The 67,772-nt window shown below is 37.1% G+C and overlaps 13 protein-coding genes across 19 annotated transcripts; 7 read left to right on the top strand and 6 right to left on the bottom strand.

Annotated features, from left to right (window-relative positions):
- Positions 1-1,444: 1,444 nt before the first annotated feature.
- On the bottom strand, positions 1,445-2,296 carry LOC114752521 (vegetative cell wall protein gp1-like). The gene has a single exon (XM_028941256.1). The coding sequence runs from the start codon at positions 2,294-2,296 to the stop codon at positions 1,445-1,447; it is 852 nt and encodes a 283-aa protein (XP_028797089.1).
- Positions 2,297-9,693: 7,397 nt separating this feature from the next.
- Positions 9,694-13,319, top strand: LOC114752531 (protein DETOXIFICATION 27-like). 2 transcript variants are annotated; one of them, XM_028941272.1, is made up of 8 exons: positions 9,694-10,082; positions 10,175-10,716; positions 10,807-10,893; positions 10,981-11,037; positions 11,509-11,747; positions 12,392-12,510; positions 12,633-12,719; positions 12,812-13,319. In XM_028941272.1, the coding sequence occupies exons 1-8, from the start codon at positions 9,813-9,815 to the stop codon at positions 12,860-12,862; spliced, it is 1,452 nt and encodes a 483-aa protein (XP_028797105.1). In that variant the 5' UTR covers positions 9,694-9,812; the 3' UTR covers positions 12,863-13,319. The 2 variants fall into 2 exon arrangements, with proteins under 2 accessions (XP_028797105.1, XP_028797107.1); XM_028941274.1 differs by lacking the exon at positions 10,981-11,037.
- Positions 13,320-14,275: 956 nt separating this feature from the next.
- On the top strand, positions 14,276-16,947 carry LOC114752519 (protein DETOXIFICATION 27-like). Its single transcript, XM_028941255.1, has 8 exons — positions 14,276-14,533; positions 14,618-15,159; positions 15,256-15,342; positions 15,440-15,496; positions 15,877-16,115; positions 16,208-16,326; positions 16,410-16,499; positions 16,585-16,947. Exons 1-8 carry the CDS (start codon positions 14,276-14,278, stop codon positions 16,636-16,638), a joined length of 1,446 nt encoding a protein of 481 aa, XP_028797088.1. The 3' UTR covers positions 16,639-16,947.
- Positions 16,948-17,459: 512 nt separating this feature from the next.
- Positions 17,460-18,524, bottom strand: LOC114752518 (putative clathrin assembly protein At4g40080). The gene has a single exon (XM_028941254.1). It carries the CDS (start codon positions 18,522-18,524, stop codon positions 17,460-17,462), a length of 1,065 nt encoding a protein of 354 aa, XP_028797087.1.
- Positions 18,525-25,371: 6,847 nt separating this feature from the next.
- LOC114752529 (RING-H2 finger protein ATL11-like) lies at positions 25,372-26,714 on the bottom strand. Its single transcript, XM_028941270.1, has one exon. The coding sequence runs from the start codon at positions 26,581-26,583 to the stop codon at positions 25,576-25,578; it is 1,008 nt and encodes a 335-aa protein (XP_028797103.1). The 5' UTR covers positions 26,584-26,714; the 3' UTR covers positions 25,372-25,575.
- Positions 26,715-39,214: 12,500 nt separating this feature from the next.
- On the top strand, positions 39,215-40,478 carry LOC114752530 (transcription factor bHLH96-like). Its single transcript, XM_028941271.1, has 3 exons — positions 39,215-39,707; positions 39,802-40,203; positions 40,285-40,478. The coding sequence occupies exons 1-3, from the start codon at positions 39,333-39,335 to the stop codon at positions 40,378-40,380; spliced, it is 873 nt and encodes a 290-aa protein (XP_028797104.1). The 5' UTR covers positions 39,215-39,332; the 3' UTR covers positions 40,381-40,478.
- Positions 40,479-45,377: 4,899 nt separating this feature from the next.
- LOC114752523 (RING-H2 finger protein ATL54-like) lies at positions 45,378-46,916 on the bottom strand. The gene has a single exon (XM_028941258.1). The coding sequence runs from the start codon at positions 46,773-46,775 to the stop codon at positions 45,666-45,668; it is 1,110 nt and encodes a 369-aa protein (XP_028797091.1). The 5' UTR covers positions 46,776-46,916; the 3' UTR covers positions 45,378-45,665.
- A 1,745-nt stretch (positions 46,917-48,661) lies between these two features.
- Positions 48,662-50,425, top strand: LOC114752525 (uncharacterized). 3 transcript variants are annotated; one of them, XM_028941266.1, is made up of 6 exons: positions 48,662-48,952; positions 49,030-49,113; positions 49,197-49,279; positions 49,385-49,584; positions 49,821-49,922; positions 50,310-50,425. In XM_028941266.1, the coding sequence occupies exons 1-5, from the start codon at positions 48,753-48,755 to the stop codon at positions 49,911-49,913; spliced, it is 660 nt and encodes a 219-aa protein (XP_028797099.1). In that variant the 5' UTR covers positions 48,662-48,752; the 3' UTR covers positions 49,914-49,922; positions 50,310-50,425. The 3 variants fall into 3 exon arrangements, with proteins under 3 accessions (XP_028797099.1, XP_028797100.1, XP_028797097.1); XM_028941267.1 differs by lacking the exon at positions 50,310-50,425 and having other exon boundaries at positions 48,662-48,943; positions 49,821-50,054; XM_028941264.1 differs by lacking the exon at positions 50,310-50,425 and having other exon boundaries at positions 49,821-50,054.
- Positions 50,426-51,943: 1,518 nt separating this feature from the next.
- LOC114752526 (uncharacterized) lies at positions 51,944-53,274 on the top strand. The gene is made up of 5 exons (XM_028941268.1): positions 51,944-52,189; positions 52,268-52,339; positions 52,414-52,499; positions 52,594-52,793; positions 53,028-53,274. The coding sequence occupies exons 1-5, from the start codon at positions 52,002-52,004 to the stop codon at positions 53,127-53,129; spliced, it is 648 nt and encodes a 215-aa protein (XP_028797101.1). The 5' UTR covers positions 51,944-52,001; the 3' UTR covers positions 53,130-53,274.
- Positions 53,275-55,248: 1,974 nt separating this feature from the next.
- Positions 55,249-58,007, top strand: LOC114752524 (tropomyosin alpha-1 chain-like). 4 transcript variants are annotated; one of them, XM_028941263.1, is made up of 6 exons: positions 55,249-55,487; positions 55,594-55,857; positions 56,930-57,084; positions 57,215-57,320; positions 57,410-57,529; positions 57,699-58,007. In XM_028941263.1, the coding sequence occupies exons 1-6, from the start codon at positions 55,296-55,298 to the stop codon at positions 57,834-57,836; spliced, it is 975 nt and encodes a 324-aa protein (XP_028797096.1). In that variant the 5' UTR covers positions 55,249-55,295; the 3' UTR covers positions 57,837-58,007. The 4 variants fall into 4 exon arrangements, with proteins under 4 accessions (XP_028797096.1, XP_028797094.1, XP_028797095.1 ...); XM_028941261.1 differs by having other exon boundaries at positions 56,888-57,084; XM_028941262.1 differs by having other exon boundaries at positions 55,594-55,866.
- A 1,446-nt stretch (positions 58,008-59,453) lies between these two features.
- LOC114752527 (blue copper protein) lies at positions 59,454-60,378 on the top strand. The gene is made up of 2 exons (XM_028941269.1): positions 59,454-59,659; positions 59,745-60,378. Exons 1-2 carry the CDS (start codon positions 59,494-59,496, stop codon positions 60,149-60,151), a joined length of 573 nt encoding a protein of 190 aa, XP_028797102.1. The 5' UTR covers positions 59,454-59,493; the 3' UTR covers positions 60,152-60,378.
- A 1,716-nt stretch (positions 60,379-62,094) lies between these two features.
- Positions 62,095-64,695, bottom strand: LOC114752515 (proline-rich receptor-like protein kinase PERK2). The gene is made up of 2 exons (XM_028941245.1): positions 64,616-64,695; positions 62,095-62,527 (listed from the first exon to the last, which is right to left on the bottom strand). The coding sequence occupies exons 1-2, from the start codon at positions 64,693-64,695 to the stop codon at positions 62,095-62,097; spliced, it is 513 nt and encodes a 170-aa protein (XP_028797078.1).
- LOC114752532 (isoamylase 3, chloroplastic) lies at positions 64,413-67,208 on the bottom strand. The gene is made up of 6 exons (XM_028941275.1): positions 67,065-67,208; positions 66,620-66,724; positions 66,441-66,539; positions 66,288-66,349; positions 65,600-65,708; positions 64,413-64,998 (listed from the first exon to the last, which is right to left on the bottom strand). Exons 1-6 carry the CDS (start codon positions 67,161-67,163, stop codon positions 64,885-64,887), a joined length of 588 nt encoding a protein of 195 aa, XP_028797108.1. The 5' UTR covers positions 67,164-67,208; the 3' UTR covers positions 64,413-64,884.
- Positions 67,209-67,772: the final 564 nt, after the last annotated feature.

Here is a 67,772-nt window from a genome sequence, read left to right as displayed (position 1 = left end):
AATAGTTCTATTTGTTGGCGTTCAGTCCGTCAGACAGCGTCTTCAATGAAATAGGTTTAACTTCATACTTTTCGAGGATTCATCTGCTGATTTTGTTCACAGGTTGAGGATATCATGGAATTCATTCTTAACATCATTACATTTACGAGCCCCACTCGTAGTTTTCTTTAAGAATAAATGCTTGTAATGCTAATTATGTTATGAAATTTTTTTAAAAATCATTTCTGTAAATGTGCAACGAGCTGTTCTCCCGCTAACCACAGATGTGCTTTATATGGTTATGCTCATATGGCGAATCAGATCGGCGGAATGCATAGTCCAGGATGATATATTAAAAAGATACTCCTCCAGTTCTTAATATATGACCTAATTTTTGAGTTGGTTTTGGTTCTAAATATAAGACCCATTTATCACATTTATCAATTTTATCTAAATTACCCTTATGAATACTCTTTCAACTATAATCAAATAGAAGAGGGAGAAGGGTATTAAGAAAGATGATTATAGTATTTTAGGAATAATGTGTTATTTTTTTCATAATTAACTAATTTACTTAACTTCTTTAATTTAATCAAATTAGTTAAATAGGTCTTATATTAAGAACCGGAGGAGTATATTGTAATATTACGTAAAACAAAATTAGAAAGATAAAGGAAGTTTCATCCAAGTTATGGCAGCGAACGTTCAACACGCAACTGGAACGCGTGGCCCGTGAGGTGATAAGATGCCAAGCATCGTACTAGTTTAAACATTATTATTAATAATAAAAAAAACGCTTACAGTTCATTAATGTTTTTATGAGTTGTATTATGATTTTTTATAAATTATTCTAAAATTTTTAATTAAAATCTGATAAATATTCAATAATAGTGGTATGAGTGTATAACGTTTGTATGATTTAATTAAAAGGCCATGCAATTGTATATGAAATTCATAGATAGGATGAAAATTAGATATTTGTTATACTCTATCTTGTAAGTTTGATAATTTCTGTATTATCTATATTTGATATAAAATGTGTTAATAACTCTGTTATTCATGCGCCATTAATGGCAATACAACGTATAATATTGAACTTCATAAAAAATACAGGTAAAAGTATATATAAACTTTTTCTTTGATAAATTAAACATGCAAACAAAAAGAGTATTAATTGCACCATAACAAACTAGAATTACACGCCACATGTTGATGGCAAAAGAGAACATACACAGGGCGTAAATCATGATAACCATGAGTCCAGTCAGAGGAATAACACAAATTGAGTCTTAATAAGGTCAAACAACGAAGTGTAATTACAAATTGAAAAATAAATACATTACGACGTGAAGCGTCTTATCGGCAGACACGTGCACTCGCGCCCTTGAACTTCAATTCACGAAGCCATTAGTTTTCTCAAAAATACTGATGAGGCAAATGGACTGATGGCCGCGAAGATTACGATTCACGTGTAGGATGGATGCCCAGACTGATGAGATGCGGCCTCACCGGCAGGAACCGTGAGGCTCTTCTTTTTCTTTTTGGCCAAGCAGTTGAGACCAACTAAGAGGAATGCGATGAAGAAAGCACCGCCTAGAGAAGTGCACAATGCGATCAACAAGGTGTGGTTGTGACCCTGTCCTCCTGAAGGTGGCGCTACGATGTCCGAGGACGGGGGCACCGCCTTCAACGGTGGTGGCGCATATCCTCCAAACACAGAAGGTGACGGTGCTGGTGAAGGGGAGTGAGGACCTCTTTGTGGCTTTGGTGGTTTAGGAGGACCTTGTGAAGGTGGAGACAAGTTATGCTTGGGTGGAGGTGCATGAAACGGTGATCTAGGAGATGGAGAATGAGAGCCAGGTGCAGTTGTCTTTTGAGCTGGTGAAGCATTATTCGGTGATGATGGCTGAGTGGATGGTGCCATCGGCGACGGACCATTGTTATTAGTTGGTGGTGGTGCCGCTGCGGTGGAGGTTGGTGGCGTGGCAGAGGGTGGCACCGGAGATGGGCCGTTATCAGTTGGTGGTGTAATCTTAACGGGAGTCACTGAAGGAGTTGGTGGCGAAGGGGAAACGGAATGTGGCGGTGAAGACGGAGCATGGTTAGCAGACGGCGGCGGCGGTGGCTGACCAGAAGGTAACACGGGAGACGGACCATTATTGGTAGTTGGCGGGGGTGAATGAAAGGATGGTGGCACAGGGGACGGACCATTAATGTTGGCTGGTGGAGGCGGCGCTGCTACTGGGGATGGCGGCGACCAGTTTGGATGGTCATACTGATTAAGCGGTGGTGGTGGAGAATGATAGAGGTAGGCCATTTTGCAAAAAGAAAGAAAGGGGGGACAAAAAGAACAGATAACAAATGTGGATGCCAAGGGTCCAATTCATAATCTAGCATGATTTATATATAATCATGCGTGGTTGGTTCATGCTCTGTATTTATTTACTCCCACATCGCTAAATTTTTCTTGTTTCTTTTTGGTTTTGATAACGTGACGCTGGGGTTTTGAGTGGCATTGGACAGCATGGGGCATCCTATTTTATAATACAGGTTGCTAGCGCCATTATCGGGCATATGATATATTCATGCTTGCTTCTCTCATCTCTGTCTTGTGCCTCTCTTCATATTAATAAACCTACCTATTTAACATCAATACAGACTATAAAACATGTCATTAAGTGTTATATTATTTGAGACACAAATGTTTACTATGACTTCCAATAAATCTCGTGCAGTTTTTTATTCTTTCAACGTTTTTTTAAGGGTTAAGGTGCACCCAGCACCTCCAAGTATTTTGCTAGATGCACCCAGTGACCTAAAGTAATTTATGGTGCAATTTTGCCCTCAAAGTAATTAAAATGGTACACCGGTATCCCATGCTAACAGATTTGTTACTTTGACCGTTAAATTGATGAGTCAGCACAAGTTTGACCAAAATAATCTGACGTGACATGTCTAATAAGCAGGTGATGTGGAATTTGTTTGGGGTTAAGGTGCATCCAGCACCCCCAAGTATTTTTCCAGGTGCACCCAATGGCCTAAAGTAATTTATGGTGTAATTTTGCCCTCAAAGGAATTAAAATGGTGCACCGGTATCCTATGCTAACAAATCTGTTACTTTGACTGTGAAATTGATGAGTCAGCACAAGTTTGAACAAAATAATCTGACCTGGCATGTCTAATAAGCAAATGACATGGCTTTTCTTGTTAATTCCATTGTTTTGTCTGAATATTACTCTTCTGGTCCTATTTATAAGGCACTTCTAGCATGTTTCACACAGACTAAGGAAAGCCTTAAATTTCATTAACTCTCATTTAAATTTTAATAACTTTTCAACTTTATCCCTATTTAATATACGTTATACCTCATATAAACAAAATCAATACAATAATAAATGAGGGGTAAGTTTGTACATCCATACAAAAAATTTCTCTCAGTGCCTTATAAATAGGACCAGAAAATATCTTCTCTCTCTACCCTATAAATATGACCAGAGGAGTGTCTCTGAAAAAATTTCTTACTCTGAAAAAAATTCCAAGAGCTGAAGAGAGCATTTACTGAACAGAGAAAACAAAGCAGTGGCAGACGAAAAAAATTCCACATCACCTGCTTATTAGACATGCCAGGTCAGATTATTTTGATCAAACTTGTGCTGACTCATCAATTTCACAGTTAAAGTAACAGATCTGTTAGCATAGGATACCGATGCACCATTTTAATTACTTTGAGGGCAAAATTGCACCATAAATTACTTTAGGCCACTGAGTGCACCTAAAAAAATACTTGCGGGTGCTGGATGCACCTTAACCCTGAAAAAATTCCACATCACCTGCTTATTAGACATGTCACGTCAGATTATTTTGGTCAAACTTGTGCTGACTCATCAATTTAACGGTCAAAGTAACAGATCTATTAGCATGGGATACCGGTGTACCATTTTAATTACTTTGAAGGCAAAATTGCACCATATATTACTTTAGGCCACTGGATGCACCTGACAAAATACTTGGGGGTGCTTAAGGGTGGAAACAGGCCAGGCCAGGCTTTACTCTTAACAGGTCAGGCCTGTTTTGTAGCCTATAGGCCTGAGCCTGGCCTGTGGCCTGTTACAGGCTTATTTTTCAGCCTGAGCTTGGCCTGTATAAAGGCCTGGCCTGGCCTGAAGCCTGTTAAAAGCCTGTTTTTTTTTAAAAAATTCAAATTACAATTTTTTTTAGAAAAAAGCTAAAATAAAAAAGTATATATAATAATTAATTTTTTTAGTTTTGTCTTTTATTTAAATTTTAGTATCATAGGTACTGTTTTAAATCTTAATTACAATTTATAAGGATATTATTGAAAACTAATTCAAATTATATGTTAAAATTTGGGACAAAACTATGTTTAAGTACCAAAAAAATTAAGACAAATAAATAAAAAAAAACTATTAATTTTACAATGAATAAAGAGAGTATCATAATTTAATTAATATAATACATAAGTTAATTAATCTATCATTCTTGGAACAAAAATTTTCTTTCCTATTTTATTTATATTTTTAAGATTTAAAGATCATATTATTTATTGATATTATTATTTTAAATTATATTTTTATCTTTACTTGTCAACTAAACTTCAAAATCTAAGGAAGAACTAAGCTATTAACTATATATTAAAATTAAAAAATAAATTAAAAGTACACATTAACAATACCATTAACTAATTTTTATATATATTATAATTATAAGTTTCTAACAGGCTCAGGCTGGCCTAACAGGCTTAACAGGCCTTTTAGAGAGCCTAAGCCTGGCCTATTAACTTAAACAGGCCTTCAAACAGGCCTGAGCCTGTCTCTTTTAGAAAACAGGCCAGGCCAGGCCAGGCCAAATACAGGCCAGGCTGTAGGCCCCTGACAGGCCACCTGGTCTATTTCCACCCCTAGGGGTACTGGATGCACATTAACCCTTTTTTTAACGTATTTTAATTTTATTCCTTCACGAGGCTTTACATGCATTTTTAATATCATCGCGTTAATACTTTTCAAATTATAAATTTTATCGCATTTATCTTTTAGATATTTATTTTTACTTTTTACCTTTGAACTCTGTATATCTTATTTTAATTTTACTACTGTTTTTCCTCCTTTAAATTATTTTGCGAAACTTTTTTTATATTATAGTTTTCATTAATATTTCTCAAAATAATTGACACATAAGTAGAAAAATAATAATTTAATTATTACAAGTTGAGTCATGATTTGGATGTGGTCTGACCATTAAAAGCCATTGCCTCAACCACCTTAATTTTTATTCTAATTTTGAAGACATCGGTTATTGTCTATTTAATTAATTAATGTTTTTGTGCATTTTAAAATTACCTAAATGTTGAGAAACCAGTATAATATAAAAAGATGTATAAATATAAAAAGGTTAATACAAACTTTAGTCCTTTAAATTTGTTCTAATTTTGATTTTAGTCCATCAAATTTCAAATTATAGGTTTTAGTTCCTCAAATTTTTTTTTTCATTTAAAATATTAGTCCCTATGATCCAATAAAAATTTAGACTATTTTGCCCCTTGAGGGACCAAAACATATAGTTTGAAATTTGAGAAACTAAAACCAAAATGAGTACAAACTTAAAGAACCAAATATTATATTAACCCAAATATAAATAAGGACACATAGGCAGGTTACATAGGGTTAATACTAGTCTTTATAATTTGATAAAATTTTAATTTTAATTCCTATCATGGTTTTTTGTTCCTAAAATTTCATAAGAAATTGACTTGAGTTTAGCAGTGTTAATTTTTAATCAACACTATTCTTAAGTATATAGAACAGAATTATCGGGAAAAAAAGACCAAATTTAGAATTTGTTATGAGATTATATAAACTAAAAAATACTATTTAGAATTATAAAGATTAACATTAAAATTTGATCAAAGTATAAAATCAACAATAATATTGACAAAAAAAACCAACAAACACAAGGAACTGAATTAAGTATAACAAGAAAAAAGACAAGTGGAAATAAAAAGAAAAAAATTCTTCTACAGGCTGTAACGGAATAAAGCATTAAATATATGAATGTACTAGCCCGAGCTGGAACTGATCGCCGTTGAAAGTTACGTGGCGGCTGACAAACACGTGATTATATTGCTCATTATGGTATTTTTTATAAATTTAAATTTAAACTTATCTTAATATTTAATGTATTTTTGTCAATATTACTCTTGATTATTTTTTTATCATATTTTTTCACGCATTGTCTTTAATTATTTTTTTATTTATTATAATGATATATTTGAAAACAAAATTTAATTAATTCTTTATTACTCATAAATTTTTAGTTATTTAAAGTTTATAAGATTAATATACTCTTCTGGTCTTAAATATAAGACCCTTATACTAGTGTATAAGGGTCTTATATTTAAGACCAAAGGAGCATTGGCAGTGATACATTGCCCCCTGACAGCCTAAAACACGTGATTATATTGCTGATTACTGATTAGCCCACGTGATTTTAGAATCTGAGGACTATTATATGGTTGCCATCTATTCCTAGCAATAATAACAACGACACCTTGGCCCGAAAAAGCGACCCGGTATGGGGGTATTTTCATTTTGCGGGGACGCACAACAGTACAAAACAACGCGTGATATGTGTGAGTGTCCATATATCATAGGGAAAGGGCGAATCCTTTAAAATTAATTCAGAAGGAGTGTGGTATTTTTATAAATCTAAATTTAAACTTATCTTAATATTCAATGTATTTTTGTCAATATTACTTTTAATTTTTTTGTCATATTTTTTCACGCATTGTCGTTAATTATTTTTTTCATTTATTATAATGATATATTCGAAAACAAATTTTAATTAATTCTTTATTACTCACAAATTTTTAGTTATTTAAAGTTTATAATATTAATATATTAACAGTAATACATTGCCCCCTGACAGCCTAAGACTCGTAGTCCAATGGTCATCTTTGTTTTTTCTTAATTAAAAAATAAAAAAAAACCCGCATAAATCAAAATCCCAGTTTCCGGGCATATCATTGGTGCCTTCTTTCATTAAATTAACCGCATCCCAGCAGTCACTCTTCAAATAAACTTGGCTATCTGTCCCCTATCTCATGCTCGTCTTTTTTCTTTTTTTTTTACGCAAAGACAAAATGACATTTATAATATAAATATTTACAACTTACAAACACTTAACAATTCTATTATAGCATAATTAAAATTAAGAAGATTCAGAAAAAACATTGATACTAGATGAGAAATTATGGGTAAGAGCAAGAATTTCTTGCCACGTGATATTGGGTAAGCATATTAGTCTATGGCTCTGTTTGGATAGCACCCCAAACCATGGTTTGGGGAAAATGCTACCCAAACAGCCTCTCCAAAAACCAAAACCATGGTTTTGGGTCAAAACCATGGTTTTGACTCCAAAACCATGGTTTTGGAAAAAGCAAAATTTTTTTGCTTTTGGAGAAAAAAGGGAGAGTGTGAAGGCCTATATGATATGTATTTTGTTATTTTTTTTATAAACATATTTTTTTATAAATATATTTAATCTTATATTTTATAAATATATATAGACATTAATTATTTATTAATATATTATCTTATGTATTATTAATTATGTTGGTAAAAAACATATTATTAACAATTTTATTTTTTCAAATTAAAATATATCATAAAATCTATTTTTTCTGTAATTATCATATTAACTTATGTCTTTTTTTTAGTAATTTATATATATAAAAAGTGCTTCTGATAACAACTATCCAAATACTCTCACTTCTCAGAATCACTTTTTTACAAAATCTATTCTTCACAGAATCTATTTTTTCCAGAATCTATTCTCCAGAATCACTTTTCCAAACCACGATTTAGTTTCATCCAAACACACCCTATGAGTGAGATAATTCAAACTTTTCTTGTTCAATTTAATCAGTGAAGAAATAAACCAATTCCTAAATTCTTTAAAAGAAGTAGGAATTTTAATGTCCGAACCAACTAGCTCCAGAAAAAAGACAAAAAATAAACAGATGATCTGAAGTCTTTTTTAAGTCACAACCAAACATACATAAGTGTTGAGGTGGTGGTTCTTGAGAATATCAGTTGTGAGTAGAGTTTATGCGTGAGTTTTCAAATAAAAAACAGCTGTTTATATGACATATTTAATTTCCAAAGGAGGTTCCAAAATTCTACAGGTGCTGTGAAAACAATGTCTGAGGAAGCCCATAAAAGTTTGACGCTGACCAAGGGGGTGTTTGTCAATGTGATGAAACCATGGTTTGGGCTTCAAATTTGTCAAACAGGGAGGAAAATTAGTAAACCGCGGTTTCAGGAAAAGTGAATCCATTTTGCTTATAGTTTAAATTAGAGAGTATGATTGTGCCTGTCAGAGTAGATTTCAATGATAATATGACTTAACACCCCTCAATTTTTTTATAAACATATTTAATCTTATATTTTATAAATATACACATATTAATTAATTATTAATTATATTATTTTATGTATTATAAATATGTTGGTAAAAAAATATATTATTAACAATTTTATTCATTCAATTTAAAATATATCATAAAACTTATCTTTTATGTAATTATCATATTAACTTATACCCTTTTTAGTAATGTGTATAATAAAAGTGCTTCTGATAACAATTATCCAAACACTCTCACTTTTCAGAATCACTTTTTTACAAAATCTATTCTTCCCAGAATCTATACTCCAGAAGCTATTCTCCAAATCATGGTTTGGTTTCATCCAAACAACCCCAAGTAGGCCTCAAAAGAATTTCCATTCCAAGTGAGTTTATCAGGAAAATTCAAAATGGAGCCTAGTAATCTAAGAATTTGCTTACCAATGTATTCAGGGTAAACTGACCCCATCTCATGCTCGTGGAAGTCCGAAAAGGCACGCCCAAAGTTCTGCAAATAAAGGATCTCCATCCGAGAAGCTGAGCATGAAGGCTTCAAGTCAAGCACCTCGATTATTTCGACAGCAACAGTATTTAACTTCGTGCAATTAAATATCCTTATTTTGTCTCATGCTCCCCTTAATTATTTTTACGGAAGAGAGGATAAATCAGTAAAAGGAAAAAAAATCATGCTAGCCAGGTCAATAGAATTCTAAAGCCGGCAACACTTTGAAAGATGGAGATTATTCTATGTAGAAGACGCAGATATGAATGAATAAGGATGGTTCAGGGAGCAATGACGTGGACGCACACACATGAAGCGGAGTTCAATTTTAACAAGGTTGCTGTGCAAAGAAGGTAACGGGGGATGAGACCTATGTCTTAAGCGGCTTCACTTACACTCTCGCATCCATGAATAGTACGATTCTGATTTTGGTTGAGAGTTGTTTTCGTTCTTTTCCCTGTTTTCTTTTTCGTTTTTGCAATTTCTCTCGCATTAAAAAAAGTCCATAATGTGATTTCATGCATTTTTTTTTTAAAAAAAAAAGAGGATTTGTCCCCAAAAAGATGGCATTATTCATAGAGGCAGATGGTATTATATCAATAGACGGAGATTAAACTCCCCCATGAACAAAGCCACAGCAAGACGATAAAAGAACAACAAAACGTCAAAGACGACAGAAAAAAAGTAAAACTCAAGAAAGCGCTCTTAAGTCCGAAGAGCATCATACTTCAGTTGACTTCTAGAAATCATATTGGGCAAGGCGGGTCGTATCTCCCACCGTCAAGTTAAGAAACGAACCCATCTGACTCAGGAAGCCAGGCCCTTTTGGGCCCTGCCGATAATGGTGACCTGATAAAGAACTCGTAAAAGGAACCTTCTTTCACGCTAAGATTCGATGCTCTTGAAATGAAATATGGCTGTGGGAGAAGCAGAGCATCCCTTGCTACGGCCGGCGCTGCCACAGAACACGCAAGAGCATAATCATCGTCTGTGTCTCCTCCGACGAACATGTTTAGAATCAAAGAAGATCTGGCAAATAGCAGGTCCTTCCATCTTCAGCCGCCTTGTCTTGTTCTCCATGACTGTTATCACTCAGTCTTTCGCTGGCCACCTCGGTGAACTCGATCTCGCCGCTATTTCTATTGCATGTACCTTCTTTATCTCAATCAGCTTCGGTTTCTTGGTAAAACCTTCTTCCTCTCAGTCTCAATCTGAGTTATTGTGAATTTCGCCCACAATTTAAGTCAGGGATGGGTGTTCAATTGTCTTGTCTAGCTCGGCATGGCGAGTGCGCTCGAGACCCTCTGTGGCCAAGCCTACGGGGCCAAACAATACCGCATGTTGGGCATTTATATGCAACGTTCCTGGATAGTTCTGTTCCTATCGTCGATTTTGTTACTGCCCATGTTCATTTTTGCGGAGCCCATATTGAAGCTCCTCGGGCAACCCAATGGAGTGGCGGAGCAAACAGGTTTGGTGGCGATTTGGCTGGTTCCATTTCACCTGAGCTTCCCATTTCAGTTCACATTGCAGAGGTTCTTGCAAAGCCAGCTGAAGACAGCTGTCATAGCATGGGTTTCTGGGATAGCTCTCGCAATCCATGCACTTATAAGCTGGGTTCTGGTTTACAAGATGAAAGTTGGGATTGTCGGGACTGCGCTTACTCTCGATTTCTCGTGGTGGGTGTCAGTTGTGGGTCTCTGGGGTTATGTTGTTTTTGGTGGGTGTCCGAATGCATGGAATGGTTTTTCTGTCGAAGCTTTTGTTGGCCTCTGGGAATTTTTCAAACTCTCTGTGGCTTCTGGGGTTATGCTCTCGTAAGTACTTAACACTGGCCCTTCTCCCTCTGCGTTTTGAATCTTTGAAAGTGGGTGCGATTGTTAGAAGGCATGAGTGCAAAATTGCAGATTGGAGAACTTCTACTACAGATTGTTGGTTATAATGTCAGGATATATGCACAACGCCGAAGTCGCAGTTGATGCTCTTTCCATCTGGTAAGTTTCTATTTATAGCCGTTCTCATCACAACTACTCTATATTCAATTCCTTGCCTCTTTTCCAACCTCTGATCTTGTTTGGCAGTGTAACTATCTATGGTTGGGAATCTATGATACCGCTAGGATTCTTGGCTGCAACAGGGTATGTCCTCGGTTATAAGTGTCGCTTTCTCTTTCTGTCGTAGGACATATACTAAATAATCGATGGTTGTAAGGGGAAAAACTTAGATAGAAAAGTTGATCGTATGGTGAGATCATTGGCATGATTGCAAAAGGACTGAGTTGCACCAAATATAGATTTAATCAGTGATTGGAAGAGTCAGCTTCACAAGCAGAACATGTCTTCTATTCTTCCATTGGCATAAAGATTAACTAACAGATGATTTTTGTTAAGCGGTTTGCGCATTAGGCATCCAAACGAATAGTCCGTCACTCATAAACAAGCATGTTGACTATAATCAGCACTTTTTTTTTTCCAGTAGAGCCCTAGGACTTATTATGATATCAACGATAGTAAATGATTGGTTCATATGTTTGCCGCAAGTAATAACCACTTATACAAAACCAGTTAGTGATCACTCCTATCCAGAACATTTGACATCCTTAAATTCAGGGTGCGTGTATCAAATGAGCTTGGAGCAGGCAATGCAAAAGGTGCAAAATTTGCGGCTTTGGTATCAGTGGTGAATACTTTGGTGGTGGGATCTATATCTTGGTTGATAGTTATGGTGTTTAATGAGAAGCTTGCCTTGATCTTCACAACAAGCTTACCTGTTCTCAGAATGGTCAATGAGCTAGCAATCCTGTTGGCTTTTACAATTCTCCTGAACTGCTTGCAGCCAGTTCTTTCAGGTGAGAAATCAGACGCTATTTGCTTTTGATGGGACCCAAACTGAAAATGCTATTAAAATGATAGTATAAACCAGAGAACTACAAGGGAAATGACAGAAAACACGCACTCGCCCACTTACTGGTTACCTAGCATTTGAGAGGCTAGAGTCTCACCCATACGACAGTCACTCACAGTTTGCTTGCCTCCCAACGAACCTCCAGACTTCCTTGACAATCCCCCCCATTCCCACATACTCTATCTCTTCCACTCACCCCCCATTCCTCACTCATGTCTGGGCCAAAACCCAGAATGCCATCTTTTATCCTTATTCTCATGTTATAGCCACATGACATCTTTGGCCCAAAAGCTGTGGGTTCATTACCTTCCAATCTTGTGAACTGGGGACACGATTTCTAAATGGAGCCTCTAGAGAGTAGTTCATACAGCAGAAAAAACTCAAAATTTAATTAAGAAAAATATAGATACATTTATAAATAAAAATTTCAACTTTTAATCCTTTTTGGTTTTCTTTCTGGGACCTGAAATTATTGATCTTTAACACTTATCATTCAGTGTATCATTAGTGTATCTATTTTTGTGCTTTCACTTCTCACAGCGTAAATTTCTAATGTTGCATCACATGGTGGCATGTGCTGATATGCAGGAGTAGCAGTTGGATGTGGTTGGCAAGCTCTGGTGGCTTATATAAACATGGGTAGTTACTACTTGGTGGGGATACCTCTTGGTATTCTCCTGGGCTGGTTGTTACCTTGGGATCTTACTGTACGTGTACTGTTGCTGTTATCGAAGTTACTACAATATCATTGTTGTATTATGATATCAATGCCGCACTTTATTCCCAGCTCCTTCTGGTTTTTAATTGTGATATTTTTTTTCATTGTCAGGGCATGTGGACTGGAATGTTGGGTGGAACAATCGTTCAAACTTTGATTTTGGTTGCCATTACCATGAGGTGCGATTGGGAAAAAGAGGTAACGAAGCTTGGGACCATTTGGAAAGTACTACGTTTTCAATTCTGGGAGGCTAGCATATTTAGCTATGGGGGTTACTTTGTCACGTACAGGCGCGCAAAGCAGAGATTCTTATCCGGAATGAAGCGGCTCTGGCCCAATAATAGCTGGAAAACATGGTGATTTATATTATAAATTGGGCAAAAGTTATTCAAATTTGTTGACAGGAAAGGGCAGAAATCGCCAAACGGGGTATCATCAATGATTCTGGCAGTATATCATCAACGGCTTTGATTTTTCCCAATGAAGGGACATGGAATAGAGTAGTATGGACGACCTCATTTTACTTTCCTGGAGGTTGGCACGCCATTCAATTTCATCTCATTTGCCCAAGCAATATGCTTAGACCGTTAGGTAGACTTGCCTTGGGGAGTGAACTTGGTTAAGTTATTTCCAGCTCTTGTATGTTGCGAAAATATTGTGTCAGTTTCATGTATGTTGGCACGCTGGTGTTTGGCAGGTTCTTTTGTTTATTTCTTTTTACCTACGAAGATAACATTGAGAATGGGAACCAAATAAACGATATATTTTACACTCGAAGCATATATTTGTCTTCCTCAATTGCTCAAATATGCGATCAACTGTACTTAGAAGTTTCAGCGATTCGTTCCCCGGAAAAGACTGGGTTTCTGCAATTCTTAAAAGTGCTCATTATCATCGATATGTTTAAAAGAAATCGAATATATAATTTATTAGTCTGTTGACATGTTTTTGTTATTGACTAACATAACTCTTCACTAATAAAAGGAAAACGATACTTGATGTCTTTTTCGCATAATAAATAATTTGTAGTTCTGTTTTGGCCAATTGTTGTAGTCTATACTTATTAATTATGAATAATGATAATATTTTAACTTGTTCGCTAAGGCCTCGCATATCATTATTATCTCTATGTCACTGTCGGAGTGTGGCCATTTTAAAAAGTATTTGTTGAAGAAGAATGGCGAGTGGAGGGCGGGGAGTGTTCCTTCTTTCTTTCTTGGTGGCGTGATGAGAGTCAACTATTCCATAGCCGCTCGTCCTAAACCAACAGCTATCATAGTATTCAATAGTGCAGCTTTTTATTAACGCCGATAACTGCCCAAAATAGGGTGGCGCTGAGAGCTCCTATGACGGTCAAATTAAATGGGAAGCGGTGAGAAAGTAATGAGCGTAAACGACCTAAACCAGTCAACAGGGGCAAAGAGGCATATCATTGTGATCTCAAAATATATAATTTGCATTTTGCAGCATGAGCCCCATTTGTGAGCCGTCGGTTCCCTTCATCCTAATTAAAACATTTTTTCGAAAAAAAAATGTCATGGATATTAGTACTAAATCAAAACAAAATCCTAGAGTATTAGAGTTCGGATGCTATAAATAGTCCGGACTGACATGCTCCGATTCAAAACTGACTCGTGGAACCGAAGAAGGAGAAGGGGAATTAAGAGCCAGGGCGCAGCATAGCTGCTACGTTTCCGGAGCCGTCGCCATAATTTTAACTTTTAAGACGAAGTAGGGAGCAAGATCCACAACCCATGGAAACCGTGACGAGCCATGCAGACGACGACGATCTCAGCCAAACTCTCCTCCCAGAAAAAGAAACATTTGCCAGAAAGCTCTGGGTTGAAACCCAGAAACTATGGGTCATCGTGGGCCCTTCTATCTTCGCTCGCATTTCCTCTTTCACCATGAACGTCGTAACCCAAGCCTTCGCCGGTCACCTGGGCGAGGTTCCTCTTGCCGCCATGTCCATCGCCAACACTGTCATCGTCGGCTTCAACTTCGGCCTCCTCGTACCTTCTAAAATCCGAGCAACTTCCAACAACCGTCCGTTTTTCACTTTAATTGTTCTTTCTCTAACGATTTTCTTGAAACAGCTGGGAATGGCAAGCGCGTTGGAGACGCTGTGCGGGCAGGCGTTCGGGGCAGGGAGGCATCGCATGCTGGGAATATTCATGCAAAGGTCATGGATTGTTCTGTTCCTGTGCTGTTTTTTGCTGCTGCCCGTGTACGTGTTCGCTGCTCCGATATTGAAACTGTTAGGACAATCAGAAGAGGTGGCAGAGGAGTCCGGGATTGTGGCACTGTGGCTGATACCCCTTCACTTCAGCTTTGCGTTTCAGTTCCCTTTGCAGAGGTTTCTGCAGAGCCAGCTGAAGGCAGGAGTAGTGGCATGGGTTTCCTTGGTGGGTTTAGTGGTTAATGTGGTAACAAGTTGGCTCTTTGTGTATGTGCTGGACTTTGGGGTGGTTGGTGCGGCCATAGCTCTGGACATATCGTGGTGGGTTTTGGTGTTTGGGATGTACGGTTACGTGGTTTGTGGGGGATGTCCTTTGACTTGGACTGGTTATTCCATTGAAGCCTTTTCGGGACTCTGGGAATACCTCAAACTCTCTGTTGCTTCTGGGGTCATGCTCTGGTATGCTTATACGCTTCTTTAATTTACTTTCTACGACGGGTTGAAAGAGAGAAATCACATGCGTCGCAATGTAAGTTGGGTTTGTTAATATTGCAGCTTAGAGAACTGGTACTACAGGATACTCATACTGATGACTGGATATCTGAAGAATGCTACAATTGCTGTGGATGCCTTGTCCATATGGTAATAGAACTTTGTTATACTTTGTAGCTTCGGTTGCTCTGTTTTTGTCCACCTTGCACAAGAAGCAGCATGTGACGGTCGGATTTTGTTTTCGCAGCATGACCATCAACGGATGGGAACTCATGATTCCTCTGGCTTTCTTCGCCGGTGCTGGGTACCGTTTTCATCCTCTTAATTACTCTTTTTCTTCGCTCGCTTCTCCCCCTAAGACTCTAATGGCATAGGATTGTATTAAAATGCACAAGAGCCAACAAGTGCGTGAAACTGTAGGATATGTTGAATAAGTGAGGGATAAGGGGGAATACGAAGTTTTAATAAAAACATACATTCTATAAGTTTCTGGGTTTGATTTTTAAATTAAATAATTCGGCGGCCGAATAAATTCTTTCACCAACGGCCACCCACTTTTCAGAATTTATGTGGCGTTATATTTCACATCATCAAAGTAATTAGAAGCTAACAGCAGAAACAGGGTGGCCTTGGGTCTGGCTTAAACATCGAATCACAATGTTATTAGTGGATGATGTTCATCAGGGTGAGGGTGGCGAACGAGCTGGGAAGTGGGAATGGAAAAGCGGCAAAATTTGCGATGCAGGTGTCAGTGACAGAGTCATCGGTGATCGGGCTTTTCTTCTGCGTCATAATAATTGTATTCCACCATCAACTCGCCTCCATCTTCACCTCCGTTTCTGATGTGCTTCAGGCCGTCGACCACATTGCTTACCTCTTAGCCATCACCATTCTCCTCAACAGTGTTCAGCCCGTCTTGTCTGGTATCCATCCAAATCCACCCCCTACTTCATTCACTTATAACCAGAAACTGGTGATGAGGAAATGTTTGATCTGTTAAAATGCGATGGCGCAGGAGTGGCAGTGGGTTCGGGGTGGCAGGCCACGGTAGCATATGTAAACGTAGGATGCTACTACGTTATTGGGCTCCCACTTGGATTCTTGTTGGGCTGGGCCTTCAAATTGGGTGTTCAGGTATCATCGTTTTCCATGTCTCCGCTGCTTTTTTCCAAATACGTGACAACTCATTTGACTGTGTTAAGGCATGCTCTTCACAGGGTATATGGGGCGGCATGATCTTTGGGGGAACCGCCATTCAAACCCTCGTACTCTTCATCATCACCGCACGATGCGACTGGGATAAAGAGGTCATAGCCCCTCTCTTCTGGCATCAGCCTGCCATTTTTTGTTTTCTGGGAATTGATTTTTGACTTTGCTTTCTTGAATTTTCAGGCCGATAAAGCTAATGCTCGAGTTAACAAGTGGTCAAGCTCTAGTCCACGCTGATAATCAATTACAATCTCATTTTAACGCCATGTTCCCTCCATTCCTCCAACATTGTAATTCAAAGTTGCCATTGTTCATTTGCCTCCGATGCGGATTGCTTTTCATTAGTTTGCTGTTCATTATTTATTTCCCGATCGTGGCTTACGTGGGAATTGCGAGAACAAAATCAACGATAATGAAAGTCCCTGATTGCAAAATTTATGACGTGCCGGGAACTGCCCCAAGTATCACAGTATACTGCTGCGTCCGATTAATTATCAAATTTTTAATGGTCAGCCAACTCTAATCAAAAGACTCATTACCATTTCATTCTTTTTTGGTGTCAAATCGCCGCTTCGTTTAATAGTACGTGTCGTTGCGTATGATCGACCATTTAATTAGAATAGCTAAGGCACAAAGTCAGAGCTTAAAAAAACTTATAATAGTGCTAGGGGCTAATCACTAATCACTCGCGTATAATCCAAGACTTGAATATTTCATTACAAAAACAATGTCAATAACCTGTAACCATTAATAAACAAAAGGCAACCAAAAAGAAAAAAATCCTTCCTCTTTTCCCTGCTCTAACCACATGGGGAAGCTTTTTATGGTACCTTACCCCGGTTCCCGGCGTGATGGAAAAAAATCATATCCTATTCTATCAATACACATACTGAGGATCGAAAACTCAGGTGAAATGTTTTTAACGACTATTTACACAAAGCAATCAAGAAGCCACCCGCTAACCAAAAAAAGTCTAAAGCAACTTCTTTTGAGGCCCAAGGAAAAAGTGAAAAGACAAAAATAGGCATACCTTTGGGATCCGGTGAAGTCTACCGTTATTATCCGACCGTTGGAACCATTCGAGGCAACTGGGTCGCAGGAACCCGAATCCATTGTCCCGCTTCTAGAAACGGGTTGTTAGACCGAGTCAACTCGCTCGCCTCGTCTCTCCTGCTCGGCTTCACCGTCAGCCACCTCCCTTCTCTCTCCTCCTTCTTCGTCGCCACCTTCGTCTTTGTCTGCTCAATTAACTCCCAGAAGCCGTCATTTCTTTTCCTGTTCACAAACAATAGTACCAATCCTTCCTTGCTGTCCTGCAATCTTGTAAAATCACGCACCAACTCTGCCATCTCGCCCACCTCCAAATCCTCCACCCTGTCCCGCAGTTCTTCTACCCTCAAGAAAATTTCATATTGAATAATTCTATAATCTTCACCCACTAATCTCACCATTTCATAAACCAAATCGTTCCTCTGAAGCTGTAATGACTCTGGCACTCGACTTATCTGCTCTACAAAACCTACAAGAACATCTATTTTATGAAACAATTCCGAATTAGACAGCCCCAAAGTCTTCCTATCATGCGTGCCTTTCTTGGCATTCTTGACGTTGATGCTCGAAGATGAGCTCAAGTAGTAACCCAAGACTCTAGAAACCCATAGACTCTGTTCTAGAACACCAGCGTACCATCGAACCCAAGACGACAATTCCAAGGATTCGACGTCGGAGTCGTCGCGAAAGGCGGAGAGGTTGAGGATATTCTGGCCATCATAGGAAGGGTAACAAGCGAGGTGGTCCCTGAGAGTGAGAGGTCCCCGGACGATGACGTTGTGTAATGTGAGGAGGCATTTGAGGGCCACCGCGGCGCTGCGTGTGCGGTGAAGTCGGTCGATGAGAGCGTTGATGCAGGCACGCGGTAGAAGGTGAGAGCCGCTGCTGGCCACGGAAAAGACGGCGAGGATTCGGGCCTCCGACGGAGGAGTTGAGAGGCTGTGGGTGGTGGCACGGAGGATGGAGACGCGAACAGTAGACACGTGGCGTCTGAGGGATAGCGATGCTGCGAAAACTGAGGCTTTGTCTTTGAGAATGCAAATGAAATTTCTGACCCTCTTTTTCTGCGCCATGAGGAAAAGAATGCGAAGGAGATGAAGACTCGGAAATGATATGGCGTGGGGGCACGGAGGCCCTGCATTTTATTGGCACAAAACGGAGTCAGGTAGCCAGATCCGCGCACTGAGTCACGGCTTCGGAAAAGGCAACTCCATTTGTCTAATAATGTCAATAATCAATAAATAAATATAAAAAATAATGACTTTCATTAAGTAAAGATATTTGGTACAAAGACAAGGAAATAAAATCACAATTGATCAGCTCAGCGGCGCGTTTACCTTGTGTTTGTTGACGCGGGGAGGCCATGGAATTTTCGAAGACCACTAAGCATGGGGTTTTTTTTTTTTTTCAGGCCTCGTGAGGCTATTTTTTTCAATGCCAATGCAAGGCTCCTTAATTTGAACATTTCAGTTGGCATAAGAAAATTGAACATTTCAATTATTACCACTTCGATTAAAGTGATTTGTTGCCTTTTCTTTTCCTCCAAGTAACTGTCCCCGCTTTTCTTTATAAAAACCTATTATTGAGCCTAATTTCAACCCATTGCTTTTCATATTTGGAAATTATATACCATTTTCAATCTTTAATATAAGATCCTGTTTGATTTTTATTTTAGTTCTAAATATAAGATCTCAATCCACTTTGTCTCTCGTATTTATATTTTTTTTTCAAAACAGTCCTTCTAACAATGATAGTTTTAGTCAATACACTTGATTAGCAAAGATATTTTAGAAAAGACAACATCTATTTAAGACAAATAATTAACTCAACTTACTTTCTTAATTTCTTCAAATTAGTCAATTGGTTCTTATAATTAGAACTAGAGGTAGTAATATTTATGATAAGATCGATCATGATTGGTGGTGTTTGTCATTGACAATTGAGAGACGCATTGGAAACTTTATATTGCAGCTGCGCTGACAATGATAGAGGAAATAAGCATCTCATTAAACGGGAAACCCTGCGTGAACCCCTTCGTCCTGGACGATGTTGTCTTCAAAATTCGAAAAGCCAGAGTCATGCATTTCAAATGAAGCTTGCTCTCAACTGCTCAATATTTTATACGAGAAAACTTGTTAGAAGAAGGCTTATCGATGAAAAAAAAAAATACTTTTTTTAGTGCAGTATAGTTAGTATATATGTGTGGTAATTTCGTTAAATTTCTTAGTAATATTTCAAGACACAAATGACAAGGGTTTTGTTTGTAACAATTGTCATGATGAAGTTTATATTTCCTATCAAGAATTACTTGATGCGTTTTTTTTTTTTTGAAAAATACTCAAAGCATTAACAAACCACATCTTAAAAAATATTGTATGGATAATCTTCACCCAAAATACATATCAAAACTCATCAAATATTATTAAGAACAAAATTTAAATAATTCGCAAGATTTAATTTCACTTTACTTTAAATTTGATTAAAAATTTAGATCAACATCACTCGCACAAATTCTTTTGAAATATAATGAGTAACCTTCATGTGATTTCTTTTAAAATATATAAAATGTATCACTAACTTCCGTTAAAGCGAGTTTTGATACACCTTAAAAATATTTTCTCCAACTCATACTAAAATCTACTAGAAAGGGAAATTCCTAATAAAAATTTTTATGCATAGATAATATTTTTTATATGGTGTGATTTATCATTTAGTCCAAACTATTAGATATTAAGTGTATATATATTGAAAAATATCAATGCAAATGATATTGATAAAATGCCGAATAATTAAAATAATAAGAATATAGAAAATGCAATGTAAGAAAGTGACAAGAAAAATAAACGAAAAAAAATGAAGAAACGGGAAGAGAGAGAGGAAGGAAGCAAAGGTAGCCCTGAGCATGTTGGATCATAGGCAAGTGGGCTTACACGATAATTTTTTGTTTTTGTCGGTATACGCTTACACGAGAAAATTGTTACAAACGCCGGTAATCGAAGCCTAGGGAACCATTTCCAAAAAACTACTCTTCTGGTCCTTATTATAAGACCCAATTTGACTTTTTATTTGGTCCTAATTATAAGACCCAATCCATTTTGTCTCTTATATTTATGCATTTTTTTCCAAGATAATCCTTCTAATAATGATAGTTTTATCCAATATACTTAATTAGCAAGGATATTTTAGGAATGACAACACTTATTTATTATAAATAACCAACTTAATTTACTTCCTTAATCTCCTCAAATAAATCAATTGGGTCTTATAATTAGGACCGGAGGAGTATTTTTTAATATAAAATGCAAAAATTTAGATAAAATGAGTTTCATCTGATACTTTTTAAAGATGAACAAATATATAAGTTTGATGGATCGATTGATTTCTTCAGTTTTCATGTTTAATTATTATACTATCTCCGGTCCTTAATATAAGACCCTATTTGACTTTTATTTTAGTCCTAAATATAAGACTCCAATTCACTTTGTCTCTCATATTTATACATTTTTTTACAAAGTAACCCTTATAACAATGATAGTTCTAATCAATACATTTAATTGGCAAGGATATTTTAAGAAAGACAATACCTATTTAGGACAAATAACTAACTTAGCTTACTTCCTTAATCTTCTCAAATTAGTCAACTGGCTCTTATAATTAAGACCGGAGGTAGTATATTATTCCCCTATCAATCTAGCACTCCCCATTTTTTCAAACAACTTCTTACTTCGAAATTTCCCCTTCTTTCCAAAAGGCAGTTTTGCGAATACTGCTGTCATGTTCTCTTGATGGGTTATTCTCTTCATCCCGATGATGCACCTCATCGTAATGGGGCGATCCATACTTCACTCGACATTCATCAGAGATAAACAATACTCATCCGGTCTTTAATATAAGACCCATTTAACTAATTTGATTAGATTAAGGAAGTTAGGTAAGTTAGTTAATGATAAAAAATATGACACAATTTTCCTAAAACACTACAATCATCTTTCTTAATATCTCATCTTCCTCTTTTACTTGATTATGGTTGAGAGAGTATCTATATGGGTAATTTAGAGAAAATTGATAAATATGATAAATGGGTCTTATATTTAGGACCAAAACCAACTCAAGAATTGGGTCTTATATTAAGAACCGGAGGAGTACTATGAAGTTCCTCACCCTAGCTTTAATAGGATTTAGAGCAATATGCATTACACAGACCGTGCGCAGGATCTCACAGGACATAGTACCGCAAATAACGAGCGACGTTTTATCTACTTTGGATATCCCTGAGCCTGATCACAACTCCATGGAAAACCAGAATCCCGGATCTTGCAGGAAACATGCTTAATAATACACACAGAAATGACAGGATTCTGAGCATGATTGATCATATTGAGGTTTACATTTATTACTACCACAGTGATGATTATAATCAAACTGTGGAGGCATCTATGGAGAAACATCAACATAATAATGTGTCGGTTCCTGCCACTAATTCATCCACTGAGGGATTGGAAAGGGTAGAGCTTGAACAAGTACAAGGGCTGCATCGTTGTGTGATTTGCTTGAGAGTTTTCAAGGTGGTAGAGCAGGTATTCGCACGCGTTGCTCCCGTTTCTTTCATAGAAATTGTTTTGTTCGTTGGCTGCATCGGACGGATGATGGTCCCTTGCGTTGTTTTCAAATGCCTACCATTAATATATTGATTTGCTGATTCTTTTTTTTTTTAAATAATAACCGAGTACAACTTCAGAAAACCACAAAACACCTAACCAAAAGGGAAAGGACTACCCCCTGACTCCTTTGTCAAAGACGGCCTCTTAATTAAAAGGAGATTGTTGAGGATGCAAAAATTACCCACTGATTCAAATCGCCACTTTTTTCCCCCTTTCAATTGCTTTTATATCGCTCTTTTTTATTTGTTTAATTATTTCTTAAAATATGGTTTGCTCCTAGAATTGGCTTAATGGTCCGTTTTAGAGAAAGTAACAAAAAGTGGCAGTGGGGATGAAAATAAGCAGAAAAAAAAAACCCTGAAATTATCACTTTTCAATTCAAGTACCTAAGAGTTGAAAATGACGGAGAAAAAAGTAATGCTTGATTAGATATTTTGCAGATATAATTAAATGACTAAAATGCCATTGTATTAGATTTGACAAAAAAAGCTATCAAACTTGTTATTATCAGTACATTTCTCGTTTTTATTATTCAACACTTATCATTATCAATTCATAATTTGTCATTGTCAATGTATTTCTTGTCATTTGCTGTTCGACGCTTATAATTGTTAGTTCAAAATTTGTTAGTAAGATTTTTGATATAAGGATATTTTAGTTATTTAACTACATTTGTAAAATATCATATCAGATTTTTTTTTTCATTTTTAATTTTTAGATACCTGATTTGATATGATATTTTTCAGCCTTTTTATTTGTTATTTTCCCAAATAAGTAAACTCAACATATAATGTAAGGGCTAATATAGCTGAAGAGAGGTCATTGATCTATTATGCAGGCCCAATCAGCAATAGGTACTTCAAAGCCTTTTTAGTTTGACCCAATCTATTCTATGACTTGATTATGATTTTAACTTTCAACTTGCGCCGAAACCCCCCAAAAAAAAAAAAATTCAACTTCTATTCAGCGTGGCTAGCAGTACTAATATAACATCTCATTTAATTTTTATTTTGATCATAGATATAAGACCCTAATCTATTTTATCTTTCATATTTATGTTTTTTTTAAGATAGTATTTTTAATAATAATAATTTTAATTAATATACTTGATTAGTAAAGATATTTTAAAAAGGACAACAACCATTTATAACAAATGACTAACTTAACATATTTTTTCAATATATTCAAATTAGCTAATTAACTCTTATATTTATATTTAGGATCAGAAAAATAGCATAATTTATAAACTCAATTCACAACGACTTTTCCCCATAATGCATGAGCGCGTGTGTCGTGCGCGTTAAAAAAGTATCAGATTCTCCTCCCTTTCCCCATCCAGTAAAAATAAACGTTGTTACGAATATAATAATATTTTTATGGATATCAAATTATCTCCTATTATCTCTTATCATTTTTAATACTACCTCCAATCTTTAATATAAAATCTTATTTAATTTTTATTTTAGTTTTAAATATAATATCTCAATTTACTTTGTCTATCATATTTATGTATTTTTCTCAAAAGTAGTCTTTTTAACCATAGTAGTTCTAGCCAATAAACTTGATTAGCAAAAATATTTTAGGAAAAAAAACATTTATTTATTGCAAATAACTAACTTAACTTCTTTTTTTAATCTCCTCAAATTAGTTAACTAGTTCTTATAATTAGGACCAGAAATAGTATCTCTCATTATATCTATATCCCACAATTATCTTCTATTGTTAAATAATTTTTAGATTTTGCCAAAGATGTAAAACTGTACATATAAATAAAAGCTATATATATATATATATATATCATGTATTCAATATCTTAAATTAATGGTATGAGAAATACTTTGACTTCCATTCTTTTTAATTCTCTTTTCTAATTTTCTACTTTTTTTTAAGTTTTATAACAAACATGAAAGTCATTTGTTAATTAAACAATGAGGAAAACAAATAAACTTGTTCCCAAAAAGTCAAAGTAAGCTGGCATGATTAATATTAGAAAGTCATAACCTGATAACTGATTACATTAGGAAAGATCCTCCTTCGAAAATTGGAAACAACTTAGACATTAAGCTAGCTCGTCGAAATTGTTCCTTTTGTTTTGGTATTTGAAAATTATATTTCCTTAGTTTAGTTGAATTGTTGATTTTTGAAGCATGTGTAGGTACGATTCTATTTTCTTTATTACTGTTCGTATTTTATGAAGTGCTTGTGATATAATTTGAACTGATATTTAATACTCCTCCGGTCCTTATTATAAGACTCCATTTGACTTTTTATTTGGTCCTAGTTATAAGACCCCAATCCATTTTGTCTCTTATATTTATGCATTTTTTTCCAAGACAATTCTTCTAATAATGATAGTTTTAGCCAATATATTTAATTAGCAAGGATATTTTAGGAATGACAACACTTATTTATTATAAATAACCAACTTAACTTACTTCCTTGATCTCCTCAAATAAGTCAATTGAGTTTTATAATTAGGACCGGAGGAGTATTATTTTTATTTTGCGTAACCTTTATGAAGAATACTTATATTTGTTTTTTTGCAACAAAACAAAAAATTTAAATGAATTAAATTTCGGGTGCTCACTAAAGTAAGGACATGTTTTTAGGTTTAAAGAACACTTATAGAAATATTTATAAATCACCCACTAACAAAATCCTCAAATCAGCAATGAGATTTGAAATCATGACCTTATGAGTTATCAACCAATTTTTTTACTAAATAGATCAGCTCTTTTTTATTACATATATTTGTTATGCACGCAATTATAATTAACACTGGGCACAATAGTCACGCTTATCTTCGACCCCTGGGCCACTAAGGGGGTGTTTGGATAGAAACCAAACCATGGTTTCAGAAGTGCTTTTACGGATTACGAAGTAAATATGTGGAGGAGATTACCTCGTTTTGCGGAAAAGTGCTTTTGAAATCATGGTTTTGGGTTTCCCAAACACCCCCTAAATCAAACTAACCGTCCATTCCGAGCTAAAGATAAAAGCGGGCTGGCCTTTCATGAGTATGATTCGGGACATGACAAAAAATTATAAGCTGAAAATAAAGAAATATTATACCTGATTCTTAATATAACAACTAATTGAGTAATTCTAATACGTTAAAAAATTTGTAAAATTAATTATTTGTAATAAACAAATATTATTTTCTTTAAAATATCCTTACTAAACTAACTAAACTACTTACGACACATAGTATGAAAGAAAGAATTGAAGCAGGAATGCATGTGCATACCTCTAATATATATATAGTTTACGAGATCCTTTTGTGTTTTCAGTGCTTAATTAAAATGATCCCACATGTGCGCCAATGCTTTTACCCTACAGTTTCAAATGTAAAATAAAGTGAAAGGAAAAGATTGCATGACTTATGAACGCGAAACCTCAAATTCACAGGCAAAGTTGGTGAGGCCCAGAGTATGAAATGAATGTAATTAAGCTAGCGATGCGTCTAATCCTGCCTTGGCTCTGCACATAACCGATCCGTTGATCTTTCCTCCAAGTTTTCCATGGCCGCATGTGGCTTCTTGCTGCTCTCCCTCGACGAAGCATTCCTATGGAGGAACCCCCACCAGTCGGACCGCCCCTCCCTCCTGAACCGCTCGAACCGCCCAACTCCACTCCCCACGCTTCTTGTCCTGTAACCACTTCTCTCACTGCTCATTCTCTCAAATGCCGGCCGCATAAGCCCCTTCCTCACCTCCTCCGGCAATCTTAAAGTAAACCTCTCGCGGTCCTCCACCGCAGAAACCAGCGAGTGTCCTGTCGAGTGTGATCGTGGAAACAAGCTCGCAATCCCTGACCTCGGCGGAGGATTCTGATAGACGATGTCTCTGTTCTTGGGGGATGATTCACCTACTTGTTGATCATGTTGGATGATATCGCTGGCGTGTTGTTGGTGCTCGGATTCAGCGGGAGAGTCGGGCATCTGGACGGCGACGAAGGAGACTTCTCCCGGTCTGGGAACGAGGTTGGCCCGACAAACAGGGCAGGTAGAGTGAGAGGATAACCAGAGGTCAATGCAACCGGGGTGGAAGACGTGACTGCACTTGGGAATGAAACGGAGAGTCTCGTGGTCTTGAAACTCGTTCAAGCAGACGGCGCATTCCAGAGTACTTCTCCCAATTTTAAGGCCCTTGACGGTGGAGTAGACGAAGGTGGGGAAGGTGCGGATGATTTCGGGGTCAAGGCCGCGGGGGTGGCGCTCGCTGTTCCCAATCGGGAAATCGTCGGTTCCTCGGAATCGTCGCTCTGCGCATTGACGAGAGTAGACGGAGAGGAAGCCCAAGGCGAAGAAGACGACGATGAGGATGACCAAAACAATGGCCATGGATTTATCGAACCGGAGCTGCGATGATGAATCGGCCGGAGGAGAGGAAGGAGGGGTTAATGTGGGCTGTGCGGAGGAAGGGAAAGAGGAGTGAAGAAGAAGGAGGAGGGAGAGAAGAAGGGCGACCATGGTCAGAGGGAGGAGGAATCTGCCGGGAGATGAGCATAACAGCTGATCATGAGAGCAAACTAGACTCTAAACTTGGACACTGTTGGTGAACTGTGGGAGGCGAATCGAAGGCAAAATGGTAGGGGATATCAACAAAACAACGCGAGCATATTCTGGTTGACCTGGCGAATGGCGATGCAGGAATGTCGAAGATTTCAAGGTCACAAGAGACGGAGGATATGATGAAAGGGTCGTGCTGAGGTCTGCTAGACGAGAAAGGTTGTGGTTCTGAGTCCCGACTCTTGAAAATCATAGTGTGGCCCACCAAGGTCTATCTTAATAGAAGCAGCAACCGAGTTTTGCCAACTGGGGAGTTTTCGGAGAGCTAGCCAGCCAGCATCCTTTCTCAGCTCCAACAAACGAATGAAGCTTGGGAAGTTAAGAGTATAGACGTTTAATAATAATAACAAACGTTTAATTTAGCAATAATAACAAACAACTGATTCGCATTTGCATCTCTCTCTCTCTCTCTCTTTCCCCCGCATTTTACAAATGACAATCCAATTTCGTCTCTCGACGTCGTTTCTATTACATTTTCCCCTGAGAAATTAAACCAAATACAATCACCCACAAGGCAAAACCAGCCGATCGATCGGAAATGAGAAAGCGAAAAGGGCAAAAAAGCAACTAATAAAAAAAGAAATATCAGACATTCGATTTCATCCCGCGTGTCATATTGTTTAATATATGCCCACACCGTTGAATGTCTGGTCGCGACGCTCCAGGCAATGAGAAGGCTACAAAAATGGCTCCATTGTGCGTAACGAAAGGATCATGTTTCTCCGCTTCGTTCTTCTTCCATCTACCTTCTCGGTCCCATTAATCTTCTTTTTTTAACTAATCGATCATGTCCAACAACCTATATATATACGTGCGTGTCAAGTTCATTATAAAATGTCAGATTTTGTATTCATGGGTCAAGTCGTTTGTGAACTCGATCTGTTTCTACTGAACTGTAATCTATAATATTGGAGCCAACTTATTATTTAATCTGAATCTTCATAGAATATATAATGAATCTTATTGAAGTCTAAACCTTCGCATTAAATCCAACCAAACAGTTCAGCGCCTCAGAATTTGACTTATTCTCTGAACTATCCAGCATTAACCCAACTCTTCAAGGCTTTGAACTGACACATAATAGCAATATTAATCGTTCATGATTGTGAAGATTTTGTCCCTTTTGGCTAACCATGTTAACCCAAAACTACTAAACTATTTATATCCGCCCTTCGTCATCCCACACAAGACTCTCTGAAAATATATAATAATAGGAAATAAGGTGTTCATTAATAAGGTGTATATGCTTATTTTCGTTCACCGATGACTTTGTCCATTCATCCCTATCTCATTCTAATTTGGGCACTAAAGATATATCAGAATCTCTTGCGAGTTGTGATCCGAATATTCCCATTATATTTTTCACAAGGTATACATATATATATATATTGAAACCAACATATGATATATTGCTAACAACTATTTTAGTTGTTAATTGACACCGTGAGGATAAAATAACATGGACGAAGTCATAATGAGAAAATATTTAGTCATATATAATTATCTATGATTTGCCGCCAATTCATCACCTCTCAAACCAGATCATTTTGAGCAAGGTTATGTAATCAGCAAGATCACTTACACTTTGCTGTGGTCTAACTTAATTAAGCAGTTCATTTTGAGCCCTCCCAACGAATCCAATTTTACGCCGAAAGCACAAAAAAGAGGAACTTACAAAACAACCAACTCACATGTGAGACGCGAAACAAATTAAATCTTCATTTTTCATTAATTAGTTGGTACGCAACGAATATCATACACACACACACACACATATAATTCCCACATAAAGTTAGAATTAGACTGTTATGCGTACGAAGGACAAGCTGGCTTCTTCATTCAGTTATCTGAATGAAAATACTATCAATGTAGGAAGTTCTCTCAGCGTGTACGAAATCGTTATGGTAAATAGATAAAGACCGACGAAAGGTGTGCTGTTTGAATATTGATTCGTAGAGGAGGGGGGAGCAATAATAAATATCCTTATCATAGTAAAGTGAAAAATCAATATCATGACATTGTTGGAAACACCTTGCGTGCATAGGAAACTATATCATGACTCATGAGGTTGATTACATTAAAATGAAATTCAACATGGGGGGTGATGCGAATAAAGTTCCGTGAGACATCAATACATGGAAGAAGATTTAGAATCGAATGATCAATCTGGGATTCTAACACATACATTTTATTGGAAGATATGGTTGAAGAATAATTAACTATCAGAGTTACGTTGGCCTCAGAGGATTCAGTGCTGTATATACTATAAGATGATTAAAAGGAAAGGCTCGATCGGTATTCGTTTGCCACCATGATATGGATCGATGTGTCCGTCTGTATCCAAAATTCAAAGTCCACGCCCTCATTTTAGTACTGATAGCGACCAACCTTATCCCATTGATATTTATCTTACTATAATATTACTGATAGCTTGTTGGGTTAGGGAACGTGTATCTCGTATATATGCTTCATCTGCATTAAAATAAACACTACGCCCGCTGTATCGTGTGTTTCTCCTATTATTTGGACTTCCATGTTTTGTATCTTTACTCCCCAACAGATGGGGCTGTTGTAACTGGCCTCCCTTAGCTTCTTTTTTATATACCGACGACATTAATTTAATTGCACGAAATAAGATAAATTAGTTAAATTAATGCAAAACGAAAGATAAATTAATGGAATTAAACAATCTTTTTATATATGCTTCAATGCCCATTTCCCAGCTGTCGCAAACCGATGCAATGCAAACACATTCATGGTAATTAACTTTCCCACTGTCATTATTTGAGGCGTTTCGACAATTGATTCAATCAAAACAAAAAGATAGGATTACCTCAAATCCTTAATATAATATAACATCGAGTTAACTAATTTGAATGGAATAAGTAAGTTAAATAAATTAGTTAACCCTGGCTACTCTAAGAGCAATTTTAGGGGGTGAGAACTAACTCCTTCCATTATTCGATTCGGTTTTTCAGGTTTTGAAGGCGGTCGATGAGTTGACTGAAAAACATGAAGAGTACTCATGAATCATGACAATAATTTTTTTTTTGGCCAACAATGAATCATGATAATATTAAATAGTAAGGATAACATTTTAGTAATTATTATACGGCAGATCATATGTTAAATTTAGCGATTAAGTGATGCACACAAAGTTGATAAAATCAAATGACGTGTTTCTGTTTTTTAGATATAATATTATCCTGTCACCTAAAAATGTTTTTGATGACCTTTGAATACATTTAAATAATGATCAGTCGCTTGAATTAAAAAATAAAAAAGTGGAAAATATTTATATAAATGAAAAAGTTGACCAACTGGAATGGGTATGATGGATATTTGCACACAACAAAACACTGTTTATTTAGAAGGATTCAAAAGGCTTGTGGATTATTAATCGACTGATTGGATTTGGATTGGAGGCTGACGAAAAAGGCGGCCTTTTCTCCCCTTACTTTCCATTTTTTGGGTTTTGCGAGGGTAGGAGCTCGACCCCAAATTGCAAATTAAGGGATGGGGCTCAAATTGATCCGGTTCTGTTCCCTCAATGTGGGGCCCAAATTAAATACAGCCCATAGTACCATCACACGCGAACAACTGGACCCGAGTAGCAAAGTAAACCCTGCCCCAGAGACCCTAACTTATGTCTCTTCTTTTTTATGAAAATAAATGAACGTGATGCGTTTCAAAAGTCATATATATATATATAATAATAATAAAATGTAAATTCTACATGTAATTAAGGTTATGTTACATTAAAATCATCTAAGGTGTTGTATTTTAGTGAACTATAACGACTAAATGAATGAAAATAAAATTATTCGCATGAATTTAAAATTAAGAATTTAGAAAATTTAATCGCCAAATTTTAAAGGTCACAAAAAATTAGCTAGCGTGATATTGCGCCCACACTCCAACCGCTGGAATCATCTGCGTGCACACAAGCGCACTACAAATAGACGTTGTTTCGGGAAATAATTGGCTTTTCTATTCTATACACGAAGATGTTTTCTTTCTTTCTAGTCTATTTAAGGATCGCATGGCTCTTAGGGATATTTCTTTATTTTCCAGTTTGCCGTCGGATCAGGTTTGCTCCTTCACTGTTATACTCTGATGATGGAATATGTCTCCCTTTATAAATAAAGAAAAGGCCTTTCTATTTTAAGCTTAGCTTGAAAAACACCACCCTCATTGTTCTGTCTTCTTGTTGGTATTCTCTGTAGTTTGGCCAGCCAGGTACGTTTATGCCGAGAAAGAATGTGAGATAATAATTAGAGGAGGCAAATAACATATAAGCTGAAAAAACAACATACTACCCTCGGTCCTATTTACGAGACATTGTTTGTAGATTATAAATTATGAGGTTTTATAATTAGGACCAGAAATAATATAGTGAGAAAGACAATCCAAGGGGATAGAAATGCTGTTGACAAAGTCAACGGGTGTGATAAATATTTAATGTGATGAGTAAAGAGGGCTGATTCATTGCATAGAATGCAAGAGGACAATAGCGATGAGAGAAGCAAATCCCAGAAATTAAGTAAGGAACTCAAATTAACAAATTTCTATGACAAAAAAGAAAAACAAATTTCAGGATGACGATTCTTCACCCTAATTAATCCAACCATATGGGGACAAAGCTGTGACGATGCCACTCCAATAATACAGTACATGAATATAAACAAATTTGTACCGGGTTATCTTTAATTTGGTTACAGGAGTCGTCAAGCGTGAAGGTGAATTCGTCTGATTCCTTCCACCTGGGCCTCATGGGGATTAGCCTTCGAAAATTTCATTTAAATATTAGCTTAATTTCTTCAAGTCATGCATGCTTAAATATATAGTTCCCTATACGAAGTATTGGGATTTAGAAGCCTGGCTTTAATTAAGAACATTCGAGTAACGAGCCTTAATTATAGGTCTACGGCATGCCAAATTCACACACACACACACACACACACACACACACACAAACATGTATATCGAGTTATCGACCGACTTTAGCTTGCTTTGAGGTTCGTTTCCGTAAACCTGTTAATATACATTGTTACAGTATATTTTATTGTCACATCAAGGCAAACTTGCAAATAAAAAAAAAGAAAAAAGAAGACTCATCATATGTATGTTGTCTGATTCGGAGACCAGTTAAGAAGAATATATAATTGATCTCAAGTGAGAATCTTCCAATAAGGTGAATAAAAAAAAAAAAAGAAACAATTGCGTAGTAAGCACTTCAAATTGCAATGATTAATTACCTTTCGATCCACGTACATCGCAGATGAGAATTGAGATTTAGATTATGTCCCGGCAATGCAACCCACAATACAGTTATTTTATTTATTAATTTAATATGAGACAGGTAGGTATACTAGGCTAGGCACATAAAGTTTCCATCGAAATGTTCAAAAATATTTGAATGCTGCTGTATATATGTGTCGGGTTATGGACTTGGAAGGCCAAGTGGGAGTTATTTTAATGCCAGAAACTAAAAGTCGATTGAATTTTAACAAAGTGAAATTATGAAGTGATGATAATATTTGAGAATCGCGGCGACATGCAAAGTGGTTGGTGACGTTTCCATTATTGCTATCTCACTCTAACATTGTTTGATCTGCATCCCATGCACTATCCTACAAAAGAGCCCTCTCTGCAGTCACATTAAGGGAGTGTTTGGGTAAAATCAAAACCATGATTTCAAAAGTACTTTTATGGTATACGAAGTAAATATGTGGAGGAGTTTATCTCGATTTACAGAAAAGTGCTTCTGAAAAGTGATTATTGAGATATCCAAAAACCTCTTAAATGCTTTAATCTCATAATTAATCTGTCATCATGTCCACTTTAATTTTTTTCCCTTCGTGCTTCTTGTATCATACGGCTACCGAATTGGTTAGGTGCATGCACACAAATGTGTGTGTGTGTGTGTGTGTGTGTGACGTTAACTATACATTAAATATTGCTTTTCCTTTTAGCTGGGACGTTGAAAGAAACAAAAAAGGAGGGGGAAATTTTAGGGTTCCTTTACGGTGGCAAGAGGCAAGCACGACTGCATCAACAGACTGACGGCAATCTAGCTCTCTTGGCCATCCATTTTTGGACATACTACTCAACTTTAATTTGTTGATATAGACGGTAATTAAATATATTTCTGATAATTCAGGGTCCAGTGACGAAGGTAATCCAGTTATTCAAAACAGAGGCAATCAAGTTTCATATGCGTTATTAATCATTCGAACTTTTCCTTCAGGACTCTTAATTATGCACATCAAGTCTGTCGATGGATAGTTATTCATTAATTTATAGCAGCCTATTACATGGAAAGTTTTAACACATCACCCAGCCAGTGAATATACTCCTCCGGTCCTTAATATAATATCCATTTAACTAATTTGATTAAATTAAAGAAGTTAGATAAGTTAGTTAATTAAAAGAAAAGTGACACATTTTTCCTAAGATATCATAATTATTTTTCTTAATACTCCCTTCTCTCTTTTACTTATTATGGTTAAAGAAGTATCCATAGGGATAATTTAGAGAAAATTGATAAATATGATAAATGGGTCTTATATTTAGAACCAAAACAAACTCAATAATTAGATCATATATTAAGGATCGGAGGAATATCAATTTCTCCATAATAATAAGCTAGAGTGTGAAATTGCATTACTCAGGTATAATAAGTTTGTTTTTCGGTGACAAATCAGGTAAAATAAGTTTTAATCTATGCATTGCACGTTCATGTTTCAAACTATGAAAAATGTTGCCATTTAAAGTAAAGTTGTAACAGCTATGAATAGGGAAAATTATGCGAAAGGACCAAACTGAAGGCAGATAATATTTGTTTTACAATGCCTTTAAATTAAAGAGTACGTGGAGCTTAATTAGAAAAATATTGAATCCCTAATCTCCGACAACTATACAGTCACAGATACCTGACGGGCATTTTCCATCGGCAAACTCCGAGTTAATTCATTTATATATGATGAACACAGACGTTCGATCATCCTAATGAACAAACCATATGTAAAGAAGATGGCGAGTCTGAAATAAAATTCTCACTTCGTTTCAAAGAGACAGAGAGAGAATAATGACAAGCAATAAATTAATACTGTGAATTCCTTTCAGTGCCTTGGGTGTAATTTTCCATGTCACGTGGATCTCACCCAATAATGTGGGCGGCCAGGAAAAGCAATATCAGGAAACCACTCAGTCAAAGAAATTGGGTGTTAGTGAATAATATATACAAAGATGTTGGATTAATGTAGAGTACGTTGTATAGGATGAGGAAGGGGCCAGCTTAGTTTAGTAATCGCGTCAAGCAAAGGGAAAAGAAGTCTAGGGAAAAGGAGAAGGGCAACTGATACAGCTGGCAGCATACACAAGGAATCTCCCTGGTGCTCAATAATAAAACAGAGAACATATTTAATAAGAAATATTTCCAAAATTGGAAATTAATTTGGGAGCTCGTATAAATTAGTAAATCATCAAATTAAAGGGGAACAGAAGCGGAGCAATGTGATGGGTTGGTCACTGTAATTGGAATTTGAGGTTTGGGTTAATGTATTTGATGGTGAGAAGTTATAAATCCAGAAATGAAGGAGTAATAATAATGACGATGAATAGGAACGTCCAGAGGAAAAAAGGAGGAATTGGGGCACCGATCATGGCGGTGTGTATATGTATTAGAGTACAATATTGCGACGCAGAAAACTACTCACCCCCACCTGCCTTCAGTACCAACATGCGTGCTTATATTTATTTCCACTATTCTACGTACGTACTACTCCTGCTTCACCTGCTTCACTACTTAATTACCCTCATTCCATGTCTCTCCCTTCTCATTTTACTTATTTTAATTAATAAATTAAACCTTACCTCTCCCTAATTAAATCCCCAGTTCCTAAACAACAGGGCGTGCGTGTGCATGTATGTGGTTAATACATAGTGCATTACACTCACCAAACACCAACGCTAAAGCGCCGCAGTATTATATTTGCATTTCACACTAGGGCCTAGGCAGTGCAGGTTCCCGGGAGAATCAGCTCCCTTCACAGCCTTATGAACCCCTTTTGTTTCTTCAACGAGTCAACAGGCCTACGATTATTCCGGTGTTTTCGTAGCCCCCACACTGATTGATTAATTAATTAGACCAAATCAGCTGGCTTATTAATTAATTAATTTATTCCCCTACCTGTTAATGATAAGCCCCCTGTTTACTGTGGCCTCATGCCCCGGTTATTAATTTATAGTTTAGCGGTAGCGTATTTTGTGGAGCGAGCACATGCGATTGAGCATTCCCCCATTTATTTAATCCCACATCGATCTTCTTCTCGCCAAATGCGACAACCTAAACTCTCATATTTAACTCGCTAATGCCTACGCGCTTTCTACACCTTACGTATCCTTAAGCTATCTCCTCTAGGGTTTCCCTGCTTTGATTCTTCCTACGTGTTCAATATTTAAGCCGCCTCCCTACGTCAACATGAAATATATATAGCGTACAACTCACAACTATATAACTACTAGATCTTTAGATGCTCATTATTTTCTCATCCTCTCTATACATGCCTATTATTTCGATCATTTAATGACTTTGATTTTATCTATCCTTTGTCAAAGTTGTTGGCTGTTTATAATAATAATAATAATGGCAGCGTTGGGCCAATCAAATCAAAAATAGTTGAATAAATAATTCACTATTCCTGGGATAGTTGGCAGGGATCTGGAAAATAATGCTCCCCCTGCTGTATCTAAATCTGAATAATTGATATTCCTTTCCGCTAATCCCCAGAAATAAGTATGTCGTTTGAACTGGATATCATCATTGTTGTCTATTATATACCTTGTGCAGATTATATTTCAGATTATAATGATAATTGTGATGATCATAAAATGCAACTACATGTACGCGCGCGCGATAATCCAATTCCAGTTCAGAAATATAACTACCCCCTTAGTCTTGTTATAAAATATAAGGCACACAAGTTTTATTAATGGAATCATTAAGATACTTATCCAATCTTTAATATAAGACTTATTTAGCTAATTTGATTAGATTTAAAAAGTTGGATAAATTAGTTAATTATAAGCAATATGATATTTTTTCCCTAAAATATCATAATCATGTTTTTTAATATCCTCCCTTCTTTTCCTACTTAATTGTGGCCAAGGGAGTATAATAGGGATAATTTAGAAAAAAAATTTGATAAATATAATAAATAAATCTTATACTTAGAATCAAGATTAACTCAATAACTAGGTCATACATTAAGAACCAGAGAAATATTTTATTTTTTCAAGATATTTTCTTATGGCAACAACAGAATGAAATTGGTTCTTATTATTCTTGCATTTGATTGAATATTTGAATATAAGCACGCATCAATGGAATAAAAAGACGGTCAAATGACTATAAGTTACTTAGCATAAAAATTTGATTAAATATTTTCATTATTTAGTTTCTTTAGTATGGTTTACTTAAACAATTAAAGTATAGTTTATTTTGATAACATGATATAAATATATCATATCTTCTACGAGAAGAATAATGTTGGGAGATTGGTGGAAATAAAAAATTCCGTGCACTTATTAAATCACATTTTTCACTTTCACTAACTATGTGTGCAAGTATATGTATTTATATGTGTATATATATACACATTAAACATCAATTCATTATAATATTAGATTCTATGCATAAAACTCTAATAATCCTTATCAATAGTTCGTGACTACTTGTTAACATTGTGGCTCATTTATTAGATTCTATTCATTGCAGATTAATGGTGGCCGATCATATTGGCTTCACAAATTGATGTTGTAATTAATAAATTTGAAAGGGGTTTAAGATAAGCGAGCTACTACAAGAAGCATGTGAAATACATATAAAAGCGACATTTTGAACTTTTCACTTGTAATTCTAAGGGTGTGTTTGGCTCAAAAAAAAAGAGTGGAGGGGATAGATTTTAATATTATCTTATTTGGATTGATGAGTAGAAAATGAAGGGGAGAGATATTTTTCATGATTTGATAAAAGTGTAATAGTTACCATTCTTTACACACATAATGTAATATCATAAGCATAATATAAGCATATTTAAAACTAGTTATAAATATATTAGTCAAAGAAATTTAAAATATTATATTTTTTCTCCAAATAATCCCAATTTAAAAGGAGAGGGTTATGAGGGGAGGGGGGGATTTTTTTTTCCTCCCCTCCAAAAAATTTTAACAACCCAAAGGGAGAAAATCTCTCTACCCCCTTCCCTCCCCTCCCCTTATACCAACAAGCCATTAGAATCCTCCCATTTCATCATTTTCAGATTGAATCATCATTCCCAAACAAACAAATTAAAGACACTATCGCAACTTCAACCAGAGACATCTACAACAGTGGTTCCTTAATAGTACACGTGGTCTCCAACCGACCAACGCGCAGTTAGGGAACACCTCATCGAAAAGTTATATGAATTAATATGCAAAAAAAACAAAACTTTCTTTGTGAACCATTAGCTTGGCGAGGGACATGATGTTAGTTAATTAATAACAAGTTGATGAAGAACTTTTAATATACCAAGTTTAAGGAGTTTGTTGGCAATTTGTACTTTTATATATGCATCTAATGAATATTTTCGATGCATCTTGCACTAAATGAAGAATGCATTGTTGTATAGGGTATCCAAGATGCATGGGGAACGATGAACACGTAAGATATATATATAGAAAGATGTGAAATTAATTGTTCGATAAATGCTGCAATTAACCATCATCTTAGATCAGTCTTTTTTCCCATTCTTTTTTTCTTTTCCCTGACAACATTTTACAGGTTTATATTAGTTAAGTATGAACATGTGTAATAATAATATTTTGATTTTTGATTAGAGCTAGCAGCAAAAGGGTAATTAATTAACCAAGGTGCCGTGTTGTTAAGATTTTTGAGTCACGGCATCTTATAATCTACAATTATTTGTCTGATACGTTCAAAGGAGTGCCAGTTGGGTTTGGATTTTCCTCGGTATTTTAATGTTATTTCTACACGGACATCAAAGATTAGCATTACAAGTGTTTCTATTAATTAATAATTAAACTTAACAGGAGGGAATAACTCAAATACTGGTTATAATGACATGAATCGAGGAGAAAAAAAATGCTATGGTATTGGCAATACTCCGTACAGGACCCGAAAAAAGAGGGAAGAAAACCTCTAGAGAATGTCTTATCGAGATGGGGTCAAATGGTGAATTAAGTAAAGCTTGTGAGCCGGGCCTGGCATCGGTTGAAGTTAAGTTAAAAGATTAAAATCCCAAATGACAGGGATCGAAAGAGCGTAGCTAGACACCTCGGGAAGCGGACCAAGTTAGGGAAAGCCATGGCGTTCAGTTCATGGTTAATTAGATGATCACAGGGTGGTCCTCTGAATGGTCACATGGATTCCTCTGAAATCTGAACTTGTCTCGACGCTCGAACTTAGCAGCATCGTCGTCGTTGTCATTCTAATCTTTGCTGGTAATATATATATATATATATATATATTGAAGTTTCGTCTTCTTCCCTAGATTTTACGGACTCTGTGATCGATCTTGCTTTGGTTGGACTCGGAGTAATCACCAGCTTTTCGTCACCTTTCTCTTTTTCATGTCCAAGACCCCATTAACACCAAATATTATAAAACCACGGTCGACCCCCCCCCCCCGGGATTATTATAATACGATTACTGTAGCGTAATTAAATAATACATATGATACGCAATTATTAGAAGGTTAACTTGATGGCGTATAGTATAACGTTGAAACGAGGCACGGCACTCGGTAGAAGGACCACTTAGTAATGGAAATTAAACTGTCCTCACAGTGGAGCCTCTGCTCCCTCTACGAAAACAGGAATCTGATGAATTGTGTAACTGGATTTCTCAAGCTTTTGGTCCCATCCTAGCAAGCCAACCGTTTTCTCAGGTTCACACTGAAATGGGCAAAATTAAAGATGCCATTTTTGGAAGTCAGATATTTCATCTACCATGTGTATGAGATTAGTTCTCGGCTAATTTTGTTGTGAATCTGAGCTGTGATGGGACGTCGCAGAACGAAACCGAATGACTGAAATTATGTAACCTAATGGTTGACTTGAAATATTAGTATTAGCTTAAATCGTCACTGTGTTGATTATGAAGCAATCAACAATGGCCCAAAACTAGGGTAGAAGTTAGAAGAGATGGCTGTCAAAAGAAGATGAAATGAAGTGCATATAAAAGGGACAGGAAACAGAGGAAGGAACAAGTGGGCAAGTGGAATAATGGGAGAAGAAGGTGTGGTTGTGACTTGTGAGTTAGAAGGGTCACCGGTCAAGGAAGTGAGCCACAATGAAATCCGAAATAAAATCTGAGCTCACGTGTGACGACCTGTAGATTTACTAATAATCATTTTTGAAAGCTCTAAGGCCCGCTTGCTTCAATCTTCATAGCCTTAGGGGCAGCATAAAAGGGCCTCTTTGTTTGGTCTCGTTTGTGCCTATGCCCCCATCAACTTTCTTCCTTTCCTTTCCCTTTCCAACGTCCTCTTCCTCCTCCTTCTCATCTCATAATAATTAATCTTCCTTTCTTTTCCCCCCCTTATAACCCAAAAAGGTTCCTATCTGCTTCGTCAAAGCGAACAATGGCTCTCGAGGCTGTGGTATTCCCACAAGATCCTTTCAACTATAGTTATATGTCAGGACTTGGCTATGGTTTAGAAGCAGAGCAAGAGAGAGGCTTCGTGGGGATGACAGGCAATGTGAATTGGGATTATTCTTCGGTGTTGCAAGATGTGAAGGAGTCATGGGACAGCTCAAACTCGTCTCCTCAAGAATCTGTGTCCCCTGCGGCTTCCACAGGACGTCGCAAACGACGTCGCACCAAGACAACCAAGAACCAGGAGGAAATCGAGAGCCAGAGGATGACCCACATTGCCGTGGAGCGTAATCGCCGCAAGCAGATGAATGAGTACTTGACCGTGCTCCGATCTTTGATGCCTTCTTCTTATGTTCAAAGGGTCAGTACAATTTGTACTCTTTGCTTCATTTCCTCCTTCTTTGATCCGTATTCAAATTCTTTACTTTATTTCCTGTGGCGTGTCACAAAAACAGGGTGACCAAGCCTCTATAATTGGAGGCGCCATTAACTTCGTAAAGGAGCTGGAACAACATCTACAGTCGATGCAGGGCCAAGCCAAAACAGGGACCCGCGCAGAACACAGCCCCTTTGCCGGTTTCTTCTCGTTTCCACAGTACACAACACCTGCAACTCAGGGCAGCACCGGCTGTACGGCCGCCAACGACGTCGTGATGGGACAAAACCAGGAGGTCGGGGCCGCCGACATAGAAGTGAGCTTGGTGGACAGCCACGCGAACCTCAAGATACTCTCCAGGAAACGGCCGGGCCAGCTTGTGAAGATGGTTGTTGGGCTTCAGAGTCTCAGACTCTGCATTCTTCACCTCAACGTTACTACAACTCTCGACGATATGGTTCTGTACTCTGTTAGCGTTAAGGTTGGTTGCTTTTCTTCTCTTCCTGTTTCTTCTGTATGCTATGATCAATATTAGTATTAATTGGATTCGTGATTGGAACAGGTTGAGGACGAGAGTCAGTTGAACACAGTAGATGAAATTGCAGCTGCTGTGAATCAACTAATGCGCAGAATTCAAGAAGAAGCTGCTTTCTGTTGAAACTTGAGGAAATCCTTTTCAGTTGTATTAATGTTTTTATTATTGTATTGGAAGAGTTTATAATCGATCTTGTTTTGGCTGAACGGAACCTCTAATAAGAACAAAACAATTGTGCAGATCTTAAGTTAAGTAGGATAGCGTGAAAATGAGTAGCTTGTGCAAGGCCGAGGCGTGGCCCATCTAGTCCAATTTCACTCGAGGCATGTACAGCCAACAACGTCACATGACTCGAAGAATTTCTTGTTTCGTGTTAATAAAATACCACGGCTAGTGCTTAGAGCTGTTTTTATGTCTTTTTGGGTCGAGCTTCCATGAATTAGCTTATGAGAGAGAGAGAGAGAGAAGACACGTGAACCAATTTGGGGAGCCTTCCTCGCTGGTAATTAATCTACATACTTTGTTATTATGAACAAATTAAAATTAAAAATTAATTAAGCTCGTAATATTTATACCTAGCTGTGACTAAATTTACAGACGCCACTGGATTCACTAGGTTTGCTTCTTTTTCTTCTTTTTGAAAAGTATTTATGTGTTTAAGAGATATATATTCTTAAACGGGACATCCACCAAATAGCTTCCCGATTTGTAAGATATGATACTCGTCTCATTCACTAAACCTTTTTATCCACGAAGCTTCGCATGCAGGGAGAATTAATCACAAGTAGCTTTAATTTTTGCCATCAAATAGACTCAAAAATCAATTATTTTAGGGGAAAATACTGATATATTGAGATCTGTAATTATATCTCCATTTCCATGTCGTTCTTGGCTACACGTTAGGTTTTATAAGCGCCACAAATTATGACTAATGAATAACATTGTTTTGTTTAATTTCTTAAATAATATATGATATATAGATTATACATGTGTTGGATAAAATAAACACAGTTGATCCCTTAATCATTGCAGCTGAAGCACTATCAAAAGTAGCTTTAATGAGGGTAACAATATTAGGCTTGGCTCCTTCTGGAAGACGTAACAAGTTGTTTGCTTTTGAACTTTTAAAAGGAAGAGAAACGAGAAGATAGACAGAATATTGAGCACCACATCGGCTTTGAATAATCACCAGAATCATCACAAAATAGCTGACAGCAACACGCACCTTTCTTGGCGATTCATTTCTTAAAAAGAATTCGGCATATAATCATATGCATAGCTATCACCTTCCATGTTGTCTTTCACATGTGAATATTCTTCCACACCCTTTTGATTATCTCTCTGTCCGCTTCATAATTCCTCAACGTAATGATGCTCCGGTTTGGATTTGGAGGGAGGTTCTGTGTACTTGGAATATTGGTACAGAATCATGATCTTTTCATTTGATCGTGTGTCCTATACAGGCAGAAAAAAAGTAACATACAAAGACCTTCCCATCAAGAAACCTAGCAATGCCTGAGAGATTCAACGTGATGATCATTTCCCCCGCAATTTCGTACCGTCCAGATTACAAGTTCACTTGCTGCAGGATGGCTTGCACCATATGGATGTTCAAAGCTCTCTTGTCAACCAAAAAATCCAAATCCCTTTTGGTTTCTTCCTTCTCTTTTTACTTTTATTACCTGGAGGGGAAAATGTCGTGTCGGCTATAATCTCATGAAAGCTTCGAGCTTCTTTATGATGAGTTGATGACAAAAGAAACTACTTTATTATAGAAAAGGAACCCAACAATGATAAAATTCTCAGCCTCTAATATTGGCCGCAGAGAATGTCGTAAAAAGACAAAGTGAATCACGGTTGGAACTGGAATAAGGATCATATATATCTTAATTAAAATATAGACGTAGCGTTAGCTGATTGCGTTTGGCATTCATGTTCCGCGTAGGATTCATCCACAGGTGATGTTTCTATGAGCAATTTAATAAGCTTTCACATCCAAGTCATGAAATATCCATTAGATTTTGTTGTCACTTTAGGGAAAAAGGAAAGAGCTATAAAGGTGTGCCTAGCTTGCCTTGGCAAACTTTCCAAGGGTCGACCTCTCTTATCAGAACTTTTCCAACACAGTTAAGCACTGATGAGCTTTGTCTGTCCATTATTCAATTAAATATCCATTTTAAGGCCTACTATTTTCCTGCTTTTCACGCAGCTGATTAAACTTTCCGCGTAAGATTTAAACGCAAAAAGACACTTTCTTTTGCGAGATAAGTTATGTGATTTAACCCCGGAAGGAAAACTGGTGAAGTGAACTGTGTGGGGAAACGATGGATCAAACATATTACATAAAAGTGACAAGGGACAAGGGAAAAGCTGGGAGGGAGATTCTTTAACGTGGTCAGTACAGAGTTGTAGGTAACTTGGGAGAAGTTTCGCAAGCGAAATGATGGGAATTTTGAAAAACAGAATCAGCTGCAGGAAAAGAATACGATATTCCCCCACTTCATTTTGCTCCCCCTCCTACTGAAATGACTCAAAAAATTTCAGAAGAGAATGTTCTACGCCGATCTTTATTAACAACAGTATACGCCAAGTCTGTTTCCATTCGATCAAGGCAGTAGTTTATGGGCCAAATATATTTACAAATAAGTTGCGTTTTGGTGGCTAAAACTAAATTTTGTCCACACCCCACACCTGACTGGGTTAGTTTGGATTTGTGACTAAAAAAATAACTTATTGTCAATTTAATTTTTAAAAAAGTTAGATTGGATAAAAATTAAATCGAGTTATCTTAATTGTGTTTGGATTAAATTTTATAAAAATTAGTTTGTAAAAGTTAGATTAAGTAAAAAGTTGTTTGGATTATGATTAAATAAAAATAAATTTAGTTTGTATAATTATAAAATAGGTATGAGTTTTATTAGATAATAAAAAATAATTAAAAAATGAATTTACAAAATACAATAAGTTGAAAACCGGAGAAATAGTTGAGTTTTGGTGGCTAAAACTTAAAAGAGTTGCATTTTGGCGACGCCCCACAGCTGACACTGTATCTGTTTATTTTCTGTCAATTCCACTAACAAAATTTTGTGCCACGTGAAAGCCAACCCTTCTCTTTTTCGGCCCATAGTTTGTCATGATAGACCAGTAAGTCTTTAATTTAGGTTTGGGTCCTTGATAACACAATATGGAAAAAAAAAATAAAACAACGCAAAAAACAAAATCTTCTTTTAAATTAGAGGCGGATCTTTATACTACATGGAGTTTAGTAAATGAACCATAACTTGTAAAAGGAACACAATTTCATATTAATCATTGATGAGTTTCCCTCTAATTAAAACAGTGTTCTCTTTTTGCGAGATAAATTGAAGAAGGCTTATTTTCACCGTCATAGCTCAAAAAGAAGAGAGAGAAAAAAGGTTTAATTTATTAAAAATAGTGCCACTACTACAACAGTTTTATTGGTTTTGCTAGTGCTGCTGTTGGGTGTTGCCGAAAAGAACACCACCAATGGACTTCGAAAGAAATAAAAGAAGAAATGAATGAACCTTTGTGGATAATTACATGACAGAAAGAATTGGTGAACTATGAGAATGATATCTTACGCGGGTGGTTAGATGAAAGATAAGATTGAGAGGCGAAGTTAGGTGAATACGTAAATGAGCCGCTCTACACAAAACATGAAGGTGTTGCCGAAAAGAAAACCACCAATGGACTTCGAAAGCAATAAAAGAAAAAATGAATGAACCTTTGTGGATAATTACAAGACAGGAAGAATTAGTGAACGATGAGAATGATATTTTATACAGGTGGCTAGATGAAGATAAGGTTGAGAGGCGAAGTTAGGTGAATATGTGAATAAACCACTCTACACAAAACATGAAAAGGTGGAGTTGGTTTAGGGTTTTAAATGCAAATTCTGATGCATGAATCCCATTATGTCAAACATGTGCATGTAGGAGATCAACTGAGAAGATACTTTGGCCAGAAACTTTTGCAACATGCTGCTGCTATATATGGAAATGGAGGGATTTACAAATACATGTGGAGAATTTTGAAGTGCCTAGAAATCACGTAGAATTGATCAAGGGGCAAATAAATAGTCATCAAAGGAAATGGGATGAAGGATTCCGTCAGGATAGCTCATATCACATTATAGCGGTCTCTTGGAAGCCACCTCCACTGGGTTGGTATAAACTAAATGTGGATAGAACAGATAAGCAGAGAGGAATGGGTTGTGGAGGGGTCATCAGAGGAGATAGAGGGGAATGGATAAAAGAGTTTACGATCAAATTGAATGATTGTGATGCAACTGAAGTAGAAGCCCGAGGTGTTCTTGAAGAATTGGAGTTGTACTGGGACTTGGGTTTTAGAAAAATTATTGTGCAAGGGGAAAGTATTAACGGATACTAGTCAGTCTGTCAGAAGATCCGAAGAAGTATGGGGTGAGACTGGCAAGTCGAAGTTCACCGAAGGCAGTTTACTGGGGTTATTGCAAAAGCGAGGATCAACAAAGGCAGTTTGGCATGCTCCTCCGACTTTTTTAGAAGATATTTTGAAAGAAGACTGTGAAGGAAGATGTTTTCCGCATAGAACCAATCTTGATTAGTCCTTTATTTCTTCATTATTGTCACCCGAAAAAAAACGTGTGCATGTATATTTAGGGTGAATTGTGAAGTGGGGAGTCTTGGTCAGCAGCCATAGCCCATAGGTGAGTTGAGTGATTCTCTAATCTTGGCGTTGGGGAGAGGGAGAGTAGCCATTATGGAAGTTTCACCTAAAATTGGTAGATTTGGTGACTAACATGATAATTATGCCAGTCTTGGAAGCAATCGTCTTCTTTCATTTTAATATAATTACGTAGCTTTCCCCTGTTTCAACTACGCGGATTCTCCCTCATCTTCATCTCCTTCCGGAGATTCCATGATCTTTAGCTTGGATTTGATAACCGATTTCTCACATATAATTCTCTCCCAACTTCAATTATTTGCCAAAGAAACTAATTGTTTTTTATGGGTCGAAGTAGAGGATAATCACAAGTCTTCCTCCCATCAAAACCCAAACTTTGGGGGGGGGGGGATAAATTCAAGCCTTCATTCAGATGTCAGAATCACACAATGCACTTCCTGATGAAAAGAAAACTGTTTGATTCATCATTCTGGGACAAAAATCAAACCCTTCGGCACTTCTGCCTCTGCACCTGGTGCAGCAGAGTTATTCTTGTCTAGTCTGCCTCCAACTTGATTGGCACAACATTTTTATCTTTCCGAAGCAGAGCTCGAATAAAATTCCCACAAGTTTTCCTCTTATGTCTTCTGTATAAACAATTATGCATCCCACCCCCAAAAAAATCTTAAAGAGAAGAAGCACGACAACACACACACACACATATCATGAATAGATGATAAATTCTAATATGGAAGAGTTATATGCAGATTCCTGTGATCTCTGGAAGACAGAATCCTTCCACTGCAAGAGAACGACCTCTTCATAGGAACAGGGCTCAGCTGTAGACATTTAGTAACAGAGGAGCGCCTAATTTCTTTGAACACCGGAAGGCTTTCTTCGGGTTCCGAAGCAGAAGAATTTGCCCGTCTAGAATCCATAGACATAGACCTTATCTCGATTCGCTTCCCTTCATTTAGATCCTCATGATCCTCTTTTGGACCATTGAGTGCAACATTCGCGTACTCCTTTGAGATCAAATTATCGTTGAATTCTCGACTTTCCACTGTTCCAGCTGTGTTTCCAGATGCCCCATTTGCAATTACCTGCGTATTGTTGTTTACTTCACCATCGTTTAGCGGATTCTCAGGCTGAATCTCTTGGTTCCTGCGTGAATTGTCCGAGTTTAGGTCCCTCGAAGCCAAATTTGACACGGAAGCCTCAGGTCTGGCATTGCTCAAGACAATCCCAGCACGACAGAGAGGACAATTGGTATGAGAACGCAGCCAAGTATCAATACAGGGTATGTGAAAGGCATGGCTGCACTTGGGCAAGAGTCTCAAGGTTTCATCTTCTCGAAATTCGTTCAAACACACCGAACACTCGGTTCCTTCAATCAACCCATCACCCCTTTTGTACTTACAAACTGTGATAGAATTTATAATCGACTGCTGTAGACCAGCGGTGGTGATAAACCAGAGAGGGTGATCAACTTGGTTCTCATCAAGAAACTCGTGGTCTGAGGCCTCTGATCGGGATCCATTTTGTCTCCAGCCACGCCGATTAGCATAACACTTGGTTTTGATCACGTACAAACCCAGGAGAATAAAAATGACCGTGAACAGGGAAGCGAGGATGATGAAATAGGAGGAGATATGAGTACCTGAGCTGGAATGATCAGTGGCCGAAAAGGGAGGCGGAGGAGGCGGAGGTGGTGGGAAGTAGTAGTCTGGGAAGGAATAGCAGCTGTAAGGGCAAGCTGGATCGCAAAATTCAGGACAATCTTGTGTTTCGTTTACATTGGTTTCGTTTGTACTGGATAATGCTGGTAAGAGTTTCCTGTGTATCCTCGCCATGGGCGTTTTAAGAAGGAATTTACCCACAGGACGAGAGAGTTAAAGAGATGGGTTTTTGTTTCAACCGTGGGAGAAGAAAAAGAAAATTTTGTATGTTTCATTGTCCCTTTCCAAAGTTTGGACTATGTTGGATGTGTTTGGTGGTATTGATAACGAGTTGAAATAAGTTTTGTGCCTCTCTAGTTTATTTGGGGTCGGTGTGTTTAACATTATGCAATTAATTAAAGTTAGTTCAAATGTCAGTTTCATTGGTGTAATTTTCCTTACAATTTTCAAATTCTTGCAAATTATTCAAGTGAAACACGACATAATATTTTAAGCTTTATTTATTGTCCGCTGCTCCTGTGCTTCCATGGTGTTTGCTTCTCAGCATTTTCTTGTTCATTTTTCTTTTTTTTTTTAATCGAAAGGGTCCAATTACTTATTACTCCCTCCGTTCCTTATTATAAGAGACATTTGATGCTTATGCCATGTTCCTATTTATAAGAGACACTTAAAAGTTGTCTCTACTTTTTTGTGTTGATTTCCTATTTTACCCATATTTATTGTCTCCAACTCACACTCTCTCTCCCTCTCACTTCTCTTTCTTTCAATAATTTAATTATTCTCTCTCATGCTCTCTCTCCTTATTAATGAGGGTATTTTTGGAAAAAAAATTATATTGATTGTTCTTAACTAATTTTAACTGCTTTTTTAATCAACGTAATTCGGTTATTCGTCTTTTATAATAAGGAACGGAGGGAGTGTTAACGAAAGGAGAATCGGGAGGGGGAGAGAGAGAATTGGGGTACCAAGTCTTTGTCAAGACGACCAGATGTTCTATCGTAAAGTTTGGTGCACTCCCTAATACCCTCGCAGCTCAATTAATTGACGCTCTAAACAGCGTTTGACTGCCACGTGGTAATTACATCACCCCAATAATAAATAACACCAGGGGTCCTCAGTCACTGGGGCGGGGTGGTTGGTCGATCGCTCGGGTCGGACTCTGTATTGCCCGGGTTGGGTCTTATGGGTAAGGCCAGACGGAACCGGGAAACAAAATGACCACGCGACATTGGGTTCGGCCTTATGGGCCTCCTGGTTTTCACCACCTTTTGCGTGGCTTGTTGCTGAACAATAACGGTGGAGGAGGCCTACCAAGCCCAAAAGAATCAGGCCAATTGGTTCAAGAAATCAGAAAAGAATCCTGAGAATTATGCTGCTTCAAGATGTGGTCTTATGCTGCTTGCGAATCTTGGGGCTGGCCTAAAAATGCCTGAGATACTAGGAAAATTATATTGAGATCCTAAAAAAAAATAATTACAAAATAAGTATTAAAAGTTATCATTTTTTACTCTAAAACTTGTTATTATAGACAACTTAGATTGTGAATAGGACTTTTTAGTAATTATTTTTTTTCTTGGAACCTAATTGTAATTCTTGCCCAGATATATTTACTTCATATTCCAGATAAGCTAAATTAAACACCCAAAAGGCATCATATGCTTTGGCTGTATCCTAGGATCCAATATATAATAAACTGTGACTATGATAACTCAGAACCGGGCTGCATGGAAAAAATAATTCACGCCGTCGCCATGCGTTGAAAATTGGTATAACCATGTTCATACAACTTCTGTTGTCGTCGTTGCTTTAAAAGGAGATTTTATGAAAATTAACGAGATGCTACTTTTAAGTCATCGCTAGTAAACTGATCATTATAGATAGGTTTCAACTTAAGAATCTTCTCTTAAAATAAGAGCATAATGCAGAGCAAGTTGAGAATTTTAATAAGGTTTGGTATATAGAGACTTGGGGGGAACTTGCTGAGAATGCACAATATATTAATATATAAGCGTCTGATTACCAATTGGGAGGATCCATCCACGAAACCATGGCCATAGGCCTCCTGGCTCGTCCACATCTTCCCTCTTCAACGCCGTCGTCCTTAATTTATATAATTACAAAATCTCCAGAGAATTAGATTCAGATCTCTGTATGGCGATGACAATCTTCCTTCAACAATCTGCTTGCGCCGCCACAGACACTTTTCACAGGTGTCAGGCTTCACAAGTTGATCCCAGAATCATCTCACAGCTCAAATATGATCGGTCCTCCGCTCCAAACCACAAGCTGTCGCGGCTGCCAGACTTGAACCTTGGATTCATACTTCAGATCAGAAGAAATATGTTCGTTAGGTTTGCTTCATTATTCCATGCTCAAAACTTATGTTTGAGTTCTAATTTATGTAATATATATGGCACACGTCATGCAGGAAGAACCTGGCAGTCGTCCACGCCAGTGCACCCAAAGAAGCCCCTCTTCCTGCTCATCCCTCACCTGGTGGTGGCCATTATTGGTAAGTCCCTCCTCCCGATTTTACTCAGCTCTTCGTTTTATAATCTGAATCTGGAATTCATAAATAGCTCGAGTCTCTCGCAGGAAAGTTCATATTCTTGGAACAATTGTGGCGATGCTTTTATCCTTTTCCAAGGGGAAATGGGGACCGTTACTGATACTGAAAGGTAATTGAGAACTCGGGATCAGATCACCCGTTCTGATTATGTATCAAAGAGAATATGCATATATAGTTGTTTACACTGGGTGCGCAATAATATTATTATGTGTAGAGAAAGTTGAAACAACGATAGAGGAACTGGAACAAATCTCAGACGTCGTGGAAGAAGTGGCCGACAAGGTGGAGGAGGTGGCGGAAGCGGCTGCCAAGCATCTTCCTGAGGGAAAACTTCAAGATGCTGCTGAGTTCATTGACAAATTGGCCGAAGAAATAGAAAAAAATGCCCATCTGGCAGGAGATTTGTTAGAAAAGGTTTTTCACTTCTTAACATTTTGCTTAGCCATCTCGCTGCTAACAAGGACCCGATTTCTTCGTTTTCTTTGACACAGCCTCACCTAATCCCTTATTCACTCTCTATCTATATCTACCACTACTCACTGCAAACAATAAACTGCTAAGCCGCACTGATCCCTCCTGGTTTGTCGTTAAATCATTAATATTCCAAGTTTCAATTATTACTTTATTAATTCGATTAGATGATATTGCAGGTGGAAGACATGGGCGATGAGGTGGACTCGTTCCTCGATTCAAACAACCAAGATAAGACCGTCGTCAGCGAAGAAGCCAAAGATCACAAGTGAAGAAGTGGCCAGTATAATACATAATTAATTCCCTGTGTGGTTTAATATATATATATATCGTTTTTATTATAACGATGATTTGTGAAGCCTTTTTGTATCAACTAATTAATAATGGGATCCCTGCAACGTATAGTCGCATCCTACTTTCATCGACCACGCATGTCCATGAATACATTTTTACCGATATCCCTTTTTTTGAGAATATTTATCGATATCCTTGTTTTTTTTTTTTGACCGAAGTATTTATCGATATCCTTTACTTGTTATACATATCATTCAAGATATTTTTTTTGGGGGGGGGGGGGCTCTACCGCTTGATGGAATATATACTAATAAGCCAGTCATGTCACTGCGTTTTTTTTTTTTTGGACCTGACATGTCACTTCGTATGTGAGCTAATTCTTACGTATTTATTAAGCGTGTGTGTAATTTTTGCTGGTATGCGAAACAGCGAAAAGTAATATTTGGACGCCATCATCAGCATTAAAGAAAATGGCATTTATTCATTTTAACGTGTTCCGGAGAACTACGCTAGAGCCTAGAGGTCTAGAATTCGAGTTTATAATTGCCACACCAATTCCAAAAAGTCTACTGGTACGCAGGAAATATATTAAAAAAAATATATCCGTTGATTTTTAAATATTAAATAAGCAATTTTAGTATGTCAAAACTTTCACAAGTATTTTAAAATTTAATAGATATTTTATGACATTTTTTCATATATATGTCTGTATGTATACACATAATGACATCCTCTTCCGTTGAGTGTGCGCGAACGTATAATATGCCTATTTTGCCAAGGAAATTGGAATCATGTTGGGGATCGGAGGCTGCTCGTATCTATTTATAATTTATGTATTATTACTTACCAAATATAAGGAAGGTCAATGTATTTTATTTCGTTTGGTCTGTATATTCCCTAATGTTATAGTATCTGGGGAGAATAATGATTAATAAACTCATAAGGCTACAACGTCCAATGAAGCAAAGTCGCCGTGCCCCGTTCAATTAGGCCGTATGGGCTTCCTTGTTACCAAATCCAAACGAGGCCCAAAATTTCTACGAAAGTAAAACAGCCTATTGTTAGATAATTAATTAATTTGTACCCCAAAAAAAAGTTAATCAGTCAATTATTATTAAATAGTAACCAATAAGAGTTAGTTGAATTGGTGAAAAGTCGACTCGTAATTCATGAGGTCTGCACATTCCCTTGTTTGTACCTCATTTCCCATTTTTCAGCATACTTCTTTTACTCTGCTCGATAAGATTCGAACGCCATTCACACAAATTTTGTTTGCTATGAAAAAAAAAAAGTGCCTTCCAATTTCCCCCTCATAAAGGAATTAGATATACTTGGCATATGAAAAAAAAAGAAGCAATTAGACATATAATACACCGTGATAATCGAGAAACGTGCTGGGAAAAATAATTCGCGTGATTTCTTACGAATTGGTATAATTAATTCACCCAACTTCTGCTGTTGTTCTTTAAAATGAGGTTTTTAAAAAAATTGATAAGAAGTTTTGAGACATATAAATTGACAATAACAGTGGAGTTTTCAACTTGAGGAACTCCTCTGAAAAAAGAAGCGCAAGATAGCGTGAAGGAAATAAACTTTAGAGCAAGTTGAGGATTTTAATAAGATTTAGTAAACAGAGACTTGGTGGAACTTGTTGAAAATGCGTAATACTACTTTCGGTCTTTAATATAAGAGCTCGTTTGATTTTTATTTTGCTTTTAAATATAAGATCCCAGTCCATTTTGTTCCTTATATTTATCTATTTTTTTTAAAGATAGTTATTATGATAATAATAGTTCTATCTAATACACTTGATTAGTAATATATTTTGAAAAAGATAACTCTTATTTATTACAAATAATTAATTTAACTAGTTTTTTTTAATCTACTCAAATTAGTCAAGAATAAGTATTGAGAGTAGTATATTAATATTATAAGTATCTGACTATCAATCGGGAATACCCACCATAAAACCATAGGAAGTCATACTCCTTGATTGTCCACACCATCTCCCCTCCTCAACACCGTCCTTGATTACAAAATCTGCAGATTTAGATTCAGATTTCCTTATGGCAATGACAATCTTCCTTCAACAATCTACCTGTGCCGCCACATACACTTCTCGCTGGTGTCAGGCTTCACAAGCTGATGCCAGAATCATCTCAGAGCTCAAGCACGAGCGCTCCTCCCTTCCAAAACACAAGCTATCTCGACTGATGGGAGACTTCAACGCTGGACTTGGGATCAGAAGAAACATGTTCGTTATGTCTCCTTCATTGTTAGATAGACTCGCTTGCTTCTTAAAATCATATCCATGTAACCACTCATCATGCAGGAAGAACGTGGCAGTCCACGCCGGGGTACCCCCAGAAACGCCCTTTCCTGCTGATCCTTCACCTGGCCATTGGTAAGGTTTTTTCTCAACCTTTCGCTTAATCTGAATCTGAGGTTCATAAAGATTGGCACGATATTCTCTGGCAGGAAAGTTTGGATTCTTGGAACAATTGTGACGATACTTCTATCCTTCTTCACCAAAGGGAAATGGGGACCGTTGCTGAAATTGAAAGGTGACTAAGAACTCGAGATCAGAATGCCCATCTGAATATGTATCAAAGAGGATATACAAATATAGTTGCTTACAGTGTCTATTGTTATGTGCAGATAAAGTTGAAACAACAATAGAGCGCGCGGAAGAAGTTTCAGACGTGGTGGAAGAAGTGGCTGAGAAGGTGGAGGAGGTGGCTGAAGCAGCTTCCAAGCATCTTCCTGAGGGCAAACTCCAAGATGCTGCTGAGTTCGTTGAAGAAGTGGCTGAAAAAATAGACGAAGAGGCCCATCTAGCAGGAGACGTCCTGGAAAAGGTTTTGTTTTTGACCTTTAACATTTTGCTTATCTCACTTCCAACGACTCTCTTCGATCAGTTTCAATATCGCAGCTAGCTTCATCTGATCCCTTGCCCTCTCCATATCTTTATCCATTATATGGAAGCCAATAAATTGCTCGGTCATTTCAATCCCGCCTGGCCTTTTAATGCATAATTCCAAGCGTCAATTATTAATATTATTAATTCAAGTAGCTAGATGATGAAATTGCAGGTAGAAGAAATGGGAAAGGAGGTGGACTCGTTCGTCGATTCAAGCACTCATCAAGACAAGACCGTCGACGTCAGTGAACAAAAAGCCGAAGATCACAAGTAAAGAAGTGGTCAATGTATCATTCCCTTTGTGGGTGAAATATTACAGGAGACGGATCTGAAACTAATTATTTTTTTACGTAAGTAATTTCATTTTTATAAATGTGATTTGTGAAACAGCTTGATCATATTCTAAATGATTTGTAAGTTTATTAAAATAATGTGAATTTGATTCATCGATTTTTTTTATTAAGCTTAAGTATTTTCTAATCTTAGATGTTGCTGCTCAAAAATTGAAAAAAATAACGTTAAGAATTTTTTTGTCAGAAATTAAAATTTAGAATTGATATATAAAAGGAAACATGACATACAAAAGCCGTGAAAATTACAAAATATCATATCGAAATTCATTACAACAACACTTTAGTAAGTTTTGACAACAATATTTAACTTATAAATAATAAGTCATTTTTGTGAGAATTTTCAATTTAGAATTTTGTAATTTTCATTATCTTTTTCTATTATTTTCCCTATATACAAGGTAAGGAATGTTATATTGACAATAATTTTTGAATTCAAAGAGGCAAGTTATACCATAAAAACTTCAAAAATTAATTTTCGCATCCATGACTTGAAATTGAGATTTCGGTCAACCATGCAATAATTAATTTTGAATGAAATTCTGAAACTATAGTCAATTGTAATGAATCAATTTCAAACATCACGATTAAGAACTTGATAGAACAATTTGAAAATGTTTTTTTGGCCAACCAAACCAGTTTGGATACATATATATATACATGACTTCCAGTTCTAATTATAATATTTTGTTTATAATCTACCAATAAAGTTTTACAATTAGAACGGGATGTAATATAAAATAAGAAGGGAACATTTATCCCACATGCATTTTCGTAATTACGTCGTTATTTTCCCCTTATGTTTGGTAAGTACCTCGAGATTAGTGCTTTTGAATTTATAACGCGCTAGTTTGAAAATGTTTACTGGCTTACAAGTCATGGATGCCGGCTTTCTTGTGATTTGACTTTCACAGCCATGGCAGCGTTATATCGGTCCGGGTCTATTAGTTCATTTTTCTGTAATCTGGCATCTGACTCATCCTTGTTATGGAAATTACTGTGACCAGCGCCGTCTTGGGTAAATTAAACAAGCAAATGCGGTGATTGGTGAGGGGGAAAGCGACAAGAGCAAGTTATCTGGATTAAAAATACTCCTCCGGTCCTAATTATAAGACCCAATTAACTTATTTGAGGAGATTAAGGAAGTAAGTTAAGTTAGTTATTTATAATAAATAAGTGTTGTCGTTCCTAAAATATCCTTGCTAATTAAGTATATTGGCTAAAACTATCATTATTAGAAGGATTATCTTGGAAAAAAATGCATAAATATAAGAGAGAAAATGGATTGGGTCTTATAATTAGGACCAAATAAAAAATCAAATTGGGTCTTATAATAAGGATAGGAGGAGTATATGGTTTGGTTTGCAAGCAATAACAGACACCATATTATATTAGTATTCTACAATTTTTCAAGAGCTGAAAAGTGTTCTGGCCAAAAAAAAAAAAAGAGCTGAAAAGTGAAAACCAGTGAAAAGATTCGATGGCACCCAAAAAAAAAACAGTGAAAAGATGAGAGATTTGCTTTAAATTTACAAATATTAAAAAAGATTAAATTCCAGGATGGGCTTGTTTATTGATTAAAGGCCTCGTGCCTTTTGGGCCTGACCCGCCCTTCCCTCGTTTTGGGCCCAGGATCTGCTCCTAAAATTCGCCACCATTTTTGGTCTGAAAATTCGAAAACTCAACATAACGCGAGAAACAATTAAAAAAGGGTTTTGGCTTGAAAAATAAAAACTGATATGTTTCCATGTCAGCTCATTATGGCCTCCGCTACTCGGCATTTTAAATTAAATCCCATTCCAACGGTTAGCCCCTCCAATTTGAATCCCCCTGACCCTGAGCGAGGGAGACAAGCAGGTCTCTCGAGTCTTGTGTCTTCATACTTACAATTAAAGCCTTTCTTTCTCTATTGATTTTGATTTCCAGAAAGTAGCTTTGCCTCCAAATTTTAGAATTCTCAATCTTGTAATCTGAATCACACATTCGATTTCACTCTGAACCTGGCCCTGAAAGTAATCGTGTCTTCATCACTTGTTAAAAACCCTCGAAATTCCTCAGACTGTTCAAGCGCTTCTGTTTTGAACATCCGCATGGATCTTCCTCGAGATATAGATCTTTATCTCAAAGAATCCATCGACGACTCCTTGGGTCTTCCGGTTTCGTTGCGGACTTTAGAGTCGAAGCTTCGAGCCTCCGAAGAGTCACAACGGCTCCTACGCCAGCAGCGCCTTTCTTTACTCTCCAAATTAAAGGAGAAAGATCAAATGATTGACCGCGTTAAGGTCTGCTTTTCCATTTTCCTCATCAATTTTTTTTTTTGGTTTTCGTGATTATTGGTTCCCAAATCGATTGGTAGAATTTTTCTTTTTAAATTTTCTGTTCGATTAGTCTGAAGCGACAATGAACGCCCAAGCTCTGAAGAAGTTCGTTGAGGAGAATCAGAAATTGGCTTCCGAGTGTGCGACTCTGTTGAGTCAATGTCATAAATGGGAGAGAGAATGCTCGCTTTATGATCGCGACAGGGAAGCGTTGATGGAATTTGGAAACGAAGCTGATGAACGGGCAAAGGAGGCAGAGTTCCGCGCACAACAGTTGGAAGAGGAGTTGGGAAAGTTATTGGAAGAATTGCAGTACTACAAGCATGAGTACAATGTGCGATCGGTACCATCAATTTCCTTTACCATTCCCCCATCATGTCCATCAAAATTTACGCCTTCCCTTTCAATTTACTAGCTAAGATCAACATCCTGTCAACTTGAAAAATATGTAATTTTCTAGGAAAGTCGTAACTGATAGAAATGGCTTTGGAACTTAATTCACCATTTTCTGTAATAGCTGGGTGCACTCTAAGTCTGCCTTTCAACTACATGTGCTTAATTTGCCGAAATTCAAGAAAGCATTAGACAGTGTTCTGTTCCCTAATGCTACAAGTCATATTAGAGGCCAGATGCCTAGAATTTGGATGAGCACGTTCTTTTTTGGTTTTGTTTTAAAAAATATTTTTTTAGGGAAAGCAGCCATATGAGTATCCCAGACAATGAGTGTGAAAATGCCTTCTTGCAGACCTTTAATTCATTACCAGAACATATTTATACATGCATATAAATTTTAAGTTTTAACCATTCCTACAAGTAGAGATAAAGCACCTAAATTGACCCCTTTAATGGAGCTCCCTCCACACTAGATACGCGCCAAGCACATGAAACTATGATGAGCTATGGTAATATAATCACTATTTTAATCAATTTACTCGCAGTCTTTCCATTCTCTTCCTTTAACTGAGGCATAGAGGTGGGGGTTGCTTACATTTGTCTTGAAGCAGTGATATTGATATATGAGTGGAAGCTGCTGCATCTAGTGTTTTATAATAGTAATAGTATATTTTAGTTTTGATTTTCATTTATCGCATTCATCATTGAGATTTAATTCATTTTGTATTCTCACTTATCATAGCTATGATGCATTGTTTACCCTTTATACCAGAATCATATTATTGACTTTTGGCTTCGGTTAAATGATCCTTAATTATAGGGGTTCATCATAATGATGACGTCCAGTAATCAACTATCATTATTAGTAAACTTCCTATACAGGAGTATGCTAGTATTGTTTTCTTATAATTACAATTCTACGATCTTGAATTGGTAATCACTGTTGCAAGTGCCGGCTCCTCTGGTTGCAGATTTTGCCTGACAGATTTTTTTTTTTTTTTTTTGCCCTTAAGGATGGTGCATCTTCTAATAGCACAGAAGTGGAAGAGAATTTACTTGACGCCCTTTTGTCAGTGGTTACAAATAAAGATGGTGCTTCTGCATATACGTTCTTGGAGGCAAACAGCGGAAATGAAGCTTGCAAGAAGTTGTTAACAATGTGGAACTGGTGAGTAGTAGCCCTCGTATAATGTCATACGGCAAAAACAACAGCAGCGCATATGTATTAGGGCTAACAACTTTTTATCATTCCAGTCTTTGTTAATTGATATTTATAAACTTATATTACATGGTGGTAGCCTAAAGCCATCAACGCGGAAAGTTTTGTCCCTTGTTGCTGAGGTGAAGTCACTCGAGAAAGATAAGGAGCATTTGAGGATTAACCTTGACAGAGCTGAGGAGGAGGTGAAGATTTATTGACTATGTTGTGAACATTTCCTGTTTTATCATTGTTTTAGTTTTGATTAACTTTTGAACAATTATGATACATGTAGGTCAAATTACTTTCCGATGAAAATAACATATTGAACAAGGAGAACAAAAGGCTACTGAAGCTAAAGGAAAGGAACCATCTTGGTTCTGGTGGGAAACATAGTAGCAGTGCATCTGCCACGGTGAGACAATTTATATTAAAGAAAATCATGCAAATATACATCCATGGCAAGCGTGGTTGCCAATGTTGCATTGCAACTGCAGTTTCATTTCTTTTTCTACGCCTTTGATATGAATATATGACTCTTTTTAGTAAGATTTATTGATTAATTTCTTTTTTGGATTTTGCAGTCAAACAAGAGAAAGTCTAGTCCCAAGACAAGCAGCCCAATTGAGAGAAAGATTGATTTTGAGGATATGGATACGGCAAGAACACCTTTGTCACCGTTACAAACTAACTCTCCTGACTCTAGAATGCATAAGAAGTGATGTTACTTGTGTATTATTGACAGGCCTTATTGTTTCTTCGGGCTAAAAAAAAAAAATCTGATAATGTTTCCGATTACTGATGGAGTTCATAAACGCGTATTTCTTGTAAGAATGTCGTTGATCATTCTTCTACGAAATAGTAATATTCTTGACATTTGTATTTGAACAGTATATTCCCCTTGCAATGGTTACTTATGATCAATTCATGTACCATACATCTGTAGCAAGTAGTTTGAAAGGAAATTATATTCAGCATAGAATCTACAATGCTGTGACACCACACCATTAGCGAACATTCTCACGAAATATTATCGCAGAACTCATTTCTGATAAATGTTTTTGCTGATTGGTGTTCGATAATCCAGAGAATTTGTCTGAGGGAGGATAATTATTCGATTCAGGACATCGAGGATGAAAAAAAAGGTTCACACGAAATCATGATCTCACCATTACTTAAGCTCTCAAATTTCTTTTTGTTTTTTCTGGTCTGAAGCTCTCAAATTCCAACACTCGTGTTTTTCATATTATTACTGAAAAATGGTAAACAGTCCTTTTCTAACGTTAACTTTTTTTATGAGGTTGTTAATTATCGTTCTGTATTTGTCTAATAACCTTAAACACTGTAATATAAAATATTTTAAAATTTATAATTTTTTTAAAAGAAACTCAATATTGATAGAGCCCAGCCTAATAGCCGAACACTTGGCATGCAGTGGACCCTACATCCCAAAACAAATATAACTTTCTTTTTTTCCCCGTATTGAAATAGCAAGAGAAGCTTTTGGGTTCATGTCCAAAGAGCCTCTGGACAGATGACTTTGCAAGTCAGTGTTAGGCAGGCAGTTAAGATCAAGATTTCCCAGGGTCCCCATTCATCTCTCAAGTCCCTTCGTTATAAACATCACTCCAATTCTTCGCTTTGACTTGTTCATTCTTGCTTCCATCTCAAGCTTTACCCATATTAATGTACCTGCAAAGTTTGCCTCGTTCTCGAACCTTTTTATTTTACACGGGATCCCCACCTTTAAAAGCATGATTACTTTTTACCTACTTCATTTGGGTATGAAGAATTAAAGATAACACAACTATGCAGATACATTCTTTATACACAGCGCAGAGTGTAGAAAGTTTTGGCGACTGAGGATGTGTAGACTCTAAGAAAACGCTCATTTTCTAAAGTTCCATCTTCCTTTTGCAGTTTATGCGAATAGGACAAGCGCGCACGCGCACATACAAACTATCCGAACATAACATCAAATATTTCGAATATAAGGAAGGTTGATTCCCATCAACCTAAGAAAAGTTGAGATATCAACGAAATTAATCTGGAGTTAACCTTTGTGTTGATTTTTCCTTAATTCGCAATCTATCGCAACAGAGAACACGCAGGCAGATCATGTCAACGACAAAGTGACTGCAACAGAATAATTCCTCTCAACCACTATTTTATAATTAAAATTTGGAAAAGAGCAAGAGGCCCACTTTTTTCTCCACATTAGGTGTGAAGTGTAACTCAAGCTATCCTCATGCAAGATAAGACCAAGTGGACCAATCCCTAACAACTCCAACCCCTCCCTCCACAGTTATATAAGCAAAAGCAATCTGCCACACCGTCTCAAAGCGACAAAGCCTCTTCCGTTCCCTTCTATCTCATACAATGGCACTCTCCGACGTCTGCATTCTGTGTGTATTAGTAGCAATCAACATGGCCCTGCCGGCGCTGGCCAAAGTCTACACCGTCGGAGACACCTCTGGTTGGGCGATCGGCGCTGATTATGGCACCTGGGCTAGCGGCAAAACCTTCCAAGTCGGTGATTCTCTTGGTAAGATGCTCTTAACCATTGTTTCGCTTGCGTGTGATAATCATATTTAGAATTACAACTCTGAAGGATGTAACGTACCTCGCAGTGTTTAACTATGGAGCGGGGCACACAGTGGACGAAGTTAAAGAGAGCGACTACAAATCCTGTACCACCGGTAATTCGCTTTCTACAGACAGCAGCGGAGCCACCACCATTCCCCTCAAGACCGCCGGCACCCACTACTTCATATGTGCTGTTCCCGGACATTGTAGTGGTGGCATGAAGCTATCTGTTGATGTTAAGGCCGGAAAAGCCTCTGCTCCCTCCGCAACGCCTTCCCCCGGGAAGGGCTCGTCTGTCAGTGATACCCCAACCACCACCACCCCATCTTCCTCCTCCACCACCACCCCATCCTCTACGACACAATCGTCTTCTTCGGCCGGGAGCATTTCGCCCGTTGTGGCTATTCTGAGTGTTTCTTGGGTTTCATACGGCGTGTTGCGCTTTCTCTGAGTCATGGCTACACATTCCCCTGCTCCGTATTGCCAGGACAGAGGCAGTGCTTTCATCGTCTTTTTTTAACTTGCTCCATCTACTGGTTGCTCGGCCTATTTTAGTTTATTTTTCATTTTTTATTAGTAGTATTTATCCTGATCTATGGTTCCATTTATTTTAATTATTTCTCTATTTTTCTTGCTCTCTTGTTATTGTGGGTGTCCTCTTGAGTAATTATTCCAAGATCCTTCACCTTGTCGGACGCTAACTGGCTAACGTTTCCGCTTCAGCCAAAAACGAAAAAAGATACAAAGATACAACAAGAAGTGAGAAAATTACAGACATAGCAAAGTTTGAGTCAGTGTATTTGAAGAAGGTGATTGAAGATACAACAAGCTGCTTCTCCCCCCCCCCCAAAAAAAAAAAAAAACATGACTTGCACGGCAATTTGTTTTTTCACCCTTTTATGAGGTGTTTTGGGGCATGGGAATGGGAACACGTAATCTGCATTTTTACTTTTATGGGCCATATTCTTTTCTGCAATAACTAATTTCAGTCTATAAGCCCGTTCGACTTGAATGACAGTAGCAACAATTGAAGAACAGTGATCCCAAATTTAGGCCCAATTATGCTTAGGGCCTGAGCCCTAAATCTTTTCATGTTTTTGGTAAAAAAATCTTTTCATTTTAATAGTTAAAGTACGGAAGAGGCCAGCCGCATGAAAGAAATATACGTGTTCTTTATTTATATATAAAAGAAAAGAAAAGAAAAGAAATATAAGGGGGGGAGAAAGTTACATACCTGCGGCCTTGTCTTTTATATAACTCTTGATCTTCACTTCCATTTTACCGTATTCTTGGTACTTAAATTAGCCTCGGGCGGCACACCCATGCCTCTTCTCTTGGTGGGAAGTATGTGCGTGGCTTTGGAAGTACTACCTCCGGTCCTAATTATAAGACTCAGTTGACTTATTTGAGGAAATTAAGGAAATATGTTAAGTTAGTTATTTGTAATAAATAAGTGTTGTCATTCCTAAAATATCCTTGCTAATTAAATGTATTGGCTAGAACTATCATTATTAGAAGGACTATCTTGGAAAAAAATGCATAAATATGAGAGAAAAAATGGATTGGGGTCTTATAATTAGGACCAAACAAAAAATCAAACAGGGTCTTATATTAAAGATCGGAGGTAGTATATTTTTAGTACTTGTTTTGAGTTTGGTAGATTTTTTATACTTAAAAATCTGTTACCAAAAAATAAAAAATTTGGACAATCCCCTTCCACGCACTTTTGCAAATGCAAAGCAAGGAAAACCGTTTCCGTTTTCACTTTAATAATCATTTTTCAAGTCACAGATTGTTGTCGTAAAAGTAATTATTTTTTGAAGCAACTATTTTTAATACTACCTCCGGTTTTTAATATAAAACATTGTTTAATTTTTATTTTGATTTTAAATATAAGACCTCAATCTAATTTGTCTCTCATATTTATGCATTTTTTTCTAAATTAATTTTTCTAATAATGATAATTCTAGCCAATACACTTGATTAGTGAGGATATTTTAGGAAAGATAACATTTATTTGTTACAAATAGCTAACTTAACTTCTCTCTTTAATCTCTTCAAATTAGTCAACTAGCTCTTATAATTAGGATCGGAGGCAGTATGATCACTTGATTAAGTTTGTGTTTTTATTTTGTTTTTTAATAATAAATTATCAATAATAATATCGAATCGAGATAAAAGAAATAAGAGCAAAGAATCGTCATTTTATTCAACCGAAACAATGAAATGAGAAAAAAATGATAATTCTTCGGGGTGCCAAAACCTTTCCTACAATGTCTAATCTTTCGTCCACCTATGACCGGATCAAGTTTCGAAGAAGGGTATCACTAACGCTCGGGCTCAATGTGCTCATGCTACTTATTAATCCAAAGCCTAACCATGCTCCGATCCGATCTAAACGAGCAATGCCACAGCCAAAGCAGCAGCGGCTACTGATCCGCCGGCCGAAATTCTGTTGACGACGGCGCCGGAGGCAGGAGTCCCAGCAGAGGGAGCATCCGACGGCGCAACAACGGCTGTTGGCCCATCGGCGGCTGGAGATGGAGGAGTGGTGGAGGATGGGGAAGAGGCAGGTGAGGTAGTCCGAGGGGGTGCTGGAGACGCCATCTTGCGAGGAGGAGGAGCGGAATAAGAGGGGAAGGAGGAGGAGGAGATGGAGGGGGAGAGGGAGGGGAAGGGGGAGGGGGGAGTGGGGGTGGGAGAAGCCTTGGGAGGAGGGGAGAGGCCGGCGCAGGAGAGGATTTCGGGGGCGAAGCAGGGGTGGAGGTGAGGGCGAGGGTGAGGAGTGAGAGGAGGGTGAAGAGGCCGGGGAGGAAGAGGGAGATTGCTGGGAGGCAGCAAGAGGGGATAGTGCGAGTAGGGAGGTGAAGAGGAGGACGGAGGAGAGAGCCATGCAAGCCATTAAGAGTAGGAATTAAATTAATGAGGGGAGGGGGAAAAAAAAAAAAAAAGGAGTTGGGATAAGAGAGTGAGGAGGGGGGCGTGGTGTTGGCATGGTTTATATAGGAACCAGGAAGGTGGCGTCAATACGCCAGGGAACATTTTCTAGGCGGGTCCTAACCAGTCAAGTCAAGCGCTATGACCGGATCCTATCAGCGGACATAGAAATTCCCACAGTTTGTTATGAACTCTTTTCGGTCAATTTTGTAGCTCCGTCAGGTTCGGGACTTTCCCGTTGTGGAACAATTGCGTGGCCAGGACATTTGGTTTCCCTGCCTTACTATATTTGCTTCCAACAAACACGCAGAAGTCCCTGCATACTGGTAACCGTGTTCTTCTTTGCCAATATATACACCCAACATGCAGTACATTTATTATCCATATACTCATTCGCTATTAGTTTCAATAATCAACATGGTAATTTACTCACCTAAAACAGCAGCACCAAAGAGAAAAATTTAATTTTTAGTCTTACTTAATCCCATCATTAAGTCTTTGGTTTATGGTTCCGGCATTGTTTATTTGTGTAGACTGAATGAAGGCATGGGACAGAAAGTAACTTGATTGGATGAACAATAACAATTAGCATGAATCCTTTGATCAGATAAAAAATGATAAAACAGTTTAGCAGTTTTATTTACGTGCATTTTTTATGAAACTAACTAAAAAACTGAGGAAGTTAACTCCTTGTTTAGTTCACACTATGGCACGAAATTAACAATTTTTTTTTTGGGTTAAATTTTTCAACCATACCTAATGACGTGAAGACTAAGGAGCACATTCCATGCTTGTTACAGTGATGAGCATGAAGTGCTCATCACAATTTGGACCATCCAAATTGATTTTAGATTGTTTAGATTGAATTTAAATTTTTTATACATTTTAATTAACTTTTTGTTTTAATAGATGCAAAATTTAAAATAAATATAATATCATTTTTGAACAATAAATTTATCATTGAAAAAATTGTATATTAAAAATTTTAAATCTGAACCATCTATATTAAATTTTGGATAGTTTAAATTGCATTATAGTGATGAGCACATAGTGGTCATCACAACGATGAGTACTAAATGAAGACCTGAAGACTGAGGGACAATTCATTTACTTTTCATCCAACCCAATTATTTCTCTCTTCTATCTTATGACACGGTATAAAAGGGAGACGAATTTTTCAAGTTTAGGGGTTGCTGCTATTACAAAGAATGACAACGAAGAAATCAGTGCAAAGAGCTCAAAAAGGGATGGAAAGTAGGTTTCGGCTTAATGAACTTAAGACCATTTCTCAGATCCACCATGCGGTTATGGGTTCTTTCAAGACTATATCACTTTGTATTAACCGAGTTTTTTTTTTTGGATGCAACAGCCCTAATTTAAATACGAATTTCTCTAAGGGTGGTATAGGTGGTGTGAATCGATAAGAGTTTGTCCAATTAGTAAAAAATCAATTCATAACCCATAAAGTCATAAATTCAAATCCCACTGCTGATGTGAAAACCTTACTGGTGAGCAATTTATAAGTATCTCCATAGGAGCTCTCCAAATCTAGAAGCATACCTTGATTATAATAAATTTTCAAGATCCAACTCACTTAGACTTTTTCTATTCAAATATAAGTGGTGTGGGAAAAAGAAAACAAAAAAAGTTACTAAACAAGAGAACGCAGATTTTCAGGTGCTTAAATCCCGCCTCCCAAAATTCTGCATTCTTATTTTGGGAAGACACGTTGGATCCCTTTTCGTTTGTCTTCAAATTTCCAACACGCTGAGTCGTGAATCGCAAGTTAATTGTAAATTATCAATTTGTTGCGACCCTCTAGTCGTCAATCATACAATAGAAAGTTCAATTGAGTTATTTTCCGTGATATTCTAAAAAACCCATAAATCCACAAATACACACTGTTCTGCTGATTAATGAACTGGTACATCATATGTTGAACTTAGAGAACACACAAATCCAAAATAAACGCCATGACATGCTCACAGACTCCTCGATTTCTGCATCAACTACGTCCAAGTTATCCAGTCCTGTTGGACTCTTGAAATAATCCGACATTAATCCCCTTCAAAAGTGCGATGCTCATTCATTTTGCACACATATAGGTTTTCTTCTGCTTGGTATATATCTACAAGTGTCAAGCTACACTTCAGACGTTACTAAGTCAAGCTCAAACTTCGTTGAAGTGCGGGAATAACTAACTTAAAGCAGCTTTCCGGTATTCACGCGGTTGAAAAAATTGAGCAATCAAGACTTAGCTTCCAGAAGAATGGAGGAGTATGGAGCTACATTGTAGGTGCTTCCTAAGCCAGGGACACCATCGAGGATAAAGTCATCCGGAGATTCGAGACTAGTGTCCACCTGCATGGAGCAAGGCCGAATTCTAATTAAAACCACAGAAAACCGGAAAGTAAATTTTCTCACAAATGGCACTAATGATCATTGTTCAGGACTTGAATGATGGCGGTGCACAACAAGCTGTGCTGTATTCTTTTCCAAACTACAATGATCGCCATGGATTTTTAATCACTTTACGGGGTGAAAAAATGCAGCGCGCACGCGCATTCCTAAAGACGTTCCTTGGTTCAACTTGGTCACCTTTCATGTTTAAAACCAAACCAAAAGTTGACTTAGAATATATGCTTGTTCACTTTCTTTGAAAAGGCTAAACCAAATTAAACTATTATAAGTTACATAAAGGTTTGATTTCTGGGTTTCATCAGACTGCCTTAACACAATCTTTGGGTTCTGCTCCCCTCTTATTCTCTCTATTCATCCTGTTCCATCGGTCCTCATTGAATTGATTGCAATCTCGCATTGCACTTTTTTCAGTCATCTTGCCAAACCTCAAAGGGCAGCCAGTGCCCAGGGGATGATAATTTTAATAACTGGGGTAGTGCTTCTGGGCGTTAGGTGAAATGAAGTTAAATTTGGATTCATGCCAAAAAGGAGAAGAACTAACCACTCGAAACCAGCTCCTCTTTGTTGGGGCAGGAGGCAACATGACTTTAACCAAAAAGTCATGAGCATTAAATGCCAGATACATGTCTCTGCCACCTTTGTCATGAAGCCTGCATCGCAGGTAAGTCATTGTAAGTGCTCCTGACTATGAAATCACAAAGTCAGAGGTAAACTCATTGAAGAAAAATGTTGATTTTTTCAGTGATAAGGCCAATCAAACACCTCGGTTAGTTGTTATTAGGATCTTGAGATCCACCAATAGTACAACTCTAGTTTTCTCATGAAAATTTCGTAGTGAAATCTAGAACCATTTGAAAAAGATTGCACATATGAGAGTGGGACAGAAACACTGAAGTCTACAAAATTATAGCGAATTGAACAATTATAATCTCGAAAACATATTGGTTTTACTGACTGTAGAAATAATTTATACGATCCCTGGCACCAACCTAAGCATCGTCTGCAGATAGAATGTTGTTCAAGAATGAAATCTTAATTATATGGCTCAAGAGTTCCATTAAATCCTGATGGGTTTATGGACAGAAAGCTATTATGCTGTCACAACAAGTTATGTTATAAACACATCTCTATGCTCAAATAGTGCAAATTATGCCCACAGAAACCTTTAGAAAATGCGATATGATATTTCAATTTCAATTCCCACTATACATATATAATAAGATTCTTACGTAAATGCAAGAAATCTGCTGTCAGGATTGTCCCAATTGTCTTCATGCCATGTTATATCATTCTGCATAAATAATGATTGCTCAATAAGAACAACTGGCAACAAGTGTTTGCATAACATTTGTGGTTAACTAAAATGTAAAGCAAGAGATTACCTTGCCAAGAAAATTGTCATGACTGAATACATTATGCCCATGCCGGAATTTTATAATGTTCGAGAAAAACCTGAAGTGATCACTCTTCCGTGCTTTCAACTAATAAGCACACAGATCATGCCATTAAGAAATATCTCGGCAAAGCTGTGAAAACGAAAGTATACTTGTTATAACCTTACCTGACCCCAAAGGAAATGGTTAATGGCCGTATCATGCCCATAGCTATTGTTATTTCCATATCGAGTATGGCCGTACTCATCTCCCATTAGCATCATTGGTGTGCCCTGGTCATTTATCACAATACTGAAGTCACTGAACTAGTTGAACCAGCAGCAGAATGCAAACAAATGATATCATGAAGCAGCATCTTCTATATTCTTTTATAACACAACAACAACAAAGCATTATCCCATTAGGTGAGTCAGCTACATATCTTTTCTAATAAAAAAGAAAATAAAATGCCTATAGTAGAACAAAGTAAACTAAATATACACTGCTTTTTAAAAGAAAAAAAGAGTAGTCAACTGGAGAAATTAAATTTAGTAGAAGTTCAGTAGAAGACCAAACAAATTCACGGTCTGACAAAATATTGAAAGCACGTAATAGTGCTTTTCAAATATGTACCTGGGATATCATTAACGCCAAATGGAAGTTTTTCATTTGCCGTGATCGTAAAGCCTTTATAGTAGCATTGTCAGTTTCCCCTGTCATATATATAGACATACAGATAATTCAAATAGTTGAGTTCAAAACTGACTCAATTATTTGACTGAAAACATTGCGAACCCTTGGAAAAGTCACCTAGAAACTATATGCAAGTTGTCAACATCCTGAATTCTTTGATAAAAGGTTCAGGTTACAAGGTCCATATTGCCAAGCAGCCAGTCCTCCAAAAAAAGGAGGGACACGCATGTAGCCAACTTTCAGATTCATCTCTTATCTCCTTCTTAAATATTTCCCCACCCACGGAGGAAAAAGTATGTATTACTTGGACTAACAACAAATGCGCTCAGCAGTGTCTAGCAATGGCTCTAACATAGTTGCTTTCTAAATGTCATCAATGCTGCAATGAAAAACTCAAACTATATGCAAAGGTTCATTTTATAGAATTTTTGGGACAGGGTTATCATATCAAATCACTTTTGTATGAATTTTTTGTTAGGCAATTGATGATTCAAGTAGTATGAATAACATTATCAGACAATGTTTAGCGATGCTGACATATGAAACTTGTGAGTACATGGTACGAGGAGAGTGAATTTCTGTCTTAAGCAATAACTGTGCACTTTCCCTGATATTCAGATCCTACAGCATCGAATATATTTACACATT

The sequence above is a fragment of the Neltuma alba genome, unplaced genomic scaffold, assembly GCF_004799145.2.
Source record: "Neltuma alba isolate B1F8T4 unplaced genomic scaffold, ASM479914v2 tig00007421_pilon, whole genome shotgun sequence".
Taxonomy (NCBI): domain Eukaryota; kingdom Viridiplantae; phylum Streptophyta; class Magnoliopsida; order Fabales; family Fabaceae; genus Neltuma; species Neltuma alba.
Note: the sequence above shows the minus strand (reverse complement) of the source record. Positions and strands in the feature narration are given on the sequence as shown.

Bases quoted from the DNA above. Each gene is read 5' to 3' on its own strand.
- LOC114752530 (XM_028941271.1), top strand. From the start codon at position 39,333: ATGGCTCTCGAGGCTGTGGTATTCCCACAAGATCCTTTCAACTATAGT. The intron at 39,708-39,801 runs GTCAGTACAATT...TCACAAAAACAG, and splicing joins CTTCTTCTTATGTTCAAAGG to GGTGACCAAGCCTCTATAAT. The intron at 40,204-40,284 runs GTTGGTTGCTTT...TGATTGGAACAG, and splicing joins TGTACTCTGTTAGCGTTAAG to GTTGAGGACGAGAGTCAGTT.
- LOC114752519 (XM_028941255.1), top strand. From the start codon at position 14,276: ATGGAAACCGTGACGAGCCATGCAGACGACGACGATCTCAGCCAAACT. The intron at 15,343-15,439 runs GTAATAGAACTT...TTGTTTTCGCAG, and splicing joins GTGGATGCCTTGTCCATATG to CATGACCATCAACGGATGGG. The intron at 15,497-15,876 runs GTACCGTTTTCA...GATGTTCATCAG, and splicing joins GCTTTCTTCGCCGGTGCTGG to GGTGAGGGTGGCGAACGAGC.
- LOC114752526 (XM_028941268.1), top strand. From the start codon at position 52,002: ATGGCAATGACAATCTTCCTTCAACAATCTACCTGTGCCGCCACATAC. The intron at 52,190-52,267 runs GTTCGTTATGTC...CTCATCATGCAG, and splicing joins CTTGGGATCAGAAGAAACAT to GAAGAACGTGGCAGTCCACG. The intron at 52,794-53,027 runs GTTTTGTTTTTG...ATGAAATTGCAG, and splicing joins CAGGAGACGTCCTGGAAAAG to GTAGAAGAAATGGGAAAGGA.
- LOC114752532 (XM_028941275.1), bottom strand. From the start codon at position 67,163: ATGTCTATATATATGACAGGGGAAACTGACAATGCTACTATAAAGGCT. The intron at 65,709-66,287 runs GTAAGAATCTTA...CCTGCGATGCAG, and splicing joins AGCAGATTTCTTGCATTTAC to GCTTCATGACAAAGGTGGCA. The intron at 64,999-65,599 runs GTTAGTTCTTCT...TGCTCCATGCAG, and splicing joins AGAGGAGCTGGTTTCGAGTG to GTGGACACTAGTCTCGAATC.
- LOC114752529 (XM_028941270.1), bottom strand. From the start codon at position 26,583: ATGGTCGCCCTTCTTCTCTCCCTCCTCCTTCTTCTTCACTCCTCTTTC.
- LOC114752515 (XM_028941245.1), bottom strand. From the start codon at position 64,695: ATGTCGGATTATTTCAAGAGTCCAACAGGACTGGATAACTTGGACGTA. The intron at 62,528-64,615 runs GTCATGGCGTTT...GCTGCCTCCCAG, and splicing joins ATCGAGGAGTCTGTGAGCAT to CAATCTCCCTCTTCCTCCCC.
- LOC114752527 (XM_028941269.1), top strand. From the start codon at position 59,494: ATGGCACTCTCCGACGTCTGCATTCTGTGTGTATTAGTAGCAATCAAC. The intron at 59,660-59,744 runs GTAAGATGCTCT...CGTACCTCGCAG, and splicing joins CCAAGTCGGTGATTCTCTTG to TGTTTAACTATGGAGCGGGG.
- LOC114752524 (XM_028941260.1), top strand. From the start codon at position 55,296: ATGGATCTTCCTCGAGATATAGATCTTTATCTCAAAGAATCCATCGAC. The intron at 55,488-55,593 runs GTCTGCTTTTCC...CTGTTCGATTAG, and splicing joins AAATGATTGACCGCGTTAAG to TCTGAAGCGACAATGAACGC. The intron at 57,321-57,409 runs GTGAAGATTTAT...TGATACATGTAG, and splicing joins TTGACAGAGCTGAGGAGGAG to GTCAAATTACTTTCCGATGA.
- LOC114752525 (XM_028941266.1), top strand. From the start codon at position 48,753: ATGGCGATGACAATCTTCCTTCAACAATCTGCTTGCGCCGCCACAGAC. The intron at 49,280-49,384 runs GTAATTGAGAAC...TATTATGTGTAG, and splicing joins ACCGTTACTGATACTGAAAG to AGAAAGTTGAAACAACGATA. The intron at 49,585-49,820 runs GTTTTTCACTTC...ATGATATTGCAG, and splicing joins CAGGAGATTTGTTAGAAAAG to GTGGAAGACATGGGCGATGA.
- LOC114752518 (XM_028941254.1), bottom strand. From the start codon at position 18,524: ATGGCGCAGAAAAAGAGGGTCAGAAATTTCATTTGCATTCTCAAAGAC.
- LOC114752531 (XM_028941272.1), top strand. From the start codon at position 9,813: ATGGCTGTGGGAGAAGCAGAGCATCCCTTGCTACGGCCGGCGCTGCCA. The intron at 10,717-10,806 runs GTAAGTACTTAA...GCAAAATTGCAG, and splicing joins GCTTCTGGGGTTATGCTCTC to ATTGGAGAACTTCTACTACA. The intron at 11,038-11,508 runs GTATGTCCTCGG...CCTTAAATTCAG, and splicing joins GGATTCTTGGCTGCAACAGG to GGTGCGTGTATCAAATGAGC.
- LOC114752523 (XM_028941258.1), bottom strand. From the start codon at position 46,775: ATGGCGAGGATACACAGGAAACTCTTACCAGCATTATCCAGTACAAAC.
- LOC114752521 (XM_028941256.1), bottom strand. From the start codon at position 2,296: ATGGCCTACCTCTATCATTCTCCACCACCACCGCTTAATCAGTATGAC.